Genomic DNA, 72,089 nt, shown 5'->3' with positions numbered 1-72,089 from the left:
CTGGAGGAAGAACTTTGGCGCCTAACCATGAAGGGCTCCGACATCGTCGCATATACCGCCAGGTTCTGTGAACTGGTGGCCCTCTGTCCCAACATGATTCATAAAGAGGGAAAGAAGATCGAGAGATATATATGGGGGTTGGTTCCACCATACCAGGGAAATGTATTGTCATCACGCCCCACTACATTTGATAGTGCCAAGCGATTGGCACAACAACTAATTGACCACGGGGTCCGTACCCCGGCTGCAACAACCACCCGGGCCATCTCAGAAACCGCCAGAACTGCAGAGTCCAAGCGAAAATTCTGGGATGACAAGAAAAAGAAGAAGGCTGCCAAGAAACAGCAGATCGTGACAGTTCATAGTGCGACAACACCTACCACTGCTGCTGCTCCATTAAAGCAGTATTCTGGAAGTTTGCCCTATGCAACAAGTGTAACTACCACCATGTGGGAGCCTGCCGGGAAATGCAGTGTGTAAACTGCAACAGGAAGGGGCACACAGCCCGTTTCTGCAAATCTCCGGTGAGGCCAATCACCCAAGTCCCCAGCGCTGGAGTGGGCCAAGCTTGCTACAATTATGGCGATGTGGGCCACTACAAAAGGAACTGCCCCAAGGTAGGAACTGCCGGTGGAGTAGGAAGAGTTCTGGCTATAGGTCATGAGGAGGCGGTTGCCGACCCCACAGTGGTCACTGGTACGTTTCTCCTTGACAACTCTTACGCTTGTATACTATTTGATAGTGGAGCGGAGAGGAGCTTCGTGAACCAAAAATTTGCTCATTTACTTAAGCAAAAATCACGAGCACTCAAAGAACCGTTCACAGTAGAAATGGCTAATGGGAAGACAGAGAGCACTAGCTGCATATTCATAGGGTGTACCTTAACCTTAGATAGCCATTCATTCTCGATCGATCTCATGCCGGTCTCAATTAAAAGTTTCGACGTCATCATCGGCATGGATTGGTTGAGTTTTCTTCGTGCCGACATCATGTGTTACGAAAAGGCTGTTTGCCTTAATCTTTCGTCTGGCGAAACCCTAGTAGTATATGGCGACAAACCCGGCACAAACCTTCGTATTATCTCGAGCATTCAAGCTCAGAAATTCTTGCGAAAGGAATGTCGCGCATTCCTTGCTCATGTGGTCGATGTGAGCCAAGAAACGAAACTTATTCAGAACATTCCAGTAGTACGCGACTTTCCCGACATCTTTCCAGAAGAGCTACCAGGATTACCTCCGCAACGACAAGTCGAGTTCAGAATCGACTTAGTTCCAGGGGCTACTCCCGTAGCCAAATCGCCTTATCATCTAGCACCTGCAGAGATGCAAGAACTATCCTGTCAACTTAACGAGCTGCTCAGCAAAGGCTTTATAAGACCGAGCTTCTCACCCTGGGGAGCTCCGGTCTTATTCGTCAAGAAGAAAGACGGATCATTTCGTATGTGCATCGACTACAGGGAGCTCAACAAACTGACCGTCAAAAATCGTTATCCTTTGCCTCGGAGCGACGATTTATTCGATCAACTTCAAGGGGCGAATTTCTTTTCCAAAATCGACTTAAGATCAGGATATCACCAACTACGAGTGCTAGAGGAGGATGTTCCGAAGACGGCCTTCCGAACTCGTTATGGGCACTACGAATTCGTAGTGATGCCATTCGGATTAACAAACGCACCCGCAGTATTCATGGATTTAATGAATAGGGTGTGTCGTCCTTACTTGGATCAGTTCGTCGTCGTCTTCATCGATGACATACTTATCTACTCTCGAAGTAAGGAGGAGCATAGCCAACATCTGCGATTAGTCTTAGAAACCCTGCGTGCGGAGAAGCTTTATGCAAAGTTCTCGAAATGCGAATTTTGGATCCGACGAGTCGAATTCTTAGGGCACGTGGTTAGCGAAGATGGAATCCACGTGGACCCATCCAAAATCAAAGCCATTGAGAGCTGGTCAGCACCGAAGACGCCTACAGAAATTCGTCAATTTCTAGGCCTCGCTGGCTACTATCGCAGGTTCATTCAGAACTTCTCCCGCATTGCAAAGCCTCTTACAACGCTTACCCAGAAGGGCATACCCTTTGACTGGGAAGAAAAGCAGGAGAGAGCGTTCCAAACGCTCAAACGAGCCTTGTGCACCGCACCAATACTATCCCTCCCCGAAGGGATAGAAGACTTCGTTGTCTATTGCGATGCATCGAACCAAGGTCTCGGATGTGTTCTGATGCAGCGAGGTAAGGTCATCGCCTATGCGTCGAGACAGCTGAAGACACATGAGGTCAACTACACGACCCACGATCTTGAACTAGGAGTAGTTGTTTTTGCTTTGAAGATCTGGAGACACTACCTGTACGGTACGAAGAGCACAATCTTTACAGACCACAAGAGCCTGCAGCATATATTCGACCAGAAGGAGCTCAACATGAGACAACGACGGTGGGTCGAACTACTCAGTGACTACGAATGCGAAATTCGTTATCATCCCGGCAAGGCCAATGTAGTAGTTGACGCCCTAATTCGGAAAGAATATTCTGGCCGTAGAGTCAAATCATTGACTATGACTATCCATTCACACTTATCCACACAAATACAGGCAGCTCAGCTCGACGCTTTGAAACCTGAAAATGTGAACAGTGAATCCCTTCGAGGGATGGATAAGAACTTGGAAGTCAAAGGTGGCGGATCCTATTATCTCATGGATCGGATCTGGACCCCGAAACTTGGTGGTTTCAGAGACTTGGTCATGAACGAGGCGCACAACACTCGTTATTCCGTCCACCCAGGTTCAGATAAGATGTATATGGATCTTAAAAAGTTATACTGGTGGCCTAACATGAAAGCAGAGATTGCTACCTTCGTAAGTAAATGCCTTACTTGCGCAAAGGTCAAGGTCGAGTACCAAAAACCCTCAGGTCTTCTTCAACAGCCTGAGATCCCAGAATGGAAGTGGGAGCGGATCACTATGGATTTCATAACCAAGTTGCCCAAGACAACGGGTGGACTTGATACCATATGGGTCATCGTCGACAGATTGACCAAGTCCGCGCACTTCCTGCCTATCAAAGAGACAGACAAGATGGAGAAGCTTACAAGAACTTACCTTAGAGAGATTGTACGACTGCACGGTGTTCCTATATCCATTATCTCGGACAGAGATAGTAGGTTCACTTCTAGGTTCTGGCAGTCGCTACAAAATTCCCTAGGAACTAGGCTGGATATGAGTACGGCCTACCATCCGCAGACAGACGGGCAAAGTCAGAGGACTATCCAAACCTTGGAGGACATGTTACGAGCCTGTGTGATTGACTTTGGGAAAGCATGGGATACTCATTTACCCCTTGTCGAATTTTCCTACAACAACAGTTATCACACAAGCATAAAGGCTGCTCCATTCGAGGCCCTCTACGGCCGCAAGTGCAGATCCCCTATGTGCTGGGCCGAGGTGGGTGACCCAGTTAGCTAAGGGACGAGTTCCTGAAAGCACTCTCACAGGTCCGGAAATCATTCGGGAAACGATGGAGAAGATCGTTCAGATTCGTGAACGATTGAAAGCCTCCAAAGACCGACAGAAAAGCTACGCTGATAAACGAAGGAAACCGTTGGAATTCCAGGTGGGCGACCGTGTTCTATTAAAGGTCTCACCCTGGAAGGGCTTAATACGCTTCGGAAAGCGTGGAAAGCTAAATCCAAGGTACATTGGGCCTTTCGAGATTCTTGCCAGAATCGGCCCTGTAGCTTACAAACTTAACTTACCGAGCGAACTCAGTAACGTACATTCTACCTTCCACATCTCGAACTTGAAAAAGTGTCTGTCCGACGAGACTCTTGTAATCCCACTCGACGAGATCGAGATCAACGAGAGCCTCAACTTCGTGGAAGAACCAGTAGAGATCATGGACCGGGAGGTCAAGCAAATGAAACAAAGCCGCATCCCGATAGTGAAGGTTCGCTGGAACGCCAAGCGAGGACCAGAATTCACTTGGGAGCGAGAGGATCAGATGAAACTGAAATATCCTCGTCTTTTTACTTAGTTATCTGTAACTACTTATTTGCTTAAATTCTAATTTCGGGACGAAATTCCTTCTAAGGAGGGGATGATGTGACAACCCGAAATTTCTATTTTGTACAACATGTCAAGTTAATAGAAGTCAAAACAGTTACTGTTAAATTTTCAGACTTTTTGGAATAAGTTTGAGTATTTTAGGATTAATACTTTAGGAGATATCAGGAGAGAGGATGCCCTAGGGTTTATTGTGCAACAATAAAGTCCCGACACATCAAAAGTTTAGAGTTTACGGCCTAAACTTGGTGTTTACGGCCGTAAACCCTAAGGGAAAGGGGTATATAAGTGGCACTTAGCCATTTTTAACACTTTTCCACTTTTTCAAGAACAAATATCAAACTCTCTCAAGTATCATCCAAGTTTTATTCAAGATCTTCAATCTAGTAAGTGTTTCTAGCCCTTTTGAGTTAGTATATCACTTAATCTAGTGTTTTAACACATTTCTATTCGAAAAATTAGTCCAAAAGGCTTGATCTTCAAGTTTCACCAAGAACACCAAGAACACCAAGAACACACACTAGTGTTCTTGGACTTTTGGCTCATTTCAAGCTTCTATATTGTAAGTACTTCTATCCTAGAGTATTTTTAAGCTTGCTACACATCTTTACATCAAGAAAACACAAGGAAACACCAAGATCAAAGGTGTTTACGGTCCAAGAACGCCTTGGACCGTAAACCCTTCTTAAGGGGCCAAAGTGGCCCTAGTCCCTTCCTTAGCCTTGGAAACTAGTCTAGACTCATACCTTAATGTGTTTAGGACTTGAAAACATCGAAATACCATCATCCATAGGGGTTTACGGCCGTAAACCCAAAGGGAAATGGTCTTAGGGCCGTAAACTCCATATAGGAGTGAAATGGTGCCCTAACTTCTTCCATAGGCTTATACTTCAAGTGGAAACACTTCTAAAGACTTTTAAACCTTCAAATCAACAAATGGTTAAAAGAGTAGGAGTTTACGGCCGTAAACGCATGGGTTTACGACCGTAAACACATGGGTTTACGACCGTAAACTCATGGAGTTATGGTCAAGAAACCGTAAACTCATGGAGTTATGGTCAAGAAACCGTAAACTCAAGAAAGGGGTTCCCTTGAACCCTAAACCCAATAGCTTTGTCCTACAACACTTAGATGCAATCCTTGGGACTTATAGCACCTATATAAGGTGTTTTACATGTCTTAGGATGTCTTAACTTGGTTAATTAGTTGTTTAAAGACTAATTGAATTCATATATGTGTATTTATATGTTAACTAAGATCATTGTGTGTGTACAAGTCTTCACTTGACACCTAGAAATCCTATCTCTTCAGTTCATCCAAACCACTCACTACAGGTGAGTTCATACCCCTTAATTAACCTTTTAAATGTTTTAAATGCTCTTATGGGGGGGAATACAAGTTGAACAATTATAGTTATTATATCAATCACATGTGATTAATAACTACCAAACAAGTGGTTTTCTTACTTTTCAAACTGTTTACCAAACTGTTTTACCTCAAACTGTTTTACAAACTCTTTTACTTGTCAAATACCTTTACTTAAACTCTTTTATACTTATTGTCAAATGCCTGCCTATATATGTATAGTTATATAAGAAATGTTTAAAGGACTTAGGAAGGCTAGCTCGCTTTAATTCCTTTTCCTTGTTTGGATGTGGCTTTAGGGCATCGGTTATCCGTCTGAAGGTAGTTTAAATATTAATTGCATATCCTTTATACATATATAGTCATAAAAGTTCTTTCATTCAGATACATGCCCTTGGGTAGCAAGGGTATGCAAACATGTTCATACATTGCTAGTAAGCTACCATAGGGGTAGTTTAGGAAGATACTATTACTAGAACAATGAAACATACAATGAGTCAGTTCATACATGAGTCAATACATACTATGATGAGAAACAAACATAAAACAGAGTGATGAGAAACAAACATAATACAGAGTGATGAGAAACAAACAATAGACACTATGACGAGAAACAAACATACAGGCTAGACAGAGAAAGAACACAATACAGCTAGCACACAAATCACATAACATTTACATTAATACATTTATGTGAGCCATTAAACAGGGCATGGCACTACCTGCCATGACTGTTTTTGTATCAGAATCTCCTTAATTGGGGAGCGTATGAGTTTGTGTATAGATCTATACTGGATTGACTATCCTACACCTTGCTGCTCGCTACAGTGGGACTTGCAAGTCTACGGGTGCCAAACGTCATTTTTACGGCATCTTACATTGTCGTTTTACTATTGAGTCGGTAGCAAGATACAGGCCGATCACGTGTTACCTTAAAATTTTACATTTGGTTTAAGGTAGTTAGTACAGCAGTAGTTACTTAATACAGCACTACAGTACTATAACATTTTCCCTTACATTTTACTTTGTGTTATTCACACAATAAACAATGATGTAAAAACTATATTTTTAGTTAATGATAGTCGGATTTGGGAAAATACACACTTTTACAAGAGATACACACACAGACACTAGATGCCTTGGTAGAAGGCTACTTTTAGTAGGAAACATAGGGTTTTCTAGGAGAGTTCAAACAAATACAAACTTTTTACAAACATATACAGTACATTTTACAAAACATCTTACAAATGCTTTCATACAAACACAGACACTAATATACTTATGATCTCACCAGCTTAAAGCTGATAAACTCTTTCAAAATAACTTGTATTCTCAGGTCACCAGTAGACAGGTACCGGAGCCAGGTTTTGAGAAGATGGAGCTCGTTCCAGACTCATCTTATATTTTTGATGTATATTTTTGGTGTCTATATAACTTGACAGAACACACTTGTATGAAATTATATTATTAATGCAATGGATGATGTTGTTGCTTGTTTACTACTTTGCATTGTTGTGATACTATACATGACGTCATCCACCCCGGAACGTTTCCGCCGTTCATTGGTTTTGGGGTGTGACACTTATTAAAAGTCGTAGCTCTCGATTGTAAACTTCAAACTCTCTCACGGCTTTCTTCGGGTGACAAATCAGCGTTAGACCCCAATTGTTGAAATTTCTGAGAGCATCCCAAGGGAAAAAAATTCTGCAAAGATCTGAAACATCAAGAGCATCAACATGGAAAACAAAATTTTAAACAAACTAAAAATAAAAATAAAAACTCACTAAAATAACAAAAAAAATAGCAAACAAAAATAACTAAAAAGGATATCACGATCACTCGTCTTCATCGAAATTAAGCAATAATTGTTGATTAAATCCATTGCATGCAAGAGGTGGTTTGTGAAAACAAAAACTTTCGGGACCTGTCAGACTATTTTCTTTGTTTTCTTTGCACCATTAACTAATAAATAGAACAAGAGTTGACCAAACTAGTCAAGAACAGCAAGAGCTCGGTCTTCCACTTAACCACCACGATACGCCTTGCTATACTACGCCTCATGGATTGAGTCAGACAAATCACCAAAGTAGCAGACTAAACAAGTCAAGAATTCCCTAATCGCTTGCAATCTCGAAACCCATGCAAAAAGTTAAACCAAGCAATGCATATGATCACGAATTCCTGCACATAAAAACAAAAACCTTCCCGACAAGTGACATGATATCAACGAAAATAAAAATAAACATAAAATAAAACTAAAAATAATCCAATAATCAAGGTTTCATCTAATCATAAACTCAAAGCAAATGGTTTTAACACTAAAATCAGAAAGTAAACACATAGTAGTATCACAGTGGAATGCTAAACATGGTCACGATAACAAACCACATGATTACCGACACGAATCTGCTCTCTAATCCTTCAGATCTTCGCTCCTGTCAGCTTAACGGCCTTCCGGCCGCCTTCTAGACCCTCAAAACGACAGTTACGAAGTTTTCTTGTCGCACAAGTCGAAGTGGAATATTATAGATTATCAAAATGGTAGAATGATATGGGGTATTTATAGTTGAATGAAGATGGAATTAATATGGAATATTAGAGTTGAATTGGAATAAGGAAACTAATGGTGGCTTAGGGATTAAGCAAATAAAAATAAGGGAAGTGGTGCTTGTGGAATAAGTAACTTGGAGGGAATTTCCGTCCAGCTTTTATGCTTCATCTTCAAGGCCGATTTTGGATAAGATAAATGCGGAATTAGCAAAAATGCCCTCTCACATAAGTCGTAGGAAATGTCGTCTAGTTTTGATAACATTTTGAATCTCGTCAATTGGACTTACGAGTCATCCGATATACCCAAAACACTGAAGAGGGTTCAATCTGCCAGCAATATCCTTTTTGCATCTTTTCAGCTCCATTCTCTTCCTTTTGTATTCCAGCTCCCATTTTAACTGTAATTGAATATTTCAAAACATATTAAGTATATTTTAGTTCTAAATAACATAAAAACATAGTATAAAATAATAAGAAAACATCATAAATATATGCATAAAATAGACGTTATCAGTGAGGTTGTGAATGGAAAAATACAAGGTGGTAGGGATAAACCTATCATTTATTGTTTGGAGTATATTAGAGAGTATTTGATGAGGAGAATTTGCAATGTCCAAAGAGAGATTGATAGATCTCATGGTCCTCTTACACTAAATGCCACTACTCTTTTGATCAAATGAAAATACAAGCACAAAATCAGAAGTGTATTTTCCATGGGGTTAAAACTCAAGTCACTACTTATTGGGGTGATCAATTTATTGTGAATTTGGATGAAAAAACATGTACATGTAGGCATTGGGAAATTACATGCATGTTATGCTCACATGAAATAAGTGCAATATGGGACAAGACTAAACATGGAGCAAAGAATGTTCCTGAGTTGGAGCAGTGGGTCCACCTATGCTACTAGCTAGTCACATGTGTAGAAGTGTACAAACACAAAATTGAACCTATAAATGGTAGACTGATGTGGCCCAAATCATCATGCCCAACCAAGTTGCTTCCATCCAAACATGTTGTTCAAGAATGTACACATTTTTTATTATAATTACAGTTTATGAAGAACAACAATTTAATCTTATGTACATTTGTAGGTGGGTAGGCCCAAAGAAGAAAAGGAAGAGGGCATACGATGAACCTGCTACCCAGGAGCATAAACTGTCCTAGAAGTGGACCACTGTCACATGTGGAAAGTACAAGAACAAAAGGAATAATTCATGAACTTGTAAAGGTCAAGGTGGCTCTAATTACAAAAGAACCGGAGGCACAAGAGGAAAGAAATGATGATAGGGGTGTTCTTAAGTGTTAGGTCTTTTGATATAATTTGCAACTTACTTTTATGGTTGTGTTAATATCTACGTTTATATAACAAAGAATAGTTACTTTGGGCTTCTTATTTTGTATGGTCATGCATGTTGACCTTGAATCATTGTGCACGTATGTAAACTATGAAACTGTAACACTCGGTTCCAGGTATGAAATTATTTTGAGTGCGTATGATGTTTCTTGAGGGCCACGACGTGATGAATCTCCACCACGACGTGTCGAATAGTTTTAGGCCACGGGGGTTTAATGAACCACCATGACGTGGTGATTTTGCCATGACGTGGTGGTGGCTTTTGGGGAAAAACCCTAAAGTTAAGGGTTGATCCCTATTTAAAGATCCTTAACCCGTCCTAGCCTCCCTCCCATCAGCCTCCATCTCTCCAAGTCGTCCCTTGCAAACCCTAGATCCATTGTGTGAGTTTTCGGCCTTAAAGAGTATGTTTTTGGTGCCTGTGAAGGAAAAAGGTGGTGGAAGATCACTTGGGGAGTTCAAAGCAAAGAAGATCCAGCAGTTTGCTTTCCTCTAGCATCTCAAGGAGGTATAAAGTCTTAACCTTGTTGAGTTAATGGATAGATCCATGGATTTTTGCCCACTTTTTGTCTATGTTTTGTTGCCTTGGATGGTTGAACTTCATAAAGTTTGCAACTTTATGAATCTCCATGCCCTTTGGAGCATTTGACTCTTGGGATCTAGCTTCGAATCAAGTTTTGAGGCCATATATGGAATCTTGGTCTTTTTGCCCTATTTTGACCTAATAAGAGTTTAAGACATAAATTGGGCATGCATGACTGAAAAGCACCAATTTTTATGGTGTGTTTGATTTTAGAGACTCTTTTGAAGCTTTTGGTTAAGTAACCTCTTGGATTGGATGATTATTGCTTAAGCCATGAAGTGTTTTGGATCTTAAAGTTGAGATCCAAACATTTTGGAGGGTTCTATTTGATAAAGTTGGAAACTTTAGCCATCTAGACCCTATTTTGGACCAGGTCTAAGTTGGAGACCCTTTTGGAATCAAAGAAAGTGGTTGATGCATTAAGCTACTGAAAATCCCATTACCACGATGTGGCAAGACCACCATGACGTGTTGGCGGGGCGGATCACGACTTTTTTGTCGTATTCGGCACCACGACGTGGTACAAGGGTGCCACGATGTGGCGGTCAGCTGGGTTGACTTTTCTTGAGCGTCTGACTTAGTTTGATCCATTTGGGGTATTTTGGGTATTATGGACTATATTTTAGAATTTGTCTTTAATGGTTAAGAGTCGGTTAGAGCTGAGTTTCGGAGTCGGGACCTCATCAGCTATTATTCAAATTGGGAGGTGAGTTTCTCATTGTATTAATAGGTCGAAGGCACCAAAGCTGGCCCATCCTTTGCGTTACAATATGTGAATTATTTGTGTGAAATGTGTATGAAAGACCAGGATGTGTCCCTTGGAAATTGTATGGAAGACCAGGATCTTGCCCCTAGCAATTGTATGAAAGACCAAGATCTGGCCCCTGGCACCTGTATGTAAGACCAAGATTTGGCCCTCTGCAATAATTGTAACACTATTATTTGGCCCATAACATTACTTGTTTATTGGTATGTAGTACTTTGGGAAAACTCACTAAGCGATTGCTTACAGTTTGTGTTTATTGTTACAGGTACTTCCGGTACTAAGGGGGAGGGCTCGATATGATGGCACAACATTCTCTCCCATTATTTCCGTACCTTTGATATTGTACTCCGATGACATAACAAATTATACATTGTGATGGTTTTAGATAAATTTTATATCTGTCGTACTTGTTTGTTTTAAGGAAAAAAATTATTCTGGTTTTTGGGTTGTTACAAATTGGTATCAGATCATTGGTTTGAGGGATTCAGGCACACTCTCGGGTGTGTCAGAACTCAAACTGCGGAAATGATAACCTTTTCAAAAGAAAAAGAATTGAATTTTTCTGAAAAAAGTTTTCTTAAGAAAAAAAGGGGAGAGTGCAATGCATGCGATCGACCTAGCTCAAGTAAGTGTTTCCCAAATTACTCATGCTTATGTATTACGATTAGTATGCTTGATATGTGAATTGCATGATAGAGTAGGGCTAAGGATACCTTCAGAAATTATGTGATAGAATTGTTTGATTTGTGTGATGCCTTATAGCCTAGGAAAATTAGATGCTATGTATTACTTGAAATCTATGTTGACTCTGTTATTTTCTAAGTGTATGCTTTCAAAGTTATACATGATTAGGAATGCATAGCCCTAGAATGATGCATTCTGCCTCATTTCCTTTTCCTTGTTTGGTTGTGGACTTAGGGTAAAAACTTTATTTGACAGTCTATGTGATCGTATTTGTGTATAACTTGAATACATAAGGCAACCATCAGTTTTGATTGAGGTTTTCGGTTCTATGAGGGTTGAGAAATCCTAGAAGAGTATAGGATATGTGTGTTGTGTTGTATGGGTTTTGTTCATAAGTATAATATGGTGAATTAGAGGAATTAGGTCTGACCTTGAGGAAGGTACAAGTAGGTGTGGAAAGTAGTATTGGGCCTGTACTAGTGGAAGCACAAGACTTGTACCCGAGACGAGTGCAGACCTGGAAAATCTAAGGAGACAGATGAGGAGGAGTCTCTCGAACTTCCTTATCGATTGTTTTCTATGTTGTATTTTCAGTTTGAGGATGACGAGTTCAGGTTCAGGATTGGGCTCTAGTTCGGGTTCAGGTTCAGGCTCTGAGCCGATTGACGAGAGGCTGTGTGAGCTTAGCACAGCCGAGATTACTCGCGGCATCCTTGACGTTGCCCCAGTGATTTTCGGTACCGTCAAGGAGGGGATTATGGAGATCATGGAGGAGCGACTCAGGTCATTTCGAGCCGAGATTGTCGTAGGACGGATTTGGGGCTCGAACACCCTCGTTCCAGGAGTTCAAGGCGTGTGGAGCTCCCGAGTTCTGTGGGATTAAGGACCCCATCGCTAGCCACCGCTGGATCGCTGACATGGAGAATGCTCAGTGCACGAGATTTTGCCACGAGGCAGAAAAGGTGGGATTTGCGTCCTATTTGTTGAGGGACAGAGCGCGGGACTGGTGGGAGGAGATCACCAGGGCGGTTGGGACGGTGGCTGTTATAGTGATGACTTAGGAGGATTTTATGCAATGATTTTATCTGGAGTTTGCACCGGCCATTGAGGTGCAACAGTTGGCGAGGGAGTTTCAGGACCTTCACCAGACTATAGAGACTGTGGTGCAGATCACTGCCAAATTCAGGGAGAGGAGATTATTGCTTTCACAGTACACTACAGATGAGGAGATGAGGAAGACGAGATATCATGTTATGCTGAGGGATGATATCAGGGAGTTCGTGAGATTTTCAGAGTGCGAGACCCTGAATGATGTGATTAAGAAGGCCCGTGAGCGGGAAATTGATTTGGAGCTCCAAACAAAGCGGAAGCCAGGGTAGGTGCAGACAGCAGTGGGTCAGGTCAAGAAGCCCAAGACCTCCGATTCTCATAGCAAAGGCCAGTAGGGTCGGGGCGGATGTGCCAAGTGCGGCAAGATGAATAATGAATCATGTCGATTTGTGGGCTCCGAATGTTTCAGTTGTGGCCAGGCAGGTCACTTGAGCAGGGATTTCCCCAAGAGGGCTCTAATTTGTTTCCACTGCAACCAAACCGGCCATAAAATGCCGATTATCCGAGATTGACAAGGGGAACGGTGGTGACGCCTGCACCCGCCACCTTGAGGATTACCGATGGACGTCAGGGCAAGGTGAAGGCCCCTGCAGTGAAGAGAAGGGATTTTCAGCTGACCACCGATGAGGCCCATGCAGCGGCAGATGTAGTTACTAGTATGTGACTTAAATCTATCTTTTATTGCTTCGTGTTATCCTTATTTTTTTCTTTGATCTTGTATAGGGACCTTTTTGGTCAATGGATTGTCTGCTCATGTTCTATTCGATTCGGGGGCTACCCGATCCTTTGTATCTCTTGCGCTTAGCAAGAAGTTTCAAGACACTCCGGGTACTTTGGACTCCCCTTTGGAGGTGGAGATCATGAATGATCGTACTGTGAGAGCTGCGAGGGTTTTCCGAGGGTGTGTTCTAAACATGTTCACTGAGAGGAAATTGAAGGTGATCATCGTGATGGACCGATTGGGGCCCAATGGGGTCGTGATTGATTGTGAGAGGCAGTTAGTGAGAGTTCAAACCCCAAGTGGGGGAGACCTAGTCATTTCTGATGAGAGAGATTCGCATGGACCAACTCTTTGTTCAGCTGCGAGGTCTACGAGGTTTCTGCAATAGGATTGTTCTGGGTTTTTGGCTTATGTTTCAGATACACGGGTTGAGGCCATATCAGAGTTGAGCAGGGTACCTATTGTGCTGGATTTCCCGAGGAGTTGCCGGGAGTGCCTCCCAAGAGAGAGGTTGAGTTTCAGATTGATTTGATGTCTGGTTTGGCTACGATAGCCAAGGATCCGTATCGCCTAGCATCGCCTAAGATGCAGGAGTTGTCTACGCAGCTACAAGAACTGCAATACAAGGGTTTTTATCCGTCCGATCAGTTCCCCGTGGGGAGCACCGATCCTGTTTGTGAAAAAGAAGGACGGGTCGTACAGGATGTGTATCGATTATCAGGAACTGAACAAGCTAACGGTAAAGAACCGTTACCCACTTTTGAGGATCGACGATCTATTTGATCAGCTTCGGGGTGCATCTTGGTTTTCCAAGATTGATATTTGGTCAGCATACCATCAGATGAGGATTAGGGATGAGGATGTACAGAAGACAACCTTTAGAACTCGTTATGGACATTACAAGTTTGTGATGCTGCCTTTCGGGCTCACCAATGCCCCAACAACATTCATGGACCTCATGAATCGAGTTTATAGGCCGATGTTGGATCGATCAGTGATTGTTTTTATTGATGATATTCTGGTCTACTCCATGACCAAGGAGCAACATGAGCATCATTTGCGAGAGGTGTTGGAGACCCCAAGGATGGAGAGGTTGTATGCCAAATTCTCCGAATGCGAGTTTTGGTTGCGTGAGGTGCAGTTTTTGGGGCACATCATCAACCAGGATGGAATCTTGGTGGACCCGGCCAAGATCGAGGCTGTGATGCGTTGAGAGGTTCCGAAACGCATCCAAGATTCGGAGTTTCTTGGGTCTTGCGGGGTATTATCGAAGATTTATTGAGGACTTCTCTAAGATTTCGGTGCCTCTGACCCGTGTGACCAAGAAAAATGTGACCTTTCGGTGGGGTCCGGATCAATAGTTGACATTTGAGACTTTGAGGCAGAAGTTGTGCAAGGCCCCGATTCTCACGTTGCCTGAGGGATTGGATAATTTTGCGGTTTACTGCGACGCTTCTATTTGAGGATTAGGAGTTGTTCTTATGCAGAGAAGGCATGTGATTGCTTACGCCTCGAGGTAGTTGAAGCCTCATGAGGCGAATTACCACACGCATGATTTGGAATTAGGGGCGGTGGTGTTTTCCCTCAAGATCTGGAGGCACTATTTGTACGGAGTCCGGTGTACTATCTACACTGATCAAAAAAATTTGAAATATTTGATAGATTAGCCGAATTTGAATATGCAGCAGCGGAGGTGGTTAGATGTGGTAAAAGATTATGACTGCAAGATTTTATACCACCCCGGGAAGGCCAATGTGGTGGCTGATGCTTTAAGTCGTAAGACGGTATGCTCGTCGATCCGAGATATTTGTTTGAGGATGACTGTCGCTTCACCTTTGATGGATTTGATCAAGGAGGATCAGGTGGAAGGATTGAAAAAGGAAAATTTGAAGACTGAGTGGATTAGAGGACATATTCCTTTGTTTGTTAAAGACAGTCGAGGGTTGTTGACACGGTGTGGTAGGGTTTGGGTTCCGGTATCAGGTGGGTAGAGACAGACGATTTTGGAGGAGGCGTATAAATCAAAATTTTCTATCCACCCTGGGGCCACAAAGATGTACCGAGATTTGAGGTTGAGTTACTGGTGGGCCTGTATGAAGAGGGAAGTTGCATGGTTCATTGAGCGGTGTTTGACTTGTAGAAAGCTCAAAGCCGAACATCAGAGACCTCACAGCAGGATGCAACCATTACCCATACCTATGTGGAAGTGGGAGGAGATCATTATGGATTTCATCACAAAGTTGCCCAAGACAGCGCGGGGTGTTGATTCTCTTTTGGTCATTATGGACAGGCTAACCAAGAGTGCACATTTTGTCCCGTTTGCCGAGAGTATATCCGCATAGAAGTTGGTTGATATTTATGTCCGGGAGGTGGTAGTTAGGCATGGGGTGCCCGTGTCAGTGGTCTCGGATAGAGATGTTCGTTTCACCTCCTGATTTTAGAGGAGTTCCATGAGGAGTTGGGAACTTAGCTGCATTTCAGTACAACATACCACCCTCAAACCGACGGTCAGAACGAGCGGACGATCCAGACGCTCGAGGATATGCTTCGGGCTTGCGTGCTGGATTTTAGAGGGAGTTAGGATACTTACCTCCACTGGCAGAGTTCTCCTACAACAATAGTTAGCATGCTAGTATTGATCGACCACCATTCGAGATGCTGTATGGAAGGAGGTGTAGGACCCCGGTTTATTAGGGGAGGTCGGGAATCGGGTTATGGGAAGCACCCAGGTGGTGCTTAAGACCACTAAGTTGATTCAGCAGGTGCGTGACAAGTTGCGGGTCACGCAAATTCGTCAAAAGAGTTATGATGACCAACGTCATTTAGACCTTCAGTTTCAAGTGGGAGATTTGGTTCTATTGAAAGTGTCACCTTGGAAGGGTGTCATCCGGTTTCGAAAAGGGGGCATGTTAGGCCCCCGGTTTATCGGTCCTTTCAGGATTACTGCCCGGGTAGGTCGGGTAGCATACCAGCTGGACCTTCCTGAGGAGCTCAGTCAGATCCATAACACCTTCCACGTATCTCAGTTGTGGAAGTGTGTAGCCGATGAGTCAGTCGTGATATCGTTGGATGATATTCAGGTGGATGAGCCCCTGAATTATGTGGAGAAACCCATTTCAATTCTCGATAGAAAGACTAAAACTTTTCGTAACAAGGTAGTGAATATGGTGAAGGTGCAATGGCAGCATCTAAAGGGCTCTGAGTAGACGTGGGAGCAGGAGGGCGAGATGAGGGAGCACTACCCAGATTTGTTTACGGCAGCAGACTTCGAGGTCGAAGTCTGATTCAATTTGGGGAGAGTTGTAACACTCGGTTCCAGGTATGAAATTATTTTGATTGCGTATGATGTTTCTTGAGGGCCACAACGTGGTGAATATCCACCACGAGGTGGCGAAGAGTTTTGGGCACGAGGGTTTAATGAACCACTACGAAATGGTGATTTTGCCATGACGTGGTGGTGACTGTTGCGGAAAAACCCTAAAGTTAAGGGTTGAACCCTATTTAAAGATCCTTAACCCCTCTCAGCCTCCTCCCATCAGCCTCCATCTCTCCAGATCGTCCCTTGTAAACCCTAGATCCATTGTGTGAGTTTTTGGTCTTTAAGAGTGTGTTTTTGGTGCTTCTGAAGGAAGAAGGTAGTGGAAGATCACTTGGGGAGTTCAAAGCAAAGAAGATCCAGGAGTTTGCCTTCCTCTAGCATCTTAATGAGGTATAAAGTCTTCACCTTGTTGAGTTAATGGATACATCTATGGATTTTTTTCCCACTTTTCGCTATGTTTTGTTGCCATGGATGGTTGAACTTCATAAAATTTGCAACTTTATCGATCTCCAAGTCATTTGGAGCATTTGACTCTTGGGATCTAGCTTAGAATTGAGTTTCGAGGCCATGCATGGAATCTTGGTCTTTTTTCCCTATTTCGACCTAATAAGAGTTTAAGACATACATTGGACATATATGATTGAAAAAGCACCAATTTTTATGGTGTGTTTGATGTTAAAGATTCTTTTGAAGCTTTCGGTTAAGTAACCTCTTGGATTGGATGATTATTTCTTAAGCCATGAAGTGTTTTGGCCCCTGATACTTGTATGAAAGACCAGGATTTGTCCCCTGACACATGTATGTAAGATCGGGATTTGTTCCTCACCAATAATTGTAAGACTATGATTTGGCCCATAACATTAATTGTTTATTGGTATGTAGTACTTTGGGAAAATTCACTAAGCGATTGCTTACAGTTTTTGTTTATGGTTTCAGGTACTTCCGGTACTAAGGGGAAGGGTCCGGCGTGATGAAACATCATTCTCTCCCGTTATTTCCGCATTTTTGATATTGTACTTTGATGACATAACAATTATACATTGTGATGGTTTTGGATAAATTTTATATCTGTCGTACTTGTGTATTTTAGAAAAAAGAAAAAAAATTATTCTGGTTTTTGGGCTTTACAGAAACAATGTCAACTGTTGTTGTGATATACAATATCATTTTTGTTATATTGTTGTTCTTGTCAAGTAATATTTGTGATATTCAAACTGTATAGACAAATGGAAACAATACAACACACATACTGAAATTAAACCATTTGATTACACAAAGAGTATATCATTCAGACAACATTAACTAAAGCACAATTTCCTGCATTCAGGCTCAAAACAAACATAAACACTACATAAACCATGCTACATTATCCTACGACCAACAAAAGACTTCCTAATTCAGACTCCATGATCAGAAACCACATTCATACACTACTTCCACCTTGCTTCAGATACCGAATTGCAAAAGGACCCCTACTGAAGAGAAAGATTAAATTATACATCCTAGCTTGAACTATAGCTTGTTGAAGAGATTCTTGGAGCTTGTTCATAGACCTGATTAACCCAGGTATCACTTCCACCGATCTAAGGCACATGGGCTCATCAAACCACCCAATCTAACCACACATTCTCTCATTACGAAGACAAGACCAAAATCGCCTTCCAGGGTTGTGATCTGAACAGGAAGTGACGATGGCTAGATCACGATTTCCACAAGCACATATCGAAATTTTCTGCGAGATTCTTTCTGATGACGTAACCCACTAGGAATACGTCGAAATTAACGAAGCTATTAGTCTGGTAGACCGTTTGGGCAAAGGGCAACATATATCTAACGCCGCGTCCTCGCCCTCGCGATCCCATATTCATTCCTTGGCACCCAAGCGCCAAGGTTAGCGTCAAGACAAAATAGTACTGATTGACTCCCAGAGCAACAGGTGTAGCGCTCAGGGCACCGCTCCTGGAAAACATGCACCAATAGCAAACAGCCACTCACGGAGCACGATCTACCAATCGCAAGCCGCCTGTCCCTGCCAGACCTGAAAAAGTAGAAGATACTGTCAGGGATCTGTCCCCTGACCACAGGTATAAAAGGGTCCCTTCTCCTCCAAGAAAAGGGATCGAAAAAAAAAACTCAACCCTTTCACTTTACCCAACCTCTCTTCACCTTCTCTCTAAGAAACCATCTAACTTGATCGTCGGAGCCTTGTTCCGGGACAGCCTCCCGGACGAGGACTAACGATCTTGTTTTCTCTGCTGTGATTCACAGGCCATTCATTCTACTCTCCAAAGAGATGGAATCAAGACTGTGACATATCACAATAGTTGGTGCCCTCCGGACATGCACCCAATACGTCACAACCCACTTCGCAACATCATGTGTCGGAAATGACAGATAAAGGACCGATACGGAAGGAAGGTGACGAAAATAGTCCGGTTAGACCAATGCATTCCATCGATGGAAGCGGTCCGTCGACACTGGAGGGGAAGCCGCTTACACAGACACCAACGAAAACACCAGTCGGCTCCACGGCAGAGCTCATTGCTAGTCTATGGCGACCGACGCAACGGAACATCTGGCCATGACTACCGCCACAGCGCCTCAAAGAGCACCGACCACCCAATCACAACAAACAGAAAATCAACCACATACATTGGCACGACAGACGGGAACCAGCGTTTGGTCCCCCGACACCATTCTATCAGCTGCACCACTTACAGGCCACCATTCTTTCCCGAAGGCCGCCATGTCGCATATCTCGTTATTCACCCAACAACCACTGTTCAACCCATATTCATACCACTACCAAGGCGTGTACCCTCAAACACAGACACAAACCCATAACATACAAAGCACGCCAACACAGGGGATGAGCGCACACACTACGGGGCTAACGGAGTCAAGTTCGCAGCCAAGTCAGCTAATGCACACATACCCCACATAGGCATCGTATATGCCTCAAGCGACCATGTACAACCACGGGTACGATTACGAGTATTGCCAAAGGTACAACAGCTCATACTACGCGCAGCAGGCGATAGCCAACGGAGCACTCAACTACCCACATATGAACAACCCCGTAACAAGTATCAGCTCAGCGTTCTGCCAAGAGCTATTACGAGTGGACAATGACATCCCTTCGGATGGATAAGAGATTCACTTGCACCTACTTCCCGGTCACACTATCGGGAAATGCTAGCAAATGGTTCAAGGCACTGCGTCCGGGAAGTATCTCCAGCTTCGAATAGTTGAGGTACCTTTTCCTCCACAACTTCATGCAATTGAGGAAAGTCAAAGGAGATGTCAACTCTATCATGGCATGCAAGCAAAAAGAGGGAGAATCCATCCGAGCATACTATGACCGGTTTACCCCCGCGATCCTGAGCGTCATCGACCACGAGGAATTTCTAGTCACGGGCGCCTTCGCCCAGGTGCTACTCCCAGGCCCTCTATCAAGGAAAACGCAAGGAACGGTGCCAAAATCCAGGGACGCGCTCAAATGCAGGGTCGAGAAATACCTTAGGCAGATCAAGGGAGAAGAACGCAAACAAGCCAATCTAAAAGCCCTAGCGAACGCCTACCTCAAACAAGAATCAGCCAGCTCCCACTACCGGCATAGCCATAAGGAGCGCAATGATTGAAGCCATGATAAACATAACAAACATTTGAGACACTCATCTTGTAGATTTTGCCCGTTCGTCAAAGATGATCCCAAGAGCTATAAGATGGAAGTGCAGGCGGTGGAAAAATCCCTTAAAGGACAGAAAAAGAGAAAAGCCAATATTGGGAATACCACAAGAGCAAAACCCACGACACTGGAGAGTGCACGGTCCTCAAAAAAGAAGTAGAAGACAAGCGACTGAGTGGAGACTTAACAGAAATCGCGAAGACTCTACAATCAAAGTTCGAAGTCAAACGAAAAGATGGGAGAACCCGGAAGGAGATGAACAAACAACCAATAAAAAAGGAAGAAATCTTTGCAATCGCAAGCCCAGGGAACAGAGCCAGGCGTCGATTGCCAGCCAATGGCGTCGACGGCTTACCCGACGATAGTCTCAACATAAGTTTCTCATCAGAAGACCAACGAGCGCCCAACTGGGACCCCACATATCCAATCAAAATCCTCGCCCCTCGTACAAAAACATCAGATCTGGCGAGTCTTGGTCGATGGAGGTAGCATCACCGACGTCCTCTATGAGCACTGCCTCGAGTGACTCTCGCCATCCTGGAAGAGAAGCCTAAGACCACCAACCCGAGCCCTACTTGTTGGCTTCACGGGACACAAACTATGGCCACTTGGGACCATAAACCTCCCGTTGACACTACTCAGCTACGATGGAAAGGAAAAGAAAATGAGAATAATCGAGTTCTCGGTCGTTAAAGAAAAGTTAGAAGACGATATGATCCAAGGGCGACCTGCCCTCTTCCGGCTACAAGCCATCCCATCAACAATACATGGTACAGTAAAGTTCAGAAAAACAAATGGCTCAACGATAGTAACAGCCCATAACACACAGGCAAAACCACTTCGGGTGATCACCGCTTGGGCTACTACGCACATCACAAGAAAGCGGTACACAACAACAACTAACACCCATACAGTCAAGTGCAAAAGAACAAACATCCACAACTCAAACAAGAAGAAAGGATGCCAACCCCAAGCGAACAACCCGGGGGGAGGGATAGCAACATCATTGCCACTGCGGAAACATCAAGGATCGTCATCATGAACACCAAGCAAGGTTGGACATCAATGAGCATACCTACACGCCTTCGCACAGCAAGGGCACAGAGCATGGAAAAGAATGAAATGAAGGAACACGCGTGCGAAGTCACGAAGCTTGACTGGAAACACAAGCAAGGAACCACCAGCACCGGAGCAGAAAGGATAAGCAGTTACCCCAAAAAAGAGGACGTGGACAGGAGACTCACTACAACCATAAGAGTCTGCAACTGGCTGAGGCTTCCCCTAGGACAGCACCTAGTTAATAGCCTCGCGAAAAACAGAGCTAGCAACGAAAGAGTTATGCAGAAGGAGGCAAAACTGCCCAAAGGTGACGACTAGGCAACCAAAGCCAAAGAATGGAGGAAATTGAAAATCATCTTCCAAAAGAAGACCATCCCAGAAACAGCCATTCGCGGCCTGTATATGAGCACAAACGCTGGAAAGCTCGCAGACACGAGTCGCCGAAGGACACAAAACAAGGAAGACCAAGAAGAAGAACTCGTCCCAACGACCTGGGAGACCCAGAGCCAAAGCAAATAGTCGAAAATCGAGGGGAATCGAGGGAAGGGGCCATGTAACATCCCCAAAAATCCAGACCAAAATTTTTGTTTTAAAACATTAATAAAACCATAATTATCAACCATTTCATTCATAAACAAAACCGTTATATCAAATCAGAGTATCATCTCAAAAACATATTCTTTTTATCAGAGTAAACATCCCCGGCTAAAAACTTCTTGGTGTGTACCATGCAGTCATCCCGAGCTCTTTCCTCTGCTACCGGAAGTACCTGAAACCAAAACTGAAAACTGTAAGCACGAAGCTTAGTGAGTTCCCCATACCATACTTATAACCACATACTGGGCCCCCACCCGCTGCATCGGGACTTGCCCGCAATCAGACTCACCCCGGCATCGGGCCCCGCCTGGCATCGATCCCCGCTCGGTATACAGATCTGTCTCTCATAGGCCCCGCCTGTCTCTGGGCCTCGCCCGCTATACACATACAAACATATAACATACTAGTACATAAAGAAACATACTACACTATACTCCTATTCTAAGGCCTCACCTACCTTCGGCCTCGCCCCTGCTCTGCTACTGATGAGTCGTGGAACCCCGTCCACACTCGGCTAGTGGTGAGATACGGGACCTCGCCCACACTCACCTCCCTACCAGGCACATACATGTATCACAAAGACAACAAGTATACTCTACCATGCAACATATAACATTCTTTGGGCTTACCCCGACATCGGACCCTAGTCCGGAAACATACTACCGGCACATGCAAGAATCCCAAAGACCTATAGCATACTAACATACCTCGGGCCTCGCCCGACATCGGATCATAATCCGAACACATATCATAAAAATGCCTAGGGCTAACCCCCGGGTCTTCCTACTATACACAAACATAATGGGCCGGCATTGTGTCCGTAGACCCATGCACACAGTGAGGAGACTCACCTTGCACTACTGAAGACCTGTTGATACCCCTCTGGCTGCTATCTGAAAGTCCCTAAACTGATGATCCGTCGGCTCCCCAAGCTACCAATACCAAATTATCACATAGACTAAATCAATAATCCTTCTTAGGGTAAAATGACCATTCTACCCCCCCCCCCTAGTCCAACTTGGTCCATCTCCAAGGCCCAAGACATAATATAAAAAGGCCCAACACTAGGTAGGCTTCCCAAGCCCACTAGTGGCCCACTAATGGCCCAATTTGCCAAATTGGGCCCAATCCCTCTAATGGGCCTTACCCTAAGCCAAAACATTTTCTTGGCCCACATTATCTGACTTCTGATGGCCCACTAAGGCCCAAAGAACCAAAATCCCCTTGCATGGCCCAAACCCATATCTGATGAGTACGTTGGGCGTACTCCTATGTACGCTAAGCGTACTAGCCAAATGGTGTGTACGATGGGTGTACCTGCATGTACGCTCAACGTACTCCCCTTGTTAAGTCATTTTCCTAATAAGTGCTTAATACTCAGATCTAGAAGCTACAATCACAGATCTAATTCCTAATGAGGGTTTCTCTGAGGTTGGGGAGGCTGATAAGGGGATAGGGTTTGAGCCATAATGCTCCTTATATAGCGGCATGCCCTAAAAATTAGGGTTTTGGGTCTCTGAGAGTACGCTGGGCGTACTCCTCCCACACCCGCGATCATTTACTCCACTACGCTGGGCGTAATCCCAGCTTACGTTGGGCGTACCCAGCTGGACACGTGCATGTTTCCCTTGCATGTATGGGACTTGCTTGCCAAACATTTCCATTAGGGACCACTAATGCCAATAACTTCAAAGTGATATAACTCCTTCGTTCTAAGTCCGTTTCCGAAAAATTTTATATCTACGAAAAGGTGGCGAGAAGCCCTACGCTCCTAGCTACATACCCGAGTCTTAAAACCTTTCGAATAGAACCCGAGACCCATAAACAACCGAATCGCTTATACCCTAGGCCTCCGAAACCACAACTGCAATACTTTTCAAACGGGGTGTTACAACTCTCCCCCACTTAAACTAGACTTCGTCCTCGAAGTCTCTCCTTACTAACACCCAACTCTCAACAACTGATCTGAGTAACGCAACTGTTGATTCTACGCGTAAAACAATATCCCCAAGACGACTGAAAGCCAAATCGGTCTTCTATTCTGAAGAAAACGAATTTCAAACTTCCGCAAACCACATTTGTCTTCCTAAACTCCGAATCCCAAACCGGTTTGTCTCTATGACCGGCTACTCCTGAACAACCATCTGCTGATCTATAATACTTGACAAAAGGCTCAGATAATCCTCCGAGTAGAAGATTCATCCCTACAACGGTTTGACTCACACAAGAGCTGCGTAACAGGGTCAAATCCGTTACTCTAAGATTATTTAATCCCGCTGCAAGTGACTTATCACTTCCGATCCACCTGCTACTTCACACACAAGAACCCTCATGATAAACACTTCTGCCCGAACACCATGCTGCCCCTTGCCTTCTTTCCAAGAGAACCGGGACCTCCCAGGTCCAAACCTATCTATCCACTATCCGATACACCGGATTTCCTCCGGTTAATGACCCCAAGCTCAAACTCTCAGTCACTCCCATCGACTTCCGAAGGAACTGTGGCTATCTAAAAACTGCTTTGTCTATCTTGTCACTCTGGCTCCCTAAGTCCTGGGATCCTCAATCCCCTATCTTGACCCTAAGGTCTCTACCAGGTCCCACCTGTGCTGCTATAATCACACGGGCCTCACCCACAGGTCTCACCCAAACTATATCTTGGAGTGGCCTCCCCCACAGGTCCCACCTATCTAGGGCTATGCAAGACCAACACCTTCCTGAAACTCAACGCACTATCCTTTCTCGGTCTTTATCATGCTACCTAGGAGGTACGGGCCTCGCCCACACTCCGCTAACTAGGAGATACAGGCCCTCGCCCACTCTCCTCTAACCAGCTGCCAACGAAATGCTACGACTATCCCACAGCCTTACTACCTTTCCCGTTCTGCCTAACTGTTGGGGAATGCTACGGAGATCCCGTAGTCTTACATCCTGACTAACTCGCATACTGCCAAAGAAAATCTCCCACCTGGTTCCCACCCAGTCATTATCTACCATGAATACACGAACTCAATGTTGGGAAGTTTCCCAAATTCCCAACTCGCGCACTCCTCTATCCAAACAACCACTTGGGCTGTTTTCTTTCCCAAAAAGTTGTGAACTCATCCCAATTTTGCACTTACTTCTGCTCCTGTCCTCTGGGATAGTTCTCCCCCACTTCGATTCAACTAGCTCCCTACAGCTCCCAGCTTGGAAAGGATTCCCAATCCTTCTCTCCATCTAAAGGGTCGATTTGCTGACATCCAACGTGTTGGGTTTTGTATACTACAACATCCTATGGTGCACATACAACCCTAAATACCTTGGATCTATGTTTTCACTAATTATACATGCAATGATGTTTCCAAGGTATTAAGCCTATAACTAGCATGCAATTGACATATACCATACAAGATACTAGTTAGGGTAACATACCTTTTATGTAGCTTGAAGTCTTGATGTATTTGGCCTTAAGAGCTTAGCCCCAATAGTGTGGAAGCCTCAAATGAAGTCACAACACATCATGGACAAAGGTGGCTCTTGAGAGAGAATCTCCATGCACCAAAAACACCTCCATATTTCTCTAAGAACTAGTCTAGGCTTTTTTGGCTATGAAGGGACATATTTATATGTAGGATTCCAAGGGTCATGGGTATAACCCAAATCCATACCCATGGGTGTTATGATCCATGGTTCATGTGGCCCAACTCTTTATGTATCCATACATAAACTTGGTCCAACATCGATCATAAGCCCAACACATATAAATATAACTAATTACCATAATTAGTTCCCATAGATTTAATTAGTCTTCTTTGATCACTAAATTAATTCCAAATTAATTCTTGATCAATACTAATTAAAACATATGATTTCATATTAATATATTATAACTTATAATATATTAATAAATCATATATAACCTTCTCTCAAGAGTCCATCCTAACAAATTGTCCTGATGATATGCAACCCAAATGGACCATGCTACTCTCGGGTCGAGTACATACCAATAATAGTTATAGGCTTAGACATCTAATCCAATAGTCTCCTACTTGGATAAGTCTAAAACTATTATTGCAAGTATGACTCCAAAACCCACTAGCAATCGTAGCTCTTAAAAGCCGCTGTCGAACTCTGACCTAGTCAATGACGTGTCCATTAGATAAGTGATCATATATTCCTCCATTCTAGATATCATATGGACTGAGACACGGATTATAATCATTCTCTCTGTCCATCTGTTGTTTCTCGGTTTCCGATTTATGACGACCGACTAATTGAACAAATCAAATCAGTCCAGGCCCGGCCCGGCACTTACGTTTATCATCACTAAATCATCGAGGGGCCCACAGATATCGCTTTTATCCCTCCAAGGGTAAAAGGAATGGATAAAATTCGACTCATATGCTTGCTCTATTTACTCATCAAATCACACACATCAATGCGTTTTATAACACTAAGTTACTGGTGCATTTTCACATTATCAATGTGCAACCGACTTGTAGACTGCAACTCATATCTCTCCGTTTGAAGAATATAAGATATTATTGTCTCATGATCACTCGTGATAAAATCCATGAAGTGAGTCAAATGAGCGTGGGTTTAATCCAATACTCAAATCTTATTCCAAGAGCACTCATGAATACTGCAGCTATGTCTAGGCCACCTAGACAAACTACAGACCCATTCATGACAGTCTTGCCTCAATACCTACTTCCAAAGTATGATCGAATGTGGACGGTTTGAATAACCTAGTTATTCGGGAAGTCAAAACATGCAAAGTGAAACACAAGAATAATACTAATCATATATAACCCCAATACTTGTGAGAGTAAATAAAATACCTTTTATTTAATCACCATATTGATTACTCATTATTCATTATATAATGTTTCGAATAATAAACTTTATACTTGAATCAAAACAATAGTTGTCCCATGCCCCAAGCATACACACTATGTTAACCTATGGTCCTTTCTTTGTGGAATAGATCAATTGACAACATTTCAATGATGCTCATTTCACAATTCCAAATCCTTATCGTAAATATAAGAATACCAAAATCTTGTCATTTACTATAATCTGTTAGATCCTAAACTTATATGCAATGATCCTCTTGTAATGACTAAGCACAAAAGTCACAAAGACTCGACAACAGACATTACAAAGTATTCCAATGGAGAGTAATTCCATGGAAACGAAGTCTCACATTCAAAGAACATTCCTTTGAACATCCTTCTTGCATTAAGTTTTCTAATCTTACACAGATTTGAAGAACAACTTCCACCTATGGAAACATTTCCATATTCCCATTTTTTACTATCACTTCTGAACAAGAGTTGCCTCTTTTCAGAATATGTCAATATGGTCTTTCCAAAAATCAACACTATACTTCCAACCGTCCATGAGCAACCAATCTTTGGTAAACCTCAGATTGTCCTCGATAATTGCTTAATCATTTTAGTCATATCCAGTTCTAGTTCTTTTCCCTCTTAATGCCCTAGGCATTTGGAAAATTTAGAACAGATGAATATTATAGCACATGTAATCGATCCTATATCCAAAGCATATGGGACACGATTCATGATGTCTCACATAAAGACATGATACTAGACCAGTCTTTTGCTATAATATTTATATTTCTATTTGCCATGTTCTCATAATTCGAATTATGAAAAGGGATGTCGTAATCATAATCGAATTTTAGAACGCAAATAATGTAATCATGAATAAATTTGATTAAAGACTCACAATCTAAGCTTTTAGAATTGGAATGAAGTATAATTTCCTCTCCCTTAATTATAGCAAAACAACTTTCCAAACCCTGCAACTTCGCAAATTGACACTTTTGTTTTCTATAATTAACATTGCTAACTTGCAACACCTAACATAATAATCATGCTCCCACTAACATGATAATTATTAGCATAACACTTATGCTCCCACTAGCTTTTACATGTATCCAAAAATCAGCTAGACTTCTAGAAATCAATCCTTATTGACTTTCTTACCAAAGTTTAGATTTCTGATACGAGATGCTTTGATAAAACTTTATCTAAGCTTCCCGATTTCATACACCTTTCCTTAGATAGCTCACATGTGTGTCTAAACAATTATGAAGAGGGATGTTGTAATCAAAATGTTTAGACCTTTTGCCATTTCCCATAATTCGAATTATGAAAAGGGATGTTGTAATTGTGACAACCGTCAAAATTCGAGTCGGTTCTAGATTTGAATAAACTTAGTTGCACATATAGGCACGACACATAATAGACTTAGTAACTAGAAGCTAAGTTATAACCTACTAGAAACTTGGAAACAAGTAGGATCGGATGATAGTGTACTTAGATTTCACATTGATATGTGAATTCTACTACTACTTAACTGTAGTGACTATCCATATTTGGGTCACTCTTTGACTCAAACACCTTTTCATGAATCATATACACACATTATGCACTTGACCTAGCAGTAGAAATTTGGTTGGAGCCTCATAGAAACTTAAGTCAGAGTTGAAAACTAGGACTAGTATACTTGATTTCCTCAATTTCGTTTGAATCTCGAAACCACTACATAGAATGCCAATAAACCGATAAAATAAGTTACAAATATTATTTATAACTATAAAAGAGTTATAATACCATAAGATAAATTGAAGTCTCAAAGATTCTATTGATTTTGATATCTAAAGATTTATTAATTCTCAAAACCCTAAAAACCCTAAAAACCCTAAAACCTAAATTTTATAAAATTTGACATCAAGAATTCTATAAAAATAGTTATGAAACTCATAATATTATCCTAAAACAATTAAATTCAGGGAAATATAATCAAGGAAAATAAAATTTAACTCATTAACATTTACCCTTAATTTATAAATCAAAAATCAAGGTTTTATGAATAAAAACTTGATTCTAGTGCACATTTTATATAAAAATTGAGATATTTTATAAAAGAACTTAAATTTTATAAAAGAAAATGAATGAGAAAGGGGTATTATACTAAAAAAATTCGGATCCCTCTCTCCCCATATCTCTCTCTCACACTCTCATTCTCCAACACACACACATCTCTCTTCTTTCTCTCTCTAGAAAACTCTCTCTACCTTCTCTCTAATTTTTCTCTCCAAACATCACTCCATTCTCTCTTCCTCCCTCTAATAACCATGAAATTTTCCAGAAAACAAACCCAAGAACACTCCTCAAACTCGAAATCTTCATCATCTTGTGGTATTCTTGAAGGTAAAATCGATTTCTACTTCACTTTTCCTTCAAGTTTTGCTCTTTTTCTTACACTTTCTCCTTCTTCATCTTCTTCAAACTTGTTTTATTTTTGTTAAAATGGTTTTTATAACATGATGGATGTGTTTTAACACCATGCATGTATGATAAACAAGGTTGCATGTTCATGATCTTAGTGCAAAAATCGATTTTAAGGATTAAAACATCAAACTCAAGTTAAGAGTTTTTGAGAAACAAAATTTTGTTCATAAATGCATGTATACATTTTGATAAGTTTTAATCTTTTGATCTCTGGAAACATGACTAAAATATGAGTTTATCATGATATATTTAAAATACTTCAAAAGATTTACTCAAGGAAATGATGAAAACTCACTTTTCTAACCAATCATCATGCATGCAATCTGCCAGATTTCTTTACCTGACTTTAAACTGTCATATCTCACTCATTTCTTAAGCAAAATTCGTGATTCTTTTTTTGAAATATAATATTTTGAGTTAGCTTTCAAACCCATCTGACCTCACTGGAAAATTCCAACATTTCGATTTTTACCAATTTTTACAAAAATGTTGCTCAAACAGCACTTTCCTTATGAACATTTGTTTTGTGTTGCATGTTCAAATGACTTATTCATCACTAAAAATCATTCAAAAATTATTTTGAACTCTTAATACCATGTATTAATAGTTACAAAAAGATCTTGATTCAAAAGTCTTTGTAACATGTTGCAAAAATTCTCAAAGTAACATCAATAATCTTTACCAAAATCACAAGAATCAAGTTTTCTCTATAATTGTTTGAGCCTTTAGGCATGTTTTTCGACATCAAAAATAAGAAAACAATTTTTCATTGTTATTAAATTGGTTGAAGATGCATTCTGGAAATTTTAAGCTCAATATATATTTTCTTTATTTTTACATGAAAATAATAATAAAATAGAGTGTTAAAGCATATAAAATGCTTAAGCTTGTAAATAAATTCTGGAAATATTTGTGGATGATCCTTTAAATTAATAAACACTCCCCATGAAGTTTCAATGGCTTTTGTTACTGTTTAGTATGGTTTTTAATTTTCTTTTTATTTAGCTCTAATAAATCATAAAACCACTTTAGGGAATGTGAAAATATTATTTCTTATTTTTCGTAGCTTGTACCCTGTATTAAGACTCAGAAAAATATTTTGGGATTTTTTCAAAATATATATCTATTTTTCCATGATTTTTGTGTTTATAATGGATTAAAAACAGGAAAAATAGTTTTACTCATCCAAAATTAATAAAAATTTACCATAAACTCTTATAATATGTTAGGATGATAAATAAAGAATTTGATGATTTTTATCTTCTGTATGCTATTTTTCTTCTATTTTCCCAAGATTTAATACACTTAAATGTACAAAAATCATAAAAATTGTGTTAAACTTTTTGAAAACACATATTAATAATTTTCCCAGATGATGTACACTGTAAAACAGTTATACAAAAATTATAAGAATTTTTCATGATAATTTACTATTTTTCCATGATTTTATGATTATTCAAGGAATTAAATGGTGAAAAATAGTTAGACAAATCAAAAATTCAAGAAAATTTATCTTAAGGTCTTTGACTTCAATTAAAACTGAAATACAAAGTTTAGGAAATTTAGAACTAAATTGATTTAGTTTTTGAATATTTAATCATTAGAACACTTCTTAAAATGTTAAATATTAACATTTCAATAATGATAATTTTCCACTTAAATTGTTATATAACAATTGATTCATTGAAATTTAATTTTCACAGAAAAATTTTTGTAACTTATCATTATTAAATTTTGACACAATATTGGCATAATTCTATTGTAGTAGTAAGTATACCAGTGTTAGATTTCGATTAGAGACTCACTAGCGAATACCATTATTGTAGGAATCGGGAGTGGTACACGTGGAACGTAGTTCAAGGCACCAATAGCATTATCTCAATGTATTGTGAGTATTCACGACTCCCCTATTTTCGGTTTCTTTTAAATGTTTTGGGGGTGGGAAAGCATGTCTTAAACTATCTATGCTCATTGTATTTATTTGACTCGTATAAACTTGGTTGCTATATTTTGCATATTGTGAGTATTCATAGCCCATATTTTACGTTTTTAATGTTTTGGGGTGGAAAGCATGCTACAATTTCTATGAACATTATTTTATGAACTTGTGCTATGAACTATATGATGTGAACTTTGTTGTATGAACCTTGTATTATGAACTTGTACTATGAATTTGGTGTTATGAACTTGTACGATTAAGTCCCCGGAGAACCGATACAACCTATTAACTCATATTCGAGCCGATGGTCTTATGGATGACGCTATTTGGGGTCGACAGCCCCCACTCGCCCGGAACCGCGAGTGCATATTTCCATGAACTGGCATCATGGGAACCATGGACATGATGGAATAGGGGCAGGAACGGTCATTAGGCTTGGGTTGTGAACTCATGAATGGAAACTTGATGCATATACGAATCTTATATCGTATTTTAGTAACGAAACTTGTATACTCATTTTATCAACGAAGCTTATATACTCATTTTAGCAATAAAACTTGTTTACTCGTTTTAGTAACGAACTTTATTTCCCATGAGAATATGAACATTGCATCTCATTTGAGCAACATACTTTATCTCTCATGATGACAACAAACTTTGTTTACGCAAACTTATTTACTTATTTTGGCAATATATTTTTATTCGTGGAAACTTTTATCAAAATTTTTATTTCGATTTATGAAACCAATATTATTTTTAAATATGTCAGTACTCACCAACTATTTTTGTAGTTGACGCTCGTTTTACATGCTTTTTCAGGAATCATCTAGTAAGAGGCACGTAGAGACACAACACTTGTAGGAGCATTTGCATGTGTTGACTTTTAAATACATTGTAATCTCTTTTAAAAAGTTGTTCAAACTCATTGTAAATTTGTAATGATTTTTAATACTATGGTTGGTGTTGTCTTTTAACTTTTGCTATGAGACCCTTTGTACTGCCACGCCCCGTATTTCCGCTTTAGCGGGGTGTGACAGTAATCATAATCGAATTCGAGAAATGCAAATATCACAATTGCTAACTATTTAAAATCTACAAAGGGAAAGCGTTTCCTCACCATCATTTTCATGAATCGGAGAGAAACCTTATGGCACTTAGATTTAATGGTGTATGTTTTCCTATCCATGTGAATTTGTCAAAACATAATCACAAGACAAGGTTAGTGACAAATCCAAATTCATATGGACTGAACTTGTGCAATCTTAATTTCTCGCCACTTGGCAGCACAAGGGTCTACCAGTGCTTCCAGGTTGTTATGCAAACAATTGAGAACTCATAGAACTCACAAGCATAGTCAACTTTAGCATAGAAATAAGAATATGTCAACATGATATGTAACAAACCTCAAGTCGCGTGCTAGTGATAAACAACACGTTTTATTCTTGATTAGTTCTTGAAAATTTTTCAAGATCTTTAAAACTCCCACTGATCTCTCGACATATATGTTTCTCATGTCAAGAACCATTCCTTGACAAAACAAATATTCAAGAGTTAGTGCTGATTCTTATCAAGAAAGACACTTCACACAATTGGCCTTAGTTGGTCTTTGTTTTATCCAAAACATCACAACTCACCAATTTCAAATGTACAAGAGTAGAAAACATTTTACTCTACATTTGATAAGTGTTTTAAACCTTCTTAACATTATGTCACTCAAGGCTCGATCTTGGAGTGTTACTCTAAGACTCAATTTTGGAACGAAGTATGATTCATCTTTTGATTTAACCATTTCAACAATTCACGATTCCTCTTCTTAGTCAAATAAATGCACTAAGATGTCCTTAGAGGATCAATTGTGATATGGTTTTTCATAATCATTAAGATGATTATAAAACATGATACTGAAGTACTCTCCCATCTTTCCAGATTGGAGAAACTTTTATCTTTCGGCCTAATTTGATTCTTCTCATTCATCCTGCCATACATTGAAACTTTTCCAATGTTTCAGAATTATACTTAAACTTGTAAGCACAACCATATTTACTAAACTTTAGTAAATCATGACGAATAGCCTTATCGTTCTTTGTGGTGGACCTGATCAGCGCACAACCAAGTGTACCCGATCTCCTAGTCCTTTACTTAACTCACATATACATGTGAACAAGGAATTAGTCTTAATTTCCCAAAGATGAAAATTCTCATTCATCATACAATACAAGTTGCATGATTCCAAGTTTCTATCCAACTGAAACTTGGGTGATGAGAATCTTTCCTTATTTGGTAAATTATGACACTACCACAAACGAAATAATCAAATCCATTTTCCAATATTGCTATCAACGGAATCATATAAACAACAATTTTCACAAATCCCATTGTAAGGATACTTAAAATAAATAAAATAACAAAATTTTCCTTTTATTTTAAAATTGCGGAAAAATTTATCCTTACAATGCAAATACATATGAAAACTATGTTGTTATCTATTCCTAAGCAATCTATCATAACTCTTAAGCAGCAGCTCAAAATTTTGATCTTCGAATCATGCGATCGAAATCCATCTTCGCGATCAGATTCAGCATACTCTTCTTCTAAGCTTCCTCTCCTTTTTCGATTCTACAAAACATCAAAATGCGACCTAGTCACATCATGTAATAAGAATCTCCAGATAGGAACTTAATAGAGTTAGATAGTGGACTTTACTTGAAGCATAGTCAAATTTATTGACTTTTACCATCCTAGTGAACTTTCAGGTGAATAGGGCAGCTTCGCAACCAATGCCCCTTCCTTTGGCAATAGAAACATATGGACTCTTTGGTAATGGTACATGGGATTCTCTCAGGCTTAGCCTTTCTCTTTACCATTTGGTCAACCAGGTTGACTATGGCCGATCCCTTTCCATTGGGAAGAGAAGACTTTTCTGGACTTCCAATGTTTCCATTGTCAATGTCAATGTAAGTTTGGGAAGTAGATCTTCCAATCAAATTTGCTTTACCAGTGCTCCAAATCATTGCTGATTCAGCAGCAACAAGCAAATAGGTAAGATCATTAAGGGTCATGTCGTGATCTGTCATCAGGGAGTGACCGAAGAACCAAGTCAACAGCCAGCTTCCCCGAGACTTCGACCCCCAACTCTCCCAACTTGTCAATATGTGACTTCATCTCCAAGATGTGAGTACATATAGACACTGCTTGCCAATAGGGATTGAGTGACCTTGAACTATTCAAGAACTTGTGGGTTAGGGAGAACAATTGGAGGAGGTGAAGGAAGTGAAGTATGACTTCCAGTCCCATTAATGCACAACTAAGGGATTAATCTTACACCTTGATTGCCATTTGGGATATCATCTTCATTAGGAAAGCTTTATCCAAAAGGATAAGGAAGACCATAGTTGTCATAACTAGACATCTATGAGGGAGAAATTCAAGTTTAGTTGATTTAAGCCCTTAATTTAACACCCAATATGAAATATTAAGGCTAGGACCCAACACAATATTTTATAACTTGGAAGAGGGATGCCGTAATCCAAGCTACAAAATATTTGAAGGTAGGTAAATGACGATTTACCAATTTCCACCATGAAAAACGAAATTTAACATTCGGTTTTAAATGAATTGAAACTCCTAGATCTTGTGAGATTCATTGAACTATTCAATGGCATGTTTAAATCTCAATTGTGCCCTTCAAGTTTGTGCCCGGGATGCCGAGGAACACAAACAAGGAGTGAATAACCATGCAAATTAACTTGGTACACTTAATGTTACAACTACCTAATCAATGTGCCGGTTAACCACACACGCTCCATTGATCTATGATTAACATCAAGCTACCCTTTGCCACACATTGTAAGTCCCAGATTAGTGTGTCGGTTAACCACACACGCTCCACTAACGACTTAACAAGGTGCAAAGTGCAATTTCATGGGTTAGCACCAAATTCACATTTTCCTAAGTAACTAAGATTGGGAATTTATAAGTGTTTAGTTACTTAGTATTTATCATTATACTTTTAATGAATGGAGAATTAATGTCCTGTCCTACCCGTTCGGCTAACGACCCTCCACCAGTCAAGGAAGCAGTAGGTGAGAGTGGACACCCATTAAACTGCCATTTTATAGGCAGTAACCTTATACCCCCCTTATAGTCCGGCTTCGTGAATGAGGCCTACTAACGGTAAGACTGACTTACTCTTATACATATATATATATATATATATATATATATATATATATATATATATATATTAAACCTATAATATTATAATAGTATAAGGGTTGAATTTTAAACTATTAAAATTCTAATGGTTGGAATTAAAGTATACATGGGGGGGGGGGTAACTTTACAAATTCCAAAACTTGAGGGCAAGTTTTGAACAATTCAAAAGATTTTGGTTTCCATAACTTATGAGTTTATTATGGTTTTATGAAAGACTTTTCAAGTTCCATAACTTGATGACAAGCTATGGAAGACATAAAACTATTTTATAAAACATTAAAATCAAGAGACTCTTCCAATTTCATAGCCTATAAACCTTAATGTGTTTTTAAATGGAAAAACTCTTCATATTCCATAACTTGAGGACAAATTATGGAGTTCATAAAACCATTAAGATCAAATTACCAATTAACACAATAATCAAGTAATTTTTCTATGAACAAGATCAAACTCGTAAGCAAAGATAATTCACATCAACAACTTTCAAGAACTTAGCTAATCACATCAACTAAAACAAGTCTTGAAACTTTGACAATTATCCTTTATTTTGGATGAGAATAAACATTACCATAACATCAAATAAAATTTTATGAACAAAAACACTTTGTGGTAATGATTCTAATCCAAAACAGGCCAAAAAAACTCGAAAATCTGCAATCTGGACTGCTAACTCGTCGAGCCCATTACTGGACTCGACGAGTCCAAGGCAAACTGCATGCAACTCGACGAGTCTTCCAGTGGACTCGGCGAGTCCACTGTCCAAACAGCAAAAAATTTGTTTTTAAGCAATTTTCAGCAAGTGGCATCAAGTATAATTTGAAAACAACCCATGGATCTGATACCACTGTTGGGTTTTGTATACTACAACATCCTATGGTGCACATACAACCCTAGATACCTTGGATCTATGTTTTCACTAATTATACATGCAATGATGTTTCCAAGGTATTAAGCCTATAACTAGCATGCAATTGACATATACCATACAAGATACTAGTTAGGGTAACATACCTTTTATGTAGCTTGAAGTCTTGATGTATTTGGCCTTAAGAGCTTAGCCCCAATAGTGTGGAAGCCTCAAATGAAGTCACAAAACATCATGGACAAAGGTGGCTCTTGAGAGAGAATCTCCATGCACCAAAAACACCTCCATATTTCTCTAAGAACTAGTCTAGGCTTTTTTGGCTATGAATGGACATATTTATATGTAGGATTCCAAGGGTCATGGGTATAACCCAAATCCATACCTATGGGTGTTATGATCCATGGTTCATGTGGCCCAACTCTTTATGTATCCATAGATAAACTTGGTCCAACATGGATTATAAGCCCAACACATATAAATATAACTAATTACCATAATTAGTCCCCATAGATTTAATTAGTCTCCTTTGATCACTAAATTAATTCCAAATTAATTCTTGATCAATACTAATTAAAACATATGATTTCATATTAATATATTATAACTTATAATATATTAATAAATCATATATAACCTTCTCTCACGAGTCAATCATAACAAATTGTCCTGATGATATGCAACCCAAATGGACCATGCTACTCTCGGGTCGAGTACACACCAATAATATTTATGGGCTTAGACATCTAATCCAACACAATGCTCACCACTGCTAGATCTCCAAAACTAACCAATACCAAATCTGAACCACTCTTGAAGACTCACAGAACACCTCCAGAGCCCCACTCACACTTGCTACAGTGACTACATCCTGAGAACCTGCTCTTAAGGGAAATATCTTCGAACTACTACTCTAACATCCAAGGTATGTAGATGGCATATAATCTTAATCATAAGCACGAACATAATTCCAAAGTACATTAACTAACATCAATGCAGTACCATAACAAATAAATCACAAATAAAGGTAGATAGGAAAATGAAAGATACGTACCTGCCACATCAGGGGCTGCTTGCGACTCCTCTGCAATCAACTGGAAAGCCCTGCTCCCTGCCGCAGGCGCCCCTACCCGGCCTTGACGGCCATCGGTGATCCTCAAAGTCGCAGGGGCAGGTGCTATCACCTGTCCTGCTGAAAGTAAACTCGGACACTGGGCCTTCTTGTGGCCACGATGACTGCAATGAAAGCATATCAGGTATGATCCCTGGGTGGTGGTAGCTATACAATCTCTGCTAAAATGACCAGTACAGCCGCACTTGAAGCATCCAGAATCACCACCACTACCGCTCCTGCACGCACCCTCGTGCGTCCTGCCATACTTCCCGCATCAGCTGCGACTCTGATAGTCCCTCAATCTCGAGTCTGACCCCTTGGGTCTCTTGCCTGAACCTGTGGCTACCTGAATATCATCCGACTTCCTCTTCCTGAGGTGCTCTAGGTCGATCTCCCTCTCCCTGGCTCGAGCAATCATATCCTCCAGCGTCTTGCAGCTGGACCTGCTCACAAACTCCCTGATGTCATCCCTCGGCATCTCGTGATATCGGGCCTTCTTCATCTCCTCGTCCACGACATACTGCGGAACAATAAGATCCCTCTCCCTAAACTTGGCGGTAATCTCCGCCACAGTCTCAGTCGTCTGTCGGAGGTCCTGAAACTCCCACGCTAGCTGTTGCACCTCAATCATCGGTGCAAACTCGGCCTTGAACCTGGCCGAGAAATCACTCCATGTCATCGCGTCCAACGCGACATCATCCCCAATGGCATGTCCAACCTCCTCCCACCAATCACGCGCTCTGTCCTTCAGGAGACAGGAGACGAGTCAGACCTTGTCCCCCTCGGGACACCAGCTAGTGCGAAAAGCGTTGGTGACATCTGCTAACCATCTACTGCTAGCAATGGGGTCCCTGGCCCCATGGTAATTTGGAGCTCCACAAGCTCTGAACTCTCGGAATGTCAGTGTACGCGCCCCCATCATGGCCACCATCTCAGTGCGGAAGGCTCCCAGCCTCTCATCCAAAATCTCCAATATACCCTCATTGATCGTACCAAAGATCACAGGAGTCTGGTCTAGTATACTGTGCGTAATCTCAGCTGATATAAACTCCCTCATCTGCTCCCCGAGCTGCTCGGCTCCTAAACCCGAGCCTAATCCCCGCCGGCGCCTGAACCGCCCACTGATCTCTCACGTAATGTCACCATTCTACAACATATCATAATAATCATCAAAATAATTATCACTACTGAGGGAGCACACACGCCCTACAAGTTCCCTGGTTTTATCTCAGCCCTCTTTGATTCGAGTATGGATCCTCTGCTTTCATTAGTATGGGCCCCTACTACCTTCCACATCTATCCATACTTTCCTCAAAGATTGCCTTGACTCCACCAAGTCCCTTGCACTACTACTATTGCTCCCAGCACTAATCTCATCCTAGGCTTACCCTAAGGAAATCTATAACCCAACCCAGTTCTCAGCTGCTGAAGGACTCTTCATGATGCCAATTATCCACTATGTGAATACCATCACATGTAACGAGGCCCGGATAATCCTTCGAGTAAAGGACTCATCCCTACAACGGTTGGATTCAAACAAGAGCTGCGCAATAGGGTCAAATCCAATACTTTGAGATTATTCAACCCTAGTCACATGTGACTTAACGTATTCACCTAGTTGTTAACTCCCATCACTCAAAGTCCCACCAAGCACAAAGCAAAAAGCATTCAGACCAACGGGAAATCTAACCAGAAGCATAATCAAGCAATTTTGTCCACATATCAGGAAATCGGTACAAGCATGCAATTCTAACCTCATACACATATAACAGGCACATAAGGCATCCTCCAAGGTCCTTAGCCCTAATCTAGCATGCAGTTCTCGTAAGCATATCATATCTAAACAAACATGTATGGGTAATTTGGGAGAACTTACTTGAGCTCGGCTGATTGCATGCACCACACCCTTTTCTCTTTTCAAAACTCTTTTCCTTTTCTCAAAACTCGTTTTTATAAAAATGATTTTCTTTTGAAAATTTTCATACCAAGTCCTCAGTTTGAGTTCAGTCACACCCGAGAGTATGCCCGAATCCCTCAAACCAAGGCTCTGATACCAACTTGTAACATCCCCAAAAATCCAGACCAAAATTTCCGTTTTAAAACATTAATAAAACCATAATTATCAACCATTTCATTCATAAACAAAACCGTTATATCAAATCAAAGTATTATCTCAAAAACATTTTCTTTTATCAGAGTAAACATCCCATGCTAAAAACTTCTTGGTGTGTGCCATGCAGTCATCCCGAGCTTTTTCCTCTGCTACCGGAAGTACCTGAAACCAAAAATGAAAACTGTAAGCACGATTCTTAGTGAGTTCCCCATACCATACTTATAACCACATACTGGGCCCCCGCCCGCTGCATCAGGACTTGCCCGACATCGGAATCACTCCGGCATCGGGCCCCGCTCGGTATACAGATCTGTCTCTCATAGGCCCCGCCTGTCTCTGGGCCTCGCCCGCTATACACATACAAACATATAACATACTAGTACATAAAGAAACATACTACACTGTACTCCTATTCTAAGTCCTCACCTACCTTGGGCCTCGCCCCTGCTCTGCTACTGATGAGTCGTGGAACCCCGTCCACACTCGGCTAGTGGTGAGATACGGGACCTCGCCCACACTCACCTCCCTACCAGGCACATACATGTATCACAAAGACAACAAGTATACTCTACCATGCAACATATAACATTCTTCGGGCTTACCCCGACATCAAACCCTAGTCCAGAAACATACTACCGGCACATGCAAGAATCACAAAGACCTCTAGGATACTAACATACCTCGGGCCTCGCCCGCATCGGATCGTAACCCGGAACACATATCATAAAAATGCCTCGGGCTAACCCCCAGGACTTCCTACTATACACAAACATAATGGGTCGGCATTGTGGCCGTAGACCCATGCACACGGTGAGGAGACTCACCTTGCACTGCTGAAGACCTGCTGATACCCCTCTGGCTGCTATCTGAAAGTCCCCGAACTGCTGATCCGCCGGCTCCCCGAGCTACTAATACCAAAATATCACATATACTGAATCAATAATCCTTCTTAGGGTAAAATGACCATTCTATCCCCCCTAGTCCAACTTGGTCCATCTCCAAGGCCCAATACATAATATAAAAAGGCCCAACACTAGGTAGGCTTCCCAAGCCCACTAGTGGCCCACTAATGGCCCAATTTACCAAGTTGGGCCCAATACCTCTAATGGTCCTTACCCTAAGCCAAAACATCTTCTTGGCCCACATTATCTGACTTCTGATGGCCCACTAAGGCCTAAATAACCAAGATCCCCTTGCATGGCCCAAACCCATATCTGATGGGTACGCTGGGCGTACTCCTATGTACGCTAAGCGTACTAGCCAAATGGTGTGTACGATGGGCGTACCTGCATGTACGCTCAACGTACTCCCCCTGTTAAGTCATTTTCCTAATAAGTGCTTAATACTCATATCCAGAAGCTACAATCACAGATCCAAGTCCTTTTCAACGTCTTAATCCATAAAGTCACTGACTTGGTGGCTTTGCATGCCCCAAACAAGTCCAAACTCCAAAAATGATATTCTACTTCCATGAAATTGGTCTCAACTCTAGCATGAACTCATTAAGACTACCAATGTGACAACTTGCTAACTTAGGGAGTCATTTAGCACCAAGGGTGACAACCCTTAGCCTAAAAATCGGATTTGGACTACAAAGCTTCATCCTTTGGACCAAAATGACTTCAAAACCAAACTACACTAGATCTAAGCACTCTTATGTAAAGTTATGAACTTTATACCTCCAAAGAGTCCCAAATGATGATGTTATCCCAGATCTATGAGCTCAAACTTCCCAAGTCCTTCCTTGCCAACTTCTTCTTTCCTCTTCCAAGCTTAAAACCACCAAAATGGGCTTTTCAAGGTCAAAATTACACAAGAATGAAGGGATGGGGCGTTCTAGGGTTTCTCTGAGGTTGGGGAGGCTGATAAGGGGATAGGGTTTGAGCCATAATGCTCCTTATGTAGTGGCATACCCTAAAAATTAGGGTTTTGGGTCTCTGAGAGTACGTTGGGCGTACTCCTCCCACACCCGCGATCATTTACTCCACTATGCTGGGCGTAAAAATTAGGGTTTTGGGTCTCTGAGAGTACGTTGGGCGTACTCCTCCCACACCCGCGATCATTTACTCCACTATGCTGGGCGTACTCCCAACTTACGATGGGCGTACCCAGCCGGGCACGTGCATGTTTCCCTTGTATGCATGGGACTTGCTTGCCAAACATTTCCATTAGGGACCACTAATGCTAATAACTTCAAAGTGCTATAACTCCTTCGTTCTAAGTCCGTTTCCGATAAACTTTATATCCACGAAAAGGTGGCAAGAAGCCCTACGCTCCTTGCCACATACCCGAGTCTTAAAACCTTTCGAATAGAACCCGAGACCCATAAACAACCGAATCGCTTATACCTAAGGCCTCCGAAACCACAACCGAAGCACTTTTCAAATGGGGTGTTACAGGCCAAGTGATCAAACTCCTAACGGATAATCATGCCCCAACTAGCCAACCCAAGAGCTAAACCTAGAATAGAAAAAACTATCAGACTCCCGATACTTATCTAACAATGTAGATGCCTCCAAGGCACCAAAAAATATGCAATGAAAAGAAAATTTGTAGCGAACGAGTATCGACATACTTTCGTACAAATGGCAAATAAAAATGGACTGATCACCCATGCCACCCAACACAAAACCAATGAGAAAAACACAACCATAGGCCTCAAGGGCTTACCACTTCTCCCTAATAAACATGTCGACGAGGTTAGGAGAGCTGTAGATCCTGATCACGACAAGTAAGAGGCCTTAAAGGATCATAAGCTTTCCCTCGAAATGCATAATGCCTAAGCTCTTAGACCCCAAGGTGACGACCTTGATCTTGCTTAGACGACTAGGGTCGGAGTACAACTCCCCTTGATTCAGGGCTTAGATCAAAGCCCCAAAGCAAAGGCTTTCAGCTAGGAAAGAAATCCTAACGGAACGAACCAGCCAGATTTTGCACCTCCAGGCTAACTAAAGCCTCGACTCACAAGAGACTAACCTGAGGGTGAGGGTCGAGCCCGTCAGAACAGACGCTCTGGCCCCCTTAAGCTTGTCAAACAAACGATAACCACGACCAAGACCCCCAAAGGCCAACACTAACCTCTGGGAGAATCCAAACCAAGGTTGGCCAACACAAACCATCCAAGACGACAAAAAAGAGGGGGGGGGAGAAACACAATGAACTAAAAGCAAACTTAACACACAAAAAACAAAAAGAACATATTGTTTAACCTGGACAGCCCCCCGAGATTTGAAAATGACCACGCATGGCCAAAGAAGAAAATTAGACATTGTTTCAAAAATTGTTCAGCAAACACCATGAAGATGCAAATATCATCTTAAGCATCAAACAGTAAAAAAGGGTAAAAGCAAGCACTTACTGAGGGGTGGAGGAAGGTCCAGTGTGAGAAGGGCCACCTTCAAGATGGCCTTCCTCAGAGTTAGGATCATTGCACATTTGACGAAGGCCCCCTATGTCCAGCTCACCCAGGCGAAGGTAGGAGGCAAAGTCCGCCTCCATGAAAGATTTTATAGCAGCATTCATCGCCTGAGCATGCTCCGCAGTAGCGTTCGGTTCCCTGGAGACAAACTATCCGGCGAAAACCTGCTCCCGGATCACCTTTTTGCCATTCTCCACACCGGCAGCCACATATGCCACCTTCATCCGCTTAACCCCCAACGCAAACTAAGCACTCTCAACAACCTTATCCACCACCCTGACAATGCCTTTCTGAAGCAACCACCCCAAATCCTCCTCTGTAACCTTCCTTCTTGCAACCTCCTCCTTTAACCTCTTGTTAGTGCAATCCGCATGGCTCTCCAACACTCTCTTCTCCTCCACTAAGACCTCGATCCGTTAAGAAAAGCGTTCTACCGACCCATCCAAAGTAGCCACTTGGTCTTCCAAAGATACCTTCTCCCCTACTAACAAATCGTAGTGCTCCTCGAACGACCGCTTCTCTCCCTCTAACTCCAACAACCTTGCCTTCAGTTCATCCCGCTCGGCTTCAATCGAAGTAAGATCGCTCAAACCAGAATCGCTTTGACGAAGGGGAGAGACAGTCACCACCATGTACGAACCAACATGTGCAACTGCATATAAAAGGTTGTTCGAAAGATGTGAGTTAAAGAGGAGCTCCAAAGCCTCAATGGTAGCAGGGGGAAAAGAATAGGAGCCCCAATCATACGCCGTTGAGTATTGGGAAAGATGAGATTCCCGGTTATCCCCCACCCTGACACGTATATGGTCGGCGCTACCGGAGGAGCAAAAGCAGAACCCTCGGTCGCACCCTCCCCAGTCAGAAGCAGGACTGGTGAGTTTGGAACACCTTCGCAAGCAGCATCTGAGGCAGCAGTTTCCACTGGCTCCTCTTTAGGTCCACGAGGCAGTTCAGTCGTCCCTTCTTTCATCCCCTCCGACTATTTCAGAGTATCATCATCGGGGATGCCAACTACTATAGTGGTCTCCCTAAAATGGAAGTCCACATTTCTCCTCTTGAGAAGGCGTCAACCCGAGGAGCTGGCCTCGACAAACTCTGAAAGCGGCGAGTCCAGCCAGGAAAGCCGTCGTTTGGAGGTCGCACGAGTGTTGCGTCGAGTCAGTCCGGCCGACGCCACCTCCTCTTCCGTATCAGAAGGCATAGGGTCCTCACGGGAAATGCCACCGACAGGCTCATCAATCAACATCTGACCAACGGGAGGATCAGACCCGGGCGGAGAGCCAACAAGAGGACCGACAAGGGCCAAGGCACGGTCATGACTGACCGGTGGAGGGAACGTCTCAACCATGGGCACTTCCCGATATTTGCAGGTGCCCTGAAAGCAGCCCCTCAGCACCATCTCAAAGGGAAGGATCCTCTCGTGACCTGCAAACAAGAAACAAGCCAACATAGTTCTTCACAAACAAACATAAGAAAACAACAATCCAAAAGGGGGGGGGGGAGGAGAGGTACTTACCGTCTTTCTCAACATAAAACTGAAGCATCATCTCCCGAGCCCTCCAAGTAGCACTCATCCCAACTGCAGCCAACACATGATCCTCCTAATCTTCGCCATTGATGCATATGGTCTTCAATGCTTATGCTGCGGTGACACTAGCACCCCACAGTTCTGGTGCTCGATCGGAAAAAGTAGTCAAATGAGGATAGCTAAAACCAACAAGGTTGCGATTTACCCAGAGCCACCTGTCCTGCCAGTTCTTCTTTGGAGCCTTTTGGTTAATGATAAATGCATGAACACCCCGCCTCTAAAAAGAAGTCCGAGCGCCAGACTGAGTAGAAGAATTGAAGAAATCTTTGAATGCCCAAAATTGTAACAGAACTCCAAGGGTGCGACAGACGAGTTCAAAACCAACAATCTTGTTGACAGCGTTCAGAGTCAAATCGTCCACACAGAAGCCATACTGACACATCACCTCGTCGAAGAAGTTCGTCGTTGGCAGCCTCAGATCAAACTAGAAGATCGAAATGGGGACTCCAACCTTCCCTTCCGGCGGATGGGAAATTATAGCCACTTTTCGAGGGTATTCCACGCCATGATTAGGGAGAAAGCCAAACCGCTCTTTGGAGACCGGCGAACTCACTTGGAGAAGGAACGATTCCGGTATTGGGGCCGGCCATTGTTCGTCGAAAAACAGAGAAAAAGAGCAGCAAGATTAAGAAGAAACAAGAATAAAGGAGAAACTGACACAAACGGGGGAAGATTTAAATGCATGTGTGAAGTTCAAGCGGTTATGATGATGGAAACTGCTTGTGTAGACGCTTCCGTTACGTCAAAAGCTATGAAATAATCATCCCCACCAAACGCGTGTCCAGATCTAAGCTAGAACAACTCAGGTACCCTAAGCGAACGCTGACATCTACTAGCATAAGGGACTTGATGACGTATCCCACCAGGAATATGTCGAAATTAACGGAACTGTTCAGTCTAGTAGACGGTTTGGGCAAAGGGCAACGTATGTCTAACACCGCGTCCTCGCCCTCACCTACATGTGTACAACTTGACATAAATACCCTCATGTGCAAGTCAAATGGGGGCAGGTTAACGTTGGAATGGAGGGACATCCAACTCGGGGACTATTCGCGTGCAACTTAACGTCCGTAGGTACCATTTGAGGGAAATAACCATCGTAGGGACTACTTTAGGGAAAAAAACTAAAACCTAAAGGACCATTCAAGTAATTTGTTCATATATATATATATATATATATATATATATATATATATATATATATATATATATATATATATATATATATTCAGATAACTTGCAAAATCTACATATTTGATTTTTTTTGTTAAACGTCATTTGGTGTGGGCAACCTAGAAAACAATAAGGTTATTGGGTGTGGGCAACATGTTAAAACCTAGAAAACAATAAGGCTATTGGGTGTGAGCAACATGTTAAGACATGTTTTCATACCCAAATTTGCCATCGAACTGTCATCCTTAACACCATTTGATTTATGTAGGAAATGGTGTTCAAATGTTATAACATGTTATACATACACACACAAAGAGAGAGAGAGAGAGACTTTTGATTGGTTAATGCGGACGGTACTTCCCGTGGCCGTGATAACATTTATTACCATAACATCAATTAACATGAGAGGGAGGCCGTGTGCTGCCTGTTATGGCGGTTTTATTAGGCTTCCAAGTCGAATTAACGCCTTTTGGTGTTGCCCGTACCTACCGGTCTAACTATTTCTAAAAATCTTAATTTTTTGTTTAAACCCAAAAAACCTTTATTATAATTAGTTTGATGTTAAAAACATGGCTTGGTTTTTTATTGACATAATAATTGAATAAACGTTGAAACATGGTGGATGAGATTAGACCCTAATGAGAAGGACCCATTAAATATACGGATACACCCGGCAAAACGGCTTTCCTCTTCTTTTTGATTTATTAAATAACCTCAATAACATTTTCTCCCCTCTGTATCTCTCTCGGTTTCACATTCAACAGGAACTCTGACCTCCGATTTTCTATTCAAAATTGCCCGGCTGATCGATGGTTTGACATATTGAAGAACACCATCTACATCATCATTCATCATATCGCCATTTGGAACTTCATTTCTTCTTGCAATCCATCGAGCAACTTGAAGGATCATACTCTACAGGTGTAAAGTAACATCCTCCGTCTTCAGCCGTTTCTTCAACTGAAATCGCAATCTTCCTCATATTTCACACCCTGCAACTCATCTTTGTACGTGTCTGTAACTCAAAATTGTTTCCGATTTGAAGGCTAGTAGAATTTAATTCCATCAAATCGGTTGATTAGCAATCACTTCGGAATTGTTCCGATTCTTCCCATTTTTCCGTACGGTTTACTCGCCGTTTACTGTTGCCAGGCGTAAATCCGGCAAATCTCAATCCTCATTCAACCTTTTTCGAGAATTTCTTCAACAATTTCAGTGTTGAAGTTCCCAGTTTCTAATTCGTCTCGTTTGGTCAACTTTAAAGGGGTTGTTGTTTGTAGTGGGATTGGAGATTTGGAGCTGAAGTTTGATCTTTTTCTTCATCAACGAAACCGAAGCAGGGTTTCTCTTCCATGGTTGGAATTGAAGATTCCCTTATTAAATACAAGAATATAAATTAGGCAAACATGGTTAAAGGGAATATTTTCCATTACAGAAAGGACTCATGGCCTCCTGAAGAATACGTAAATCGGACTACTCTGCAACTCGTAAGTTCTTCTTCAACCTTCTTCACATCCTTCTTATTTTCTTTTACTTCCCCATAAGTTCTTGAAAATTCCATGAATTTTGGACATATCGAAGAGGTGGAATTTTTTGTATATATGCAGCTTGACTTCGATAGTGGTGCTCCTCCCGAACACGCATGGAGACGAAAGTTAAACAGCCATGCTGGTATTCTCAAGGAATTCAGTGTTACTTTCATGGAAGCAATGAAAATGGTAGTTTTTATAACCTTAAACTAACTAAAACATAAAATACCCAATTAATTACTCATTAATCTTGGTTTATATTTAGTAATGAAAATTTGATTACAGATTGGCCTTGGAATCCGTCTATGGTCATATGTAAGGGAAGAGGCCTCTCATGGAAGGGTAATCGACTATTTCTTTTTCTTTTCTTCTTTGTAATATCATTACGTAAATGACCATTTTACCCTTCTATATTTTACAGCGAGCACCAATTGATCCTTTCAATCGCGAAGGCAAGCCAGCAGCAACCCAAGGGGTTCCACTAGGTGGAATGGGGTAAATTTGTGATTAAAAAAAAAAAAAAAAAAGATTTGGATGTTTTGCTTTCATGGTCATATATATGAGAATAATGGTATTCATCATGTTGATGTTTTGTAGAAGTGGAAGTATAACTAGAGGTTTTAGAGGAGAGTTTAGGCAATTCCAAATAATTCCGGGTGCATGTGAGCCTTCTCCTATGATGGCCAATCAATTCTCCGTAAATCTCTGCCTTTTTATATCCATTTATCTTGAACTGTGTGTTTGACTGGGACTGAGACTCTGACTGATGTCACTGGCACAAAGTCCCACAAAAAAAAGGTGGGACAAGGACTAAAATTGATGTCAGCGGCACAAAATCCAACGCAAAAAGGTAGGACATGGACTTGCTTTTGATTTCTCATCTATGCAAAAGACGTAAATGCCCTCGTCACCCAGATTTTTATAACAAACACAACATTGATAAGCGTCTTAATTCGAAAGCATTAAATCCAACTATAGATTTTTATTTCGCGTGATGGTGGGAATAAAAAATACGCATCGGTTTTATCCCCGGGACAACACGATGGAACAGGGTAAGAATATAAAACAAACAAATACAAATCGTGAAATCATACAACTTTTTTTTTTCTAAACGTTATAATGTAATAAACTGTATTTAATTATTTATATATGTATTTACTTAAGAACGGATCAAGGGTTGTCATCATGGGGGTGGAATTTAAATGGTCAACATTCAACATACCATGCGTTATTTCCACGAGCATGGACAGTTTATGACGGTATCATTATATCATTTTACTTTTTATTTAACATTTTTTTTTTAAAAACTTTTTTGGTTTATTTTTAACAACTTTTTATTATCAGGTGAACCTGACCCTGAACTCAAAGTATCATGTCGTCAAATATCTCCATTTTTACCTCATAATTACAGAGATAGTAGTCTTCCGGTTACCGTTTTTGTTTACACGGTATATAATATAAATCTAATGATCTAGTCCCAATGTGTATCATTTTTTGTAAATCTTTTGAACTAATAAGGTTTTTTTTTTTTTTTTTTTAAGTTGGTGAATACTGGGAAGGAAAGGGCAAAAGTCAGCCTTCTCTTCACATGGGCGGTATGTTTGTTTGATTCTGCTATTGTATTAGCAAAAAATAGCAATGTATTTTCGTTATGGATTTTGACATTTTGACTATTTATTGTATTTGTAATATATAGAATTCGATTGGAGGAACCTCACACTTTTCAGGAGATCATGTGAATGAGCCTTTCGTGTAAGTTTGATAAATGCAAGAAATAGCAATGTACTTTCAATGTAGATTTTTCACAATATAATGTCTTAATAAGAAAAAAAAAATTAAAACTACAATGATGCAATAGAAAGAAATAATGTAAGATGCTATAATACAAAAATACACGAAAATATTTTATTTATTTATTTTTGTATTTAGCCTTTTTTTTCTTACGCAAGGCTATTTTTTATTTTGGCAGAGGTGAAGATGGAGTTTCCGGTGTGCTTCTACATCACAAGTAAATTCAATATATGACACTTAAAAAAAATATCCAATTTTCTAATAGGATTTTAATTGTTAAATTTTAAGAATTGTACTTTGAAACATCCAATCATATTACCAATTACACGATTGTACTTTCAAATCTTTTCTTTACTGACATTGTACTCTAAAGAATCTACCTAATTATATCAGTGAAAATATCTTTTGTATTATTATGTCACTGCTATAATTAGGTAGATTTTTCAAAATACACCGGTATAAATACTATAATAAACAAATAGACAAAAAAATACATTTCTAATGAATATTACACTATACAGGACAGCTAAAGATAACCCTCCTGTTACTTTTGCCATAGCTGCATGTGAGACCCAAAATGTAAATGTGACCGTTTTACCAAGTTTTGGATTATCTGATGAAAGCCACGTCACTGCCAAAGATATGTGGGGTAAAATGGCACAGGTGTATTTCCTATTCTCTATAAAAAAAACATTATAACAACATTGTACTTTCAGTTTTTATTTTGAGTAAATTACAAATTTGGTCCCTATTCTTTACACAACATTACATGTTCAGTCCAAAATTTGAAATTATCCCAATGTTGTCCTATTTGGTTGCAGAAATGCAAACCTAAGGACAACGTTATTGATTATACTATATATTAAAATAAATTGGCTTAGGAGTAGTAAAGTTTCTATGTTTCACACTTTTGCCACAAAGTTTCCTATTTTAGATTTTGGCCACAAGGGCTTAGGAATAATATAGTTTTGTGTTTCACACTTATGCCACAAGAGTTTTTTATTTTAGATTTTGGCCACAAGATTTTTCTATTTAAGATTTTAGCCACAAGACTTTTCTATTTTGTCTCTAGACTTTCGTATGTTAGCACTTTCCACCCCTACTTTGTATAATGACACTTTTCATCCACCTACGTTGTAAAATATCACTTTCATCCCCTCAAATTTGTACAACAACAATTTCCGCCCCCTTACCTTTTCGTATATTGGTAGATTTACAAGTTTCATCCCTAGAATTTTGTTTGTCCACAAGTTTGGTCCCCCTGTGCAAAGTCAGGGTAATATCATTCTAGTTGGGACAATTTGAAAATTTGGACTGAACTTGTGATTTTTGGTAAATTGTAGGGACCAAATTTGTAATTTACTCCTAATGTTTTTGATATTTGTATAATTTTTTTTGTTTGTTATTTATGAATGATTTAGGATGGAGAATTTGATAGGGAGAATTTTGAAAATGGAGCTACTTTTCCATCATCAGCAGGGGAGGCGAATTGTGCTGCGGTGTCTGCTTCTGCATGGGTTGAACCGAATGGGAAGTGTACGGTCGCGTTTGCTTTGGCATGGTCTTCTCCAAAAGTCAAATTCATGAAAGGAAAATCATATCACAGGTTTTTTAATCTTTATCCAAGTTCTGTATATAAGGGTGTGTTTGGTTTTGACGGAATTGGAATCCGAGATTCCATTCCATGGTGGTTGCCAAATGGACGGATTTCAATTCCGTCAGAATCAGTTTTGAAAAAGTTTAATTCCATTCGTTGTTTTGTATTAGTAAATGAAAAGGTTAATCTCATAAAAGACCTTATATTTGTGTTTTTTCCGGATTAAATCTCAACTTTATTTTTTGCGTGAAAAAACCTTGTATTTTTTCAATTTTTCCAAAAAAACCCTCAATCTAATCTTTTGATTGCTTCCAAATAAACCCTTAACTTTATTAGTTTTTCTCAAAAAAAAACCCTCGCATTTTACCATTTTTTTGGAAAAAAATGACTAAAAGGGCAAAGATGAGAAAAATGAAAAAAATACAAGGTCTTTTTCAGGTAAAAAATAAATTTGAGGTTTAATCCGGGAAAAACATAAAATATAAGGTCTTTTATGAGATTAACCCTAAATGAAAACAAAAATTCAGTTATGTATATTTTACAATAAACATATAATATTTCAATTTTAATATAAATTAAAAATTACTAATTTTTAGAGTGAATTTCAAATATGGTCCCTTGCTTTTTGATTTTGCCCGTTATTAGTCCAAAATTGAAAACGTTTTCATTATTATTTGTCCTTATTTCAAGGTTTCATATCAATTTTGGTCGTTCGAATCTTGAAATAAGGATGAAAATCGATATGAAACCTTGAAACAAAGACCAGAGTCAGATTATGATTGTTTCAAATTTCAATTTTTTCGCCTAAACAATTTTGTATCTTCGATTTATTGATTTTTTTTATGTTTTTATTTAATTTTTTGTTTTTCAGGAGGTACACGAAATACTATGGTACTTCCGAGGGGGCAGCTGAGGACTTGGTTCATGATGCTTTGACAAGTGGGTATTTAAAAAACTCTAGTTATCAAATTCTTTTATATTTTTTGTGATCTAGTGTTGATATAATATATGATTTGGTTTAGATTATAAAAGATGGGAAGAAGATATCGAGAAATGGCAAAATCCTATCTTGAAAAATGATGATCTACCAGAATGGTTGGTGCTTTTACATTCTTTGAATAATCCTATAGTTTAGTATCATTCAATTTTACCTTATTATTATTATTATTATTATTATTATTATTATTATTTTATAATCGATCAATTTTGATATAACTTTTATTTTTTCAGGTACAAGTTTACATTATTCAACGAGCTTTACTTTTTGGTTGCTGGTGGGACAATTTGGATAGGTATATTTAAATCCACAACAAAAATATTATCATCTTTTTATAGTTATAAACTACAAACAAAACTTAAGACTTTTATGGTTAAAATGAGTAATAATATCTGTCTAATTTTTTTTTTTCTAACTTGAAAAATTGTCAGATTTAGTCCTTTAATCCTAAAATTCTAACTTTATGAATATGACTTTGATACTTTCATTCAGACACTCCACTACCAGGAGCAGACGACTCCGGGAGTGATCGGAAACCACCGAGCATACAAGACAACGGCGATGCAAATTCTCTTGCAAATTCCAGCGAAGAAGATGAAACAGAAATTCCCGAAAGAGACGACACAACCATTTCCATAAACCCTAATCCAAAATCACATGATAATCACGATAATGATGATGAAAATGACGATGTTGGTAGCTTTCTATACCTTGAAGGCGTGGAATACATCATGTGGTGCACATACGACGTCCATTTCTACGCATCATTCGCTCTCCTCGAGCTTTTCCCCAAAATCGAACTAAGCATCCAACGCGAATTCGCAAAAGCTGTATTAACAGAAGACACAAGAAAAGTCAAATTCCTCGCAGAAGGGAATTCGGGAATCCGAAAAGTGAAAGGCGCAGTTCCTCACGATCTTGGAACCCACGATCCATGGCACGAAATGAACGCATATAACATCCACGATACAAGCAAATGGAAAGACCTAAACCCTAAATTCGTCCTTCAAGCCTATCGCGACTTCGCCGCCACCGGAAATTTATCATTCGGAGCCGACGTATGGCCCGCCGTTCGTGCCGCCATGGAGTACATGGACCAGTTTGATCGCGACGGCGATTGTTTGATCGAAAACGACGGGTTCCCGGATCAAACTTATGACGCGTGGACGGTTCATGGAATTAGTGCTTACTGCGGTTGTTTATGGCTCGCCGCCCTTCAAGCCACCGCTGCCATGGCTGTCCAGTTAGGCGATAAGGGTTCCGCCCAGAAATACAAGAAGATGTTTTTGAAAGCGAAGATTGCTTTTGAGGCGAAACTATGGAACGGGTCGTATTTCAATTATGATGAGAATAGTAAGTCGATTCAGGCGGATCAATTGGCGGGTCAGTGGTATACGGCGGCGGCGGGGTTGCCGGATCTTTTTGAGGGAAGTAAGATTGAAAGTTCTTTGAGAAAGATTTTTGATTTTAATGTGATGAAAGTGAGAGGAGGAAGGATGGGAGCTGTAAATGGTATGTATCCGAATGGGAAAGTTGATGAGACGTGTATGCAGTCGAGGGAAGTGTGGACAGGTGTCACTTATGGTGTTGCTGCCACCATGATTCATGCCGGAATGGTGGAAGAAGCGTTTACTACGGCTGAAGGGATTTTCACCTCCGGGTGGTCGGAAGATGGATTTGGGTATGTTTTATTTTTCTTCATATTTTCCAACATTATTAAACGTTTAATGTTCTATGCAACTCAAAAGACAACCTTTTTACACATTTCATTTCAAGATTTTTAAAATTTAATGTTCTATATATGGCCCACTAGGTAGTTGACATCCGTGACCTACACTTTCTATGTACACAACATCCCACACTTTCTATGTACACAATGGCCCACTAGATGGTCTATATCCCTGAGCTGGCCCACTAGATGGTTGACATCCGTGAGTTGATCCACAATATCAATGTACACAACATCTGACGGTGGCGCACTAGGGGGTTGACATCCCTGAGGGGGCCCACTAGGTTGTTTACATTCGTGGGCCTATTAGGTGGTTGACATCCCTGAGTTGGCCACTAGGTGGTTGACATCCCTGAGTTGATCCACACTGTCGATGTAAACAACATCCCATTGGGGGGGGGGGGGGGGGGGCACTAGATTGTTTACATCCCCGAGGCCCACACTATAGGCCACTAGGTGGTTGATATCCGTGAGTTGATCCACACTGTCGATGTAAACAACATCCCACAGGGGCGCATTAGGTGGTCGACATCCCTGAGACCCACGAGACCCACACTGTAGCCCATTAGGTGGTTGACATCCTTAAGTTGGCCCACTAGGTGGTTGACATCTTTGTGTTAACCCACACTGTTGACGTAAACAAAATCACGCCACAGTTGCGCACTAGGTGGTTGACATCCCTGAGGGGGGCCCACTAGGTGGTTGACGTGTCTATGTACACAACATCCCACAGTGGCCCGTTAGATGGTTGACATAAGACTATAAAAGCTTAATGCCCACAAATCCACAGTCAGTCCAATATACATTGGAACTAAAATTCTCATACTGCAGTTGCTAAGATTCAAACCTTTGATATGTAGATATGCGTTTCAGACGCCCGAAGGATGGACAATGGACGGACACTTTAGATCATTGGTTTACATGAGGCCACTTTCAATTTGGGCGATGCAATCGGCTCTTTCGGCACCTAAGGCCATACTTGATGCACCTGGTGTAAATGTAATGGACCGTATTCAAACACCAGCCCTTAGTTCACGAACGTCTTTCAATTATAAGGCTGCTAAAAAGAAATCCCGTAAAGCCAAGTGTTTTAGCAACTCTGTGTTTCATTGTCTATAGAGATTTAATTGTTGAGCGAAAACTATTCCATTCCTACTTTTGTTGTGATTGTATTCATGCTAATTGTTGTTGTTTCATTCTTCTAAAGTTTCTTATAAATAGCAATATGTGTGCATTATGTGTTAATTAATATCGTTATAAGTTATGATTTGTCTTTCTTGGGTGAAATTTCAAATTCATGCAACATATTTTCTTGGCATTTTTATTGGGTATTTGTTGACTAAAATGTGGTTAATTGGTGGGAGTTAACACTATTGTCAAGAATAAGAAAAAGTGTTCAAAGTTGTCATAGTGGCCGAAAAAAATTAGCTAGGATTTTTGTTAATGAAATATACTCAAAACTTTTGTTGAGTTATAGAGAAAAAGAAGTGTCTTCGAGGATTTAAGTCGTGAATCATGTGCTTGAAACAATCATTGACGTTTTTTAGCTTGCAAAGAACATTTGTAAAGGAAGTTTTTTCTCATCTCAAAGGTAAGGTCTATTTTTTGATGTTTTTTTTGTCAAGATTTGAATATATGGGTATAAAGTTTTGTAGATGTTAAAATAATGATTAAAATGTTTAGTATTGGATGTCGTGTACTACTTATGGAAGAAAATTAAAGGTAAGAGAACCCAATATAAAACAGGCATTTTGTTAAAAAAAAAAAAAACAAAAAACCGGCAATTGTTTACACATTTGAGATTTTAGCAGATAATGTTTGTTTTTAAGCCTTAATCTTTAAAAAAGTTCATATATTATGTGCTAATTAACATATATTATCTTAGTGAAACCTCTTTATTTGAAAAATGGTTGTCTTATTGTAATTCTAAGAAATATACTTTCTAACAAGTATTATCTTATTGTAATCTTATTATATTCTCTCTATTTAGCAGTGTTGTAGAAATCAACATTGATTAATCGTTTGGCGGTCTGCAACCGATTACGTTAGGGATGCTGGCGGAAATTGGTCAACATCGATGAAACTTGGGCCAGACGGTCCTCAGTGCTCTTAAGCGGGAAAATTTTAAAGAATTCAAATTTTAAATTTGCAAATATTACACCAAAATTTACAAAATTTTAAAATTTTAAAATTTTAAATATTCAAATTTTCAAATATTATACAAAAGATTTCAAAATTTCAAAATTTTAAATTTTCAAATACTAATTTTATTAAGATATGTTATGTTTTAAAAATAGTTTTATTAGTAATTTAAAGTCTCCGGATAATCCCTGTCAAATCGATTAATCGCATGACCCGGTTAACCGCCAAACTAATGCCTAACGATTTTTACAACCTTGCTATTTAGCTTGATACATTCTCTATATAGAAACACTTGTTTTTTGAACCATTTATAGAGATTTTATTTCTTAAGAAAATAACCATTTTTATAACTTTTTAGTCAAAAAGTATTATCAAACAAAGAATTTGTTAGTTACAGAGAATACAATACAATAAGATTATTAGAAGATAATATTCTCCGCCTTTCTTTATTTAGAAAAAAAAAGCCATGACCCTATTGTAACTAACACATACTATATAAGACTTTTATGAAGATTGCATACTATGTTCTAAGATTAGTTTGAATTCCCCATGTTCTTTCTTCCATTCCCACGCCCATAAAAAAAACAAATAGATAAATAAGATTTCACTACACACAAATCGTTTGTATTGTCCATTAACTCAATCCATCCACCAAAAAATCTCATTGCAAGTCACTCTTTACTTAAAAAAAATAAACATTAAATGTAACAAATATATAACACCAACGTGTTGCCATAATTCCCCTTCCTCACACATTTAATCAAGCTTCACATTAGAATACAAAAGGGTGTCCCTCGTGATTGGCATATTAAACAAAAAGCATATCTGCAAAAAAGCAAACAGATATTACGCTTTTCAACAGAACAAAACAAAACAGTATACTGTGAGACTGAGACTGACACTGATATCAATGGGATAAAAAAAACTTAGAGCTTACCCCCATGAGAGTGGAAACTATAAGAATAATCCCGGTAATCCAAGCTAGGGTTTTTCTAACAACAGCCACTTCTGCAATCTTGGCAAAATCGGGCAAACTCTTTTCCTCTAACCACCGAGGATGTTGTCGGGAGGTCAACTTTATGGTCAACATTGAATCAGATTCTTTAGTAGGTGACCCATTGAAAATAATCACCCCAACAATTTGACCTATAACATGACCAAATATACAACATTATATTATACTATATATATTAAAAGCGAAGTCCTTAGCAATAGTACATTTTCATGTTTTTAGAGTTTTGACACATAAGTATTGTATTGTATAGAAAAGGTCCTTACAAAGTTCTTTTTTTTTTTACAAAACGAGTCCGTATATTTAAGATTTTCATATGTTGACAGGTTTGGCCCCTATGTAGAAAATAATTATACTATATATTAAAAGCAAAGTCCTTAGCAATAGTACCTTTTCATGTTTTTACAGTTTTGCCACATAAGTATTGTATTTTGCAAGATTTAGTCCTTGTAATTGTATTGTATAGAAAAGGTCCTTGCAAAGTTCTTTTTTTTTTACAAAACGAGTCCGTGTATTTAAGATTTTCGTATGTGGACAGGTTTGTCCCCTATGTAGAAAATAAAGTACAAAAATTGAACCTATATTTACAGAAAAGGTCCTTGCAAAGTTCTTTTTTTACAGATTCCGCCCATGTGTTTAAAAATTACAAAAATGGTCCTTACCTTATAGAAAATTTACAGATTACGCCCACGTGAAGCGGGGTGCGGGTATTTTCTAATTGGTGATTAAAGATTGAATATTTTACATATATCTATTAAAATTTTCAATTAATGTTTGTAGTTTGTTTCTTTTTTCACCCTAATAAAGTGGCTAAAAGGGTGATGATGTATGTCTGGATAAAATGTTGTATACATAAAGTCTGTTTCTTTTCTAGACTAGTAAATGACCATTTTACCCTTACATTCAAAAATTAATGTGAAAGAAGTTGGGAGGAAAATAGAAGGGCAAATAGGCGAATTAAAGAAAAGATGACCTTTGTATGTTGTTTGAAGGGAGTTGTAAATCATGGAGATTGAAGTCACCAACAATTCAGCACCTTTATGAACAATATCATCTGTTCCATAGTGTTCTTGAAAAGCCTACAACATTTTAAACTTAAAAATGTAAAGACACAAAAGCAAAAATGTTACAAAAGAATATGATAAAAAAAAAAAAGGGGAAAAGAATATTATTTATAACCTTAAAACCATCAAATTTTCCTTTGATCAATTCTGATGGAGTAAGCTTACTTCCCGCCAAATCTTCATGCAATTGCATTGCCTTTTGAGCATTGTGGAAAAGAGAGACGAGGCTGATTGTAAATTCTCTGTCTGCTTTCTGCAAATGAATGAAACAAGAACAGGGGTATAATCGTCATTTACCACAACGGTAGAAAATCAACAATGTTATAAAGTGATGAGATAGAAAGAATGGAAAATGGAAAAACAACCTTTGACATATGAAGATTGATTTGAACATTGTTTGACAAGGGGATAGTCAACTCTCCGGTCAATGGCTCGGCTGCATTGTTAATGTGTTCTCCACCCAACCAAAGGGCCTGAGTTGATAATCAATGGAAAGGGTAAAAATGTAAAATGACACATGGGAAGATATAGTAGAGTGTAGTATAAGTTGAAACTTACAAAGTTGGTCAAATCTTTTTCGGTTGATTCCATATCTGAAGGTAGGGGTTCATTTAAAGAAACTAGAGACAATTCATCTTCTGCAAATATGTGGATGAAAAGTTTGTCATTTACATAAATAAATTTGTTTATTAGGCTGCATTTATTACACTACACAGTACATGACATGACATAACATGACATGACATGGCAAAATATGACATGACAACACATGATATGACTACACAGTACATGACAAGACACAACATGGCAATACATAACTAGACAGTACATGATATGACATAACATAGAAAAATACGACATGACATGATATGACATGGCAACATATGGCATGATAACACATGACATGATATGGCATTATAAAACATGGCATGATATGACTGGACAGTACATGACATGACATAATATAGAAAAATACGACATGACATGATATGACATGGCAAGATATTGTATGATAACACATGACATGATATGGCATGATAAAACATGGCATGATATGGCATATGATAAAACATGACATGATATGGCATGATAAAACATGACATGATAAGGCATGATAAAACATGACATGATAAGACTGGACAGTACATGACACAACATAACATGGCAAAATATGACATGACATGGCAAGATATGACATGACATGATATGGCATGACAAAACATGGCAAGATATGACCGGACATGACATAACATAGAAAAATATGACATGACATGGCAAAATATGACATAGACATGACAATTCATGACTTGACAAGGGCTACTTTTGATGATAACATGTCCAAGTCCCACCTTTTTTGGGTGGTGCAAAAGATTGTCAGTATAATGAATGCTAAATACAGTACAACTTGTTCTGTGTGTCTTGTCTTGCGTAACAAAAAGTGTCTTACAGATAAAAGGAGGTATTACCTGAAAGTTGAATTTCAGCATTTTCAATAGCCACTTCACTCTTAAGAGCCCTACTGAAAACATCACCATCTGAATTAAGTCCAAGATGCTTATCTGCAAGTAGCATAGCAATATTTAAAAAGATAAATTCCATTTGGAAGTAATTTGGAATATAATAGACACAAATTTAGGCACCTCCTAATCCATTGATCTCTAGCAAGAAAACAGCATGAGGCCTAACAAAGGGGTTGGGTGTAAGTACCTCATTCAACTGGAAGATCAATAAAGAATTATATCAGATTTAAAAGAAGAAATCATGCACTAAGATATTTGAAAAAGTTAAGAAGTAATATTGCCTTTTCTGAGCTTGCAGAAGATAATGTTGAAGGAGGTGCAAAACCAAGCAAGACTGAAATGGCAGCACCTACTTCTGGAAGGGATAATGATTTGGACTGCAAAATCAAGATATGAAAATAAGATTTCTTTTTAATATGAGATTTCAAATTCCAACTATGCAAATAAGATTTCTTTCTTTTTAACATATTGTCTTTTAGTTCAAACATATACATGATAAATATACCAGATAAACTAATAAGCAAGACTTCAATGCTATGGCAACATGTAACAGTTGATCTATTGAAGTAAAAAGTTCCCATTTTATATTCAAGAATCTTTTGTTAGTTACTTTTAGAATTGTTTTACAAGTATATGACGATGTTCTTTCCAACTTTTGCAAATGTAGTTAATGTTGTTTGAACTGTGACTTTTTGATAAAAAAAGTTAAAGAGACAAAGTTAGAACATCATTTGCTAAAGCTTAATCTTAAGAGCAGTGATTATTACCCTTTCAAGTGGCTGCTAATCAATGATTCCAAAATCATGGATACTAGGTTGTTAATAACTTTTATGGTCAAAAGAAATATCAAAAATCTTACTTGTTGCATTGTTGTGAACTTGTATCAGATCAAAATCTGGAGGTTTTATCTTTCAACTTCAATATATGACATAGTATAACAACATATGGCATAATTATGTGATCAATCAAAGTCAATTGCAGTGAACAGGGGTAATTAGAACTAAAACGATCAGCAAACTTGAAGTAAAAATTAAATACGAAGTTACCTACCTCGGATGAGTGAGATTGAAAATAGTGATGAGTTGAGCTATCGAGGAGATAAACTGAACCTGTTCCATCGGCCTATTCGCAAATTAAACAGATATAATTCACCGATCCAAATCGAATTTCGATTAAATTGAAGTATTGAATTAGAACAGAGATCATGTATACGAACCTTAGATTGTAAGCAGAGAATCGATGAAATAATTAGCAAAATCAAAGTCAAGCTTGGAACTCTTATAGAATCCATCGAGAAAGAGAAATCCGATCCACGATTTACAACTGAAACCGAAATGTTTTTTATTAATCGTATTTCAACAAGATGAGGTCGGGAAAAAAGCTTCAGGAAACGCCGTCGTCTTGGACATGTGTTTCATGAAATGCATACAAGTCGTGATAAGTATTGGGTCATTTGTTGGGCCGTTTGGGCCTTCCTCTTGTATAACTTATAGATGCACATAATTTAAATCCAAAACTAATTCTTAAAAAATATTATCGGATAAATTAGGATCCGGATGTTTTCTAATTTTTGTATTGGATTTATATTATATTTGGTTTTAAAATTAAAAAAAAAAAAAAGTAAAAAGGTACGTCAACATAACCATATAAGCCTAGAAACCAAAAATACTAATAGTTTTAATTTTAGATTTGAAATTCGTCGTCTTAATGGAATTAGAGTTTATCTTAACTCATAAAACTCTAGAATTTTGTCTTCAGCAATGTCACCGTCGTCGCGTGATAACCCTTGTGTAAAATCTTCTTCATGGATGCATTCGTTAACACAGGTGCTAAAAATAGTAGAAACACAATTTTGTATCCTTTCAACACCGTGTAAGTAATCTTTCAAACAAACATATACTACTATTCATTCAACGATGAGTAACAACATTCGTTCCGATATTACACCAAAAGAAAATGCAGATTTTAAAACTACCATAGAAGTTTGGAATTTAGTAATAAAACTATCATAGAAGTTTGGGAGGTTATTAAGTTATGAACCATGACTGCTAGAATTGAAAATTATAGTTGTTTTTCTCTCCACAAAACAAAAATATCAAAGATTTAAATTCCTCGACATTAAAGCAGACTAAAAAGTTTTATGTTGTATAATTTTCCTGGAAAAATGACACTGTAGCACATGAAAGTTTTGGTATTTGTCTAATTTGGTCACTAAAGTTTTTTTTTGTACATTAGACCACTAAATTCCATTTTTACTTTTTAATTACACCATTATTCAAAAAATTAGACGGTTTACCGGTTCCAATGCTTATGTGGTTGGGTGATGTGTCCAAAAGCTTACGTGTAACACGTATGTGGGATCCTGATGTGTCGAAGAAGCTGACTCGTCCAACAACCCTTATTAATTGAAACCCTGAATCGGACCATTATTCAAATGTTACTTACCCTTTTGTGAAAAGTCAAATCCTCTCCATCGACTCTTGCCATCCTCAAGAACAATGTCTTCCACCTCGTCCACTTCAAGGAATTAGCTACAAGTGACTCGTTTTTAAGTGTGAGAAGGGGTAAAGCTTTGTAATTGCGACGTTCCAGCTAAAGAACGAATGTGTTGGAAGATAACAAACCCTGGGAGGCGTTTCTGAAATTGTAAAAACAGTTTGGTAGGTCCCGATAATCCTAATCATGCTACCTTCGTATTTTAGGGTTTGACTGTGGTGTTTCTTCGTGTAAAGCCGATCATGCTAGATTTGTATTTCGAAAAAAAAAACCCTAATTTTATTTTCTTCTTGAGGAATCTTTGTGATCGTGAATCAAATCCATTTCGTTAATACATGAAAGGCAGCTGATTTCCTTAATCTTTATTTACTATCTAAATCAAAGCATTTTTATTTTTTAATGGATTGGCTATTTACAGACTAGGTTTAAGAAATGTAACTTCATTGAATGGAAAGACGATGAACACGAAGAAGGGTACTACAAAAATCTTCTATATTCTTTGAAGCGGAAACTGGATGCTAAAGAGGATCTGTCTGAGATGCACAATTTGAGGACAAGGATTGTTGGAGTGGAGTTCTTGCTGTCATAGGAGAAGTGTAAGGTGGCAAAGAGTGATAAAGATGTTTCTAATTCAAGGAAGGCTATAGGCAGGTACAGGATGATAGTTGCATTGTTGTTTGCTGGCTTGGTCTTTTGTGTTTTGAAGTTAGGGAGTGATTGTAGTTAGTTAGGGGGTTGGTGTAAGCTTTTGTATGTTTTTGTAAAGGCAGACTAGAAAACTCCGTAATGATTGACATTTTGTATGTTTGGAAGCTGCTTTTAGTTAGAATTTGGGGGTGTCAACCTTGGTATGTTGATGTTGTAAGCTGATAAGTCCCTAATGAAAGGGCATTTTATAACTATTGTAAAGCCATATTGAAAGTCCCAATGGTAGGGCATTTTGTATAATCAGATGTTGGAAATGTTTATGTTATTGAAACATGCATGACTTGTTTTCCTTTTATTATATATAATTAAATTGGTTACAGTGCATGGTATTATATTGGGAATAAAGTAGAAAGTGGTCCATGTGAAAGTACACTATGTATGGGGACCATTTTCAGTTAATAGTCAGTGGATGTTTTTATAATGGAAAAATGGGACCTTTTAACCCATTAAAGGAACCATATGCGGGACCATATAACACATTCACATGTATGCACATTATTCCAAATTTTTCCATGTAGAAATATACAAAGCCATATGTGATGACTTTACTTAAAAAGGCAACATACTTTCATAAGTGACCAAGATATCCTTTCATGTAATTAGTTTACTTAAAAAGGCAACATACTTTCATAAGTGACCAAAATACCCTTTTATGTCATGAGTTTACTTAAAAAGGCAACATACATTCATAAGTGACCAAAATATCCTTTTATGTAATGAGTTTACTTAAAAAGGCAACATACATTCATAAATGACCAAAATACCCTTTTATGTCATGAGTTTACTTAAAAAGGCAACATACATTCATAAATGACCAAAATACCCTTTTATGTCATTAATTTACATACAAAATGCAATATACTTTAAAACTTCACTCCAAACTTTACCAAACTACCCTTTTCTGTCCTTAATTTACTAATAACACAACATGGAATAAAAATGACCAATATAACCTTTTCACATCACATGTACATAATGCCACACCCCCGAACCGGGACGGCGAAAACGTCCGGGGACGGATGACTTCATGTACAGTATCATAACAATTGAATATGAATGAAACATAGCAACCAAACATCATACATTGGAAATACACACTTACATAGTTTACATATTGAACTTGTTCATCAGTTACATAAAAGTAAGATAAGTAAAATTTCTTGAAGTCGCACTACTTGATCTCATAGTCGAGCTTATTACCTGCTACTGGGTCCCTGAGAATACAAGTCGTTTTGAAAAAGCGTCAACTAAAAAGTTTGTGAGTTCATAAGCATTTTTGTATAAAATGGTTTTGTACTTGTTTAGAATAGTTCTCTTAGTTCTTTTAGAAAATCCGATATTTCTTATGAAAATGATTTGTAAGTCTCGTTCCCAAACTATGAATATATGCATGCATGTCCTTTGTTATCTTTTGTTTGTAAAAGTAAAACGAATATTCCCAGAAAATCCGATATTTTCTAAAAATAAATGGTTTGAAATATTTGTGTCCGGTCTTATATTAATGCATGTGTGTTAATATTTGCGAAAATAGAAAGAGAATGATCCCAGACAACCCGATGGTGTCTGCGTAAGAGAATGCTGGAATCTCAACCCCCGTGGTTGAGTACCAGCGCGTATAGGTTACCGTTTTATCCAAAAAGAAGGTTTCCCCCGTAAATTTTATAACGTTAATTCCTCTAAGTGAGCCGCTATAATCATACTTGATAATGACAATTTCGCCTGTCATGACGTCTTTGGGACGCCGACAGAATAAGGTACGGTTTGTCACCCTAGACTGGCCTAGTCTAACTGTAGCGAACAGCTCAGCTGTGGGGCGTCACCCCCGTATAGATCTATACACAAACTCACACTCTCCCTCCAAGAGACTCTGGTTATAACTACAGGCTACGGTCGTACACTCAATAGGTGTCAACCGACACGTCTCACTAGATCCTTAATCAAATTTACGCGGAAAAAGAAAGAGGATCATATAAGGTATATTCCAGGAGCAATAAACATGTAAGTGAACAACTAAGGCCCACTAAGCATGTAAAGTATTTCTAGGCTCAAAAGGAATGAGATTATATATATATCCCGGGCTCAATATACATGTAAAAGGACAACTAAAGCCCACTAAACACGTAAAAGGACGCTAAGGCCCACTAAACGTGTAAAAGGACACTAATGCCCACTAAACATGCAAAAGGACACTGAGGCCCACTAAGCATGTAAAAGGACACTAAAGCCCACTAAACATGTATATTATATCCAGGCCCAATAAGAACGTAAATAAATATATATATATATATATATATATATATATATATATATATATATATATATATATATATATATATATATTAAGTAAATATAAGTTAACATGTCTAGATGTTTTAAAAGTATATATAAGTTATACAAACTTGCATCTAAAACATGTATAAGAGCTTTTAGCATGATAAAAAAATTTCTTGTTTTTAACCTTTCTGTCCCTCTTTTTAGAAAAAAAATTATAGAAAAATCATCGTAAGCCGAAATTTGGATCCGTAAACTCTGAGGGTTTGGAAAAGGAGTCTACTTTACTCATAATTTTTATTAAGATTTTTAATGGCCTCAAAGCAGTGTGAAAATGTTCATCTTCACAGACTGGTCCGAAATCATTCCTAAAATGATAGGCAGTTTTGTAAAAATCGCCAAAACTTGTGGAAAAATCGTATGAATGCGTGAGAGTAGTCATTTTAAAGGTATAAACCTGAACGTTTTGCATGTAAAACATTTTTGAAAAATATTACCATCAAGGTGATCAAAACAGTCCGTAATTAGACCAAAACATTCCTGTTAAAAGCTGATTTTTGAGTTTAGGTTATAGAAGTTTGAACACAACACTTGTTTTTGCTATTTAGAGTGTATAATCTCAGATCTACAAGTTTTCATGTAATATATAAGACAATCATACTTTTCTCATGGTTTTTATGAAGATCTAAGTGATAAACTTCATGTTCAAGTAAAGATCCAAAAGTTAAACACTTAACATAGTGGTACATGCAAATATCCAACGGTTAAACGAGAGTTGACTTATATTCTCCCCCGAAAACATGAAAAATACGAAAGATATGGGGGTATGAAGCTCACATTGGGGTTTTTGAGATGTAGATGAAGATGAAGATGAAACTTTGAACCTAGCTTGAGTTCTTGATGAGTTTTGTGTAGTTTTGGTGTTCAAGTTATAATCTTTGATGAGAACTCTTGGATGAGTGGATGAACTTCCATGGAGGTGATGTTATCCAAAGATTAGAGTAAGATTGAATACTTTAACTCCTTTGAAGCTTGGAGTTACTCTTGAGAGAGAATGGAAATGGACAGAAGGTAAAATGATAAGAGATGGTGGGGCTTTTTGGAAGGAAATCATCCAAATATAGGGAGTAGGAATTTGATGTGATATTTACTTGGGAATCCGTTGGTTAACTTCATGGATATATGTTGAATATTAAAATGTATGGGAAAATGGGAAGTAGCATCAAATCAGCAAAGTCAACACTTTTATCCTTGTCTTATTCATATCAATGATTTAAAATAATACCTTTACAAATATTAAATATTATTTTATGTAAATATGTTTTAAATATTCTAAGTTATGAAAAACACGAGTTTGGGGGGATTTCCGACGTCAAAATATCTTAAAATGACGAAATGGTTCGAGATGGTCTAAAATCCAGAGTCAAATGGTGAATTCTGGAGTCAATCTTCAAATTTCGGAGTCAAACCATAAGTTCCGAAGTCTCTTTTCAGGTTCCGGAGTCGCACAGCAGCTTCCGAAATTGAGGCACTACTAGAATATAGGCCTTTAATGACGCGCAAACAATGACACACAGTGATTTACGATACGCAAAAGCGTATGCCCTAAAAATAATGTCATCTCTTCTAAAATTTGAAGGATTTAGGACGCGCATTTTTGCGTGCCCTTAAAATTAGTGTCAGAACAAAAAAAAAACACGGAGGGCACTCAGCATAAAAGGCGTGTCGTCTAATCATGTCGCTTTATAATTTTTAAAATGAACGCGCGTTTGGAATATTTTTCTTATCCAAAAAATCACAGGGACCATTTTCTAGGGTTTTGTCAATGAGGGCTCTCTACCACGTTCTACATCAACTCTCCTCCTGAAACCTTCAACAACATTCTCTACCTCGAATCACCTCCTGCCGGCGACCTCGACTCATCTTTTTCTGCATGCCAACTTCTTACATTCCCATGGTCCGCCAATCAGATCTGATTTATAAAGGCTCGGGGCTCCGACATGAGTTCTTCCCTTTTTGTTGTATCTTAACAAATTATATCCCTATTATCAAGCCATGTTAGAATCCTAATTCCAGAAGAATCTGATTGGTTCTTCTTGTTTCATCAAAATCGGAGCAGAGCAGATGATGTCCGATGGAGGGAGTGGATCCCATTACGTCCAAATGCAATCGGAGCCGTCGAGGTTGTCATCGTTCTTCTCGTTTCATCAAAATATGCCTGAGGGAACTCGAATTTTCAATGAGTTGCCCAAGGCCACAATTGTACAAGTCTCTCATCCAGACACCGGTGATATCAGTCCCATGTTTCTTTCTTACACTATTGACTTCCAGTAAAAATAGGTATTTTTCTTTAAATCGCAGACTGTTTCTGGATTATCATGTGTTTGGTTTAATTTATTGGCGATTTATCAGATGCAGTACATATGAAAGGGAAAGAGATGTATCTGAGGACAACATGAAAAGTGTACTCACTATAGCTGCAACTGCTTTCATACTCTCATTTGCTACAAAGGAAAATGTCGAGGTTTATTTTTTCTGAAGCATCATAAGACAGCTACAAATCATGTTTTATGTTGATTGTCTTTTTTATTATTGCAGATCCGAGTTATATGCTGAGCTTATGTTTGTCTTTACTCATTGCAGGAGAGTACTACTTTTCTTATGCATCTTATTTCAGCTGATTGGATGAAAGCTAATGGGCTGAAATATCTCTTTCCCTATTTGCACAATGTTGGTATACAGACCAGAGAAGAGTTTTTTTTTTCTCAATTTGATTTGTAGAAGTTTTTTCTGTGAAATGAAACAGTTTTCTATAAAGCCCTTTTGATTTTACTAACACGTGATCTGTTTGATATTTGTTTTTCTAGGAAAGATGGTTGTGATATGTCGTTCATTTCCATACCAATACTTATGTCTGGATTAAAGCTTGCCTTCATACTATGTCGTGAGGTTCCCGTAATCTTTCAGAAGGTTAACAACTATTCCACCCTTCCATTGTCTTCATTTCTTCTTGAAATTTAGATTAAATGAAGCTTCTTAGATATTAATGATTGTGATACTTATAGAATCTTATGATGTTCATGAATAAGTATATTTTACTAGGTGTCATGGGATTAGAGAAAGAGTTGTTAAAATTCAATGGTTTGACTCTACATTCTAAATAGTTAATGATGCCACAGGTGTCACGGTTGCTTGCTGTTTTGTATACACTTTCTCCTTCAAAAAAGGCCTTTTCAATGTTGTCGACTTCAAGCAATGTTGTATCTGAAAGCCAGTGTGCATCGTATTTTCATCAGGTGTCAATTGGATCTCATGTTAATCACCAGTTGTTTTCTTGTATTGGGAACCACAACACTACGGATGTTGACGTAAGTTTTTTCTTTCATTTTAATGCCATTGCTAGATAATCTTTTATATGTTTGTGCTTTGTCTTTCTTATTACATGTCATTCATCTATGGATTGGTGCCCTGTCTCTACTCTCTAGCTAAATTCTTTTAATTGGATTGGATATGAAAGCCTTCTATTTAAGTTGTGTTATTTATTCTTTCTTTTAAAGAGTCAAAATGCATCCTTCCATTGTTCTTATTTTGGAATACCGTTATGCTATTATCGTTTCTATTCTTTATTATAAATGGATTTAATAGGCAACCATTTTTAATTATTATTCTATTTTTAATTATTTTCTCATTTTCTCAGAGATGTGGAGAATCTATGGTTTGGCCCTTCTTGGAAGCACTTGCTTTTGGGTGAATGTTTAGAAAACAAGCACCTTGAATCTGTACAAAAGAAATTGAAGAAGGATTTGAAACGGGTGTGTAAAGTTGATGCATATGAAAGCATTATCAAACTTATAATCGGATGTGTTGGGCAAGAAGAATGGATATAAGAATTAATTATGAAGAAAGGATGCTATGTTAATGTTGATGAAGATGGAAGTTGTATGGCATATAATTCTAGCAAGCAAGGAAAAAACAAAAGCGACAATCTATCCAAGCTGATATTAAATGCAATCCATGAAATTGAGGAGGAAATGGCAAATGTTGTAGTAGATAGAGGACCTGTTATATTGGTTCTGGACTTTGACATCCAGGTAGGTATAGAATATCTCTTGGTTTCTTTTTATTTTCATCTTCATAGTTCATATATAATAATAATAATGAGGTTGTTTTGTTTTTTTTTTCAGATACTACCATGGGAAAACCTGCCTGTTCTAAGAAAGCATGAGGTCTACTGCATGCCTTCTGTTGCCAGTATATCTTCCACATTTGAAAGACGTTGCAAATTTCAGGAAAAGGAAAAAGATTCTTGTGCAGTCTTCCCAGCACAGAAGCTGCATTTTTTTTTTACTTTTTTTTTCTACTACCTACATTACATATAATCTTAAAAATTATTTATTTATTTTGAAAATAGGTTTAAGCTTATTCTGCAGCCTATAGCTGGTGTATGCATTATAAAGGAACAACGGGAACTTGTTGACTTTGACTCTTTTTTCACTCACACAATTTGCCATGAGTGTTGTCATGGGATAGGACCACATACAATAACACTTCCAGATGGTCAAAAGTCAACTGTGAGATTGGTGGTTTTTTTTTTCATTTCAAATTTAATAATCTTTATAAAATTATAATCGCTTTATATGAATCGACAAACACGAGCTACAAGAACTACATTCAGCTTTGGAAGAAGCTAAAGCGGACATTGTTGGTCTGTGGGCCCTAAAATTTCTTATAGATAAGGTCAGTGGTATCTTGATATATATTTTTTAATTAAAATATTAATTTGTGTAAAGTAAATTTGAAGATAACGAAAAGTTGACCATATTTTTGGGTTGGTTGACCAGGATGAGCTTCCAAAGAGCCTAGTCAAGTCAATGTACGTGTCTTACCTTGCAGGTTGCTTCCGGTCTGTACGTTTCGGGTTAGAGGAAGCTCATGGGTACTCCACTCGATATATTTATATATTAATCTGATTAAAAATGTTTTTTTAATTATTATTTTGAAAATTTGTTATCAGAAAAGGTCAAGCACTACAATTCAACTGGTTATTTGAGAAAGGGGCATTTGTTTTACATCCTGATGAAACATTTGTTTGTTGACTTTGATAAGGTAGTGTGGTTGTTTTATCATTTATAACTTATAGATCAAGTTCCTATTGGGATGATAATTATCATTTGTTTTACTGGTTTGATAAATGATAGATTGAAGATGTAGTTGAGGGGTTAAGTAGGGTTATACTAACAACACACGGAAAAGGGGACAAATATGATGCGCGACAACTTCTTACAAAATATTGTGTCATGACACAGCCTTTAAAACTTGCTTTGAAAAAACTAGAAATGGTTCAGGTAAATTACTTACATGTATTTACTATTATTTAGTAATATATAACTTTAATTATCCCTTATATTTACTCCTTATTTTATTTTGATTTGTATTTTTCAGGTTCCAGTGGATATAATACCGGACTTCCCAGTTGCTGATAAATTGCTACTAAGAGAAGTCATAAATGCTTTTTTTTTTTAAATTTTGTTGTTACTTGTACTTACTTGTTGAAACCAACTTTTTGGCCAAAAGATAAAGTCAATTGACTAGTTCTCATTTGAAAGATCCATTAGATGCCTACTATTTGCTCAATCCAGATGGTGACCTTCCCAACACAGAAGCTGCATTTAAGAATTTGTTTAAAGATCAAAATCTCAAGGTATAACTATTTGTTTTATTATTTTGTTGAATTCGAGAGATAGGAAAAAAACTTAACCGCTTTGGTAAGGCATTGATTGATGCATGGATAACAACAAGAAGAAGATCAAGAAATTGTTCGGTGAACATAAATGACGAAGATAAAAGAAAATGAAAAGGAGGGAAGCAGAGAAAAGGAAAGAAATCTTGTTGTACAAACAGAGGACCAAGGATCGGGTCATTCATGGGACAGGCCCGACAAGTGTGCACCCTTCCCTTTTTAACCGGAGCTTCACCTGTATGTTATGGTGAAGCCCTGCCAATGATATGCCCAACTCTCGGAAGACAACATTCCATGTTAGATAGAGCAAAGACAGTAATGCAGGAATACTTGAATCATATTCTTGGAAACTTTTTATATTTATCAATATGTCTTTCTGTAGCAATCTAATATTGTGCATTATTTTCTTTTTTGAAGGGACATCCAAATGGAGTTACACATGAGAAGAATGGAAATAAGCGGCCCCACGAGGAAGACAGGTCATCAAAACATTCTTTTTGTATTAAGTTAAAATATAGAAACACTCAGATATAAATATATAAGCTTTCCAGATTAAGTCTTGTTTTTGTTAAGTAAACAAGAAACATAAACTAAAAGGTCTATATTTTGTTTCTTGATTGGTTTGATGCAGCAGCTTCTTTAGCTGGTTCAGTGGGACCCAATGTGAAGATGACATGGACGAAATTCAAGATGGAGTATGTTCAGATTATATATTCTTTTAATTAATCATAAAAAACAAGCCTCTTTTTATTGTTTGCTTGAATAAAACCTTTCTTAAAACCTTTTCTTTTTCTTTTTTTTTTCTAAAATCCACCTGTTATATGAGAATATTCCTTCATTATTGTGTTACTGATTTTGTTTTTGAAAATTCTTTTTTTAAAGGATGCTGATGAAGAGGACTTTGGTGATGAGGATGATGAAGAGGTAAACAATTATAACAACCCTTTTATTTTATTTTATTTTATTTTATTTCACTGACATTATTTAATATAATATTTTTATCAGGACATTGGCACAGATGACTCTGAAGAAGATGAAGAGTGAATGATTGAAAGTTTTTAAAGGGGGTGAGTGGGTAGATTTATAATTAATTATGTAAAAAAAATATAGGCGGGTTGGTATACAGGTTATACAATGGATATATCCAACTTCATCAACGAATTCTTTGATAAGTTAATGGAAAAATAAAAAGATCTAGGAAGTCACGCCATTCAAGTTGCTTGTATATGGTGATCTCATCTTTTGGTAATATTTACATAATCCCAGGTTGATTCCTTAAAGAACAATCAACATTCATAGTTTTTAATGATCTGAAAGTAACAGCTTCTCATAAATAGCTACAATTTCAAACTTCAATGCACCTGGTGTCCCTATTGCTGATATGGAGTTTCTTGACCTCTGCGCTGGTGAACAAGAGGTAATTAAGCTAGATTTGGCCAATTAATTTAATTTAAACACTTTGCATGACACCATTTGCTTTGATTATGTAGGCACTTTTACTTCTCAAGGTATTTCTAATGTCAACATCTGCTTTAACTGATTGGCTAAGTGTATTTCTATATAGGAAGAAACCAAAGGTAAATCATAACTTGACTCCCTTACAATTTATTTTAGGAAAAATACATCTACTACATTTGTTGATAATGAGCAACATTTGTAATTTAGTATTTATGACTTGTGAAGTTGGTTATAAATTTTTGGTGGTTGATTGAACAATTTTCAAGTAGCTGATTCTGGGCATGAATATGTGGAATGTGTTAGGTACAAGCTTGTAGAAGAAGAGTTGACACTGGTTGATGCATCTTCAAGTCGTGAGGTTGCAAGGCTTAAAGCTCCATGGAGATTGTCAAAGAAGAAATTACTCACGGGTTCCTTTTAATGTACATGTTTTGTTTTTCTATAATAAATATTAAGCA

The 72,089-nt window shown here is 38.9% G+C and overlaps 2 protein-coding genes and 1 pseudogene across 2 annotated transcripts; 2 read left to right on the top strand and 1 right to left on the bottom strand.

Annotated features, from left to right (window-relative positions):
* The first annotated feature begins 46,265 nt into the window (after positions 1-46,265).
* On the top strand, positions 46,266-54,426 carry LOC145159540 (uncharacterized). The gene is made up of 18 exons (XM_079078547.1): positions 46,266-47,064; positions 47,185-47,295; positions 47,392-47,448; positions 47,528-47,601; positions 47,704-47,803; positions 48,085-48,158; positions 48,271-48,365; positions 48,451-48,554; positions 48,648-48,701; positions 48,803-48,858; positions 49,076-49,114; positions 49,419-49,560; positions 50,319-50,503; positions 51,366-51,433; positions 51,517-51,589; positions 51,725-51,786; positions 51,984-53,172; positions 54,081-54,426. Exons 1-18 carry the CDS (start codon positions 46,984-46,986, stop codon positions 54,337-54,339), a joined length of 2,823 nt encoding a protein of 940 aa, XP_078934673.1. The 5' UTR covers positions 46,266-46,983; the 3' UTR covers positions 54,340-54,426.
* Positions 54,427-55,938: 1,512 nt separating this feature from the next.
* On the bottom strand, positions 55,939-60,334 carry LOC145159539 (uncharacterized). The gene is made up of 11 exons (XM_079078546.1): positions 60,175-60,334; positions 60,009-60,080; positions 59,240-59,335; positions 59,079-59,154; positions 58,905-58,997; positions 57,997-58,076; positions 57,804-57,911; positions 57,554-57,691; positions 57,348-57,453; positions 56,300-56,508; positions 55,939-56,187 (listed from the first exon to the last, which is right to left on the bottom strand). Exons 1-11 carry the CDS (start codon positions 60,247-60,249, stop codon positions 56,119-56,121), a joined length of 1,122 nt encoding a protein of 373 aa, XP_078934672.1. The 5' UTR covers positions 60,250-60,334; the 3' UTR covers positions 55,939-56,118.
* A 7,995-nt stretch (positions 60,335-68,329) lies between these two features.
* LOC145157815 (nudix hydrolase 3-like) lies at positions 68,330-69,956 on the top strand (annotated as a pseudogene).
* The last annotated feature ends 2,133 nt before the right edge of the window (positions 69,957-72,089 follow it).

The sequence above is a fragment of the Lactuca virosa genome, chromosome 2 (assembly GCF_052849685.1).
Source record: "Lactuca virosa cultivar CGN04683 chromosome 2, Lactuca_virosa_CGN04683_v6, whole genome shotgun sequence".
Lineage (NCBI taxonomy): Eukaryota > Viridiplantae > Streptophyta > Magnoliopsida > Asterales > Asteraceae > Lactuca > Lactuca virosa.
Note: the sequence above shows the minus strand (reverse complement) of the source record. Positions and strands in the feature narration are given on the sequence as shown.

Coding starts and splice junctions, on each gene's coding strand:
- LOC145159540 (XM_079078547.1), top strand. CDS start 46,984: ATGGTTAAAGGGAATATTTTCCATTACAGAAAGGACTCATGGCCTCCT. Junction 48,555..48,647: donor TTACCGTTTTTGTTTACACG/GTATATAATATA, acceptor TTTTTTTTTAAG/TTGGTGAATACTGGGAAGGA. Junction 53,173..54,080: donor TGGTCGGAAGATGGATTTGG/GTATGTTTTATT, acceptor TTTGATATGTAG/ATATGCGTTTCAGACGCCCG.
- LOC145159539 (XM_079078546.1), bottom strand. CDS start 60,249: ATGGATTCTATAAGAGTTCCAAGCTTGACTTTGATTTTGCTAATTATT. Junction 58,998..59,078: donor AGAGATCAATGGATTAGGAG/GTGCCTAAATTT, acceptor TGCTACTTGCAG/ATAAGCATCTTGGACTTAAT. Junction 57,454..57,553: donor GAAAATTTGATGGTTTTAAG/GTTATAAATAAT, acceptor AAAATGTTGTAG/GCTTTTCAAGAACACTATGG.